Here is a 72089-nt window from a genome sequence, read left to right as displayed (position 1 = left end):
GCAGACTATGAATATAATAGGAAAGAGATGATTTCTCTATGGGCTGATATGGCATAATTTATCATGAGGTAAATCACCCTAGATGGTAGATATGCTAGTATTTTTTCTCATCATTTTACTATGTTAAACCATTTTAGGCATGGTAGATTGATTTTCATTCCCTTTTATCTGGTTTCATCCTTGGAGAATAGTTTAGTTAAACACTCTGAAAACTAGGATAACCTTGTGATTCATGGAGGGCTTTTCTTGTTGATTATGGAATACACCCAGGCTCATGAAGTGAAACCCTCCCCCAAGGATACAATGCACATTTCCTCTTCTAACCCTGATGTGCAGTTGGTTTCTGATACAAAAATGGATGAGGATGATAGTGGTATGGCCATGTATTGGCGGGATATCAAGGACATGGAGGACCCTGAGTATAAACCAAAAATTGAAGGGGATTTTATTGTGACCTCGAGAACTAACAGTGGCAGGAAAACCAATCCCCCAAGGTGGGCAGCTAGTAAGTTCAAATCTAGCAGTAGGAAAATGCAAGACCTAGAGCCACCCACCAAAAATAAATTGAAACTTACCAAATCTAGTGGGTCCAAAGTCTTGGACCATGAGATTAAGTTAGACATCCCTATCAAGGTGGATGATGAGAAATAGGGGAGTGTGATTAAGGAAAATAAAGGCAAGATAAAGGAGGAGAGGGTGATGGGAAATTTGCTATTGGAGGCTACCATAAGTCAGGAGAACTATTGGAAGTGGGTAGAGAAGGAAATTGGATCCCTAAAAGATGGGATTAAAGAAATTGTTGACACCTTCACAAAATCCCCTAGGCCCAATAAATCTAAGATGATCATGAGTATGATCCAGAAAATTTCGCAGGATGTGGAAACCATGAAGGTTAACCAAGAGCGCAGAATTGAGAAGTTGGAAGAGGATGTGAGTGAGATCAAGGAAAAACTGAACAATCTAGCGGAAATCAGTAGGCAGGCGATGGACAATAGCGTTGATGGCTTGGAAAAGATTAATTCATTGATGATTGTTTATAGAATCAAGACCATCGCTAGTGACCTGCCCATGGGAGAAAAGCAGAAAAAGATTGCTTCGGAGGGTGGTCAAAGTGTTGTTGCTGGGAAGATTAGTCTGGGTCTATGTACTTGAACCAAGAGCCAGAGCCAGGACCAGGGAACCTCTAGATTCATCATGGAGGATGTGGAGAAGATTAATAGAAGTATTATTTAGAAAAATATTGAATTGATGTACTCTCTTAGTTGAGTGCATGGTCCTATTTTTTAGTTCAATTTTTTGTTTTTTGTTGTCAGTCTTTGTGGGGCTTGTCCCCTGTTCTGCTTATTTTTTTGGTCTGGTTGGCTACTAGCCTTGGTCTGTAATACTTTGGGTTTCAGGTCCCTATAAAACCTGTTTATCTTTTTTCAAAAATAAGGTTTTCATTTTTTAAGGTCCTTAGACCCTTTTCTCCAATGTGTCCAAGTCTCTAGTGCCATAACATAGTCTTATATGTAGGTAACTTTGATTAAGAAGAAGAAGCACCTTTAGGTACCCAATATCCATGACCATCTATAGAAGGTAAAACCTTCATCTCTTCCAATGAATTATTCATAGATTTACTTTTTATAGAAGTACATTTACACTCAATGATATATGCATCCAACTCATATAGTGTTCCAAATATGACACCTCTAGTAGTCACCATGGCACCTTTGACCATTTTTCATCCTGCATCAGGAAAGACTACATGGACACTTGGATCTATTTTTTTGTTCACAAATAATAGATTTCAAGCTATTCCAGGGATATGCTTGACACACCACTAATCCTTTTAATTCTACCATTAAGAAACGTGATTCTAACTTAACCATGATTGACAATATCTAAATGGGAATCATCACCCAAGTACACCTTACCTCCATTAAATTCTTCATATTTAGAAAATCAATCTCTATTAGAAGTCATAATAAAAGATGAACCTGAGCCAATTAGCCATGCATCATTACTTGCATGAGTGGATAAAGTTACAATGAATGCATCACCATCTTCCTTCTCAGACTCAAAATCATAATCAAATTTCTTCTTTTCTTCTTTGTAATCCTTACAGAAGTGTCCAAATTCACCACAATTCAAGCAAACAACTTTGGACTTTGTAGGAGATTTAGATCTCCCCTTGGACTTGGATTTATCATTTGTCTCGTTCTTATTTCCTTTTTCCGTAGGTCTTCCCTAAATAGTTAGTGCTTCCTTTGAACTAATGGATACCTTCCTCCACATCTCTTCTCCAAGAAAGGCACCCACCATGTCTTTATAATTCAAAGCAACATAGTTACTAGTAATAGTCATAGCAATATAATACCATGAATTAGGAAACAAACAAAGCAAGATCTGACATTTCTCCTCCCCATCCATCTTGACACCAATAGATTTCGATTGAGCCACAACATATTGAATACTTTGAGGTGATCTAGAATTCATCCACCCTCTTCCATTTTCAAGGAATACATTTTTTTCCTCAAAAAAGTCTAATTCTATAAAGATTTGGCTTGATATATCTCACCAAGTTTATTCCATATATTCTTTGTATAGATCTCTTCATGGACATTGACCATAACATAATCCGCCAAGTACAAATTGATTAGACCCTTGGCTTTATGGTCCATAACATCATATTGAGAAATTACAGTAAGATCTATACATTTTGAGAAATTCATATCAATAGCATCTCATAGATCTTGATCTAGTAGTAGATCCTCCATCTTCAGCTTCCACATCTCAATATTAGTTCAATAATATTTCTCAACTTCTATTCTCTTTGATGAAATTTGTCATTTGAAAATTCTTGCAACAAGATTAAAAAGTGTTGTCTACAGAAGCTCCCACTCAAATATGGATTTTGTTTAAAAATCCCAACAACCCACAACTAGAACTGTGATAGTGCTTTGACACCACTTGTTAAGAAGTTAAGGTTGCAGAACAACTTCCTACACTAATCTTGAGAGGAGGGTAATGCAAAAAAAATTAAAATCTTTACGCAAATTAAATAGGAATTAAACATAAATAACACAATACGATTCATACCATAACACATTTATTTACATGGGAAAATCCATTTCGAGAGAAAAGACCCCACACTTCAAAAGTTGTCCAACACATTATTCAAAAATCAATAATAGATTACAATATACTTGCAGAGCAAGCTTCTCATAGGAATGTCACCAACTAGTTATCTAAAGGTAACTCAATAGCTAAAAGACATATATGGAATGGAAGGAGAAGTATGGATACCACACATATATGCATTTCTACCAATCATCAAATTTTAGAGATAAAATATAATTCAACAAATGACAATATTTCGACACTGTTGGAGTAGCACAACATTCATGGCTCATCCAAGCAATCAATTCATTAAGAGTGAATATTTTCATTGGAAAACATGTGATCCATAATATATTTTTAATGGAAAAACAAATATTGTAAATGGGCAAAAATTCCCAAAACTATTTTGTAACAGAAACATCAAAATATTGTAAAAAGTTGCTATTAGGTCCAAGGCTGACTTGTTTTGCCTCCTATAAAATAGAACTTGTAATATTGTAATACACATCAATTCTTAGTTCATAGATCAAATCTAGTTGATTTTTTTGTGAATTTTGGAGATATTTAATAAAGAGAAGTATTGTTCAATGTTGCAGAACAAAATTTGCATGTAAGTGAAACACTTTGTATGACAATTTTTATATTTAGATTACAATATATGAAAAATTATGTATGAATTCATAATTTTCTCTTTTAAGGAAATTAAGGGTTTCTAAAATTATTGATATACAATTATTAAATGGTGTATCTTGTGTATTGCTTTTATTCAATTAATTCATTAAATATGCTTTAAATAAGATATGGAAAAATATGTGGTGCATTGAGGAATCATCAAGTAGATTTATAGATTATATCATTTCTTAGACATCATTGTAAGGTACTGACTCTAAAGTCCTCTAATTTTGAATTTTGTTGTTAGAAGAGGGAAATTGCATGTGACAGTTTGAATTTGTAGCCCTAGATAGGCACATATTTAAGAATATCTATCCAAAACCTAGATTCCCAAAACCTTAAATTTAATTTCTTTTACCATGTTCAAATTGTTCCATGTTCTCAAGGTGTTGACGTGAATAAGTTATTAATGATCTAACTAATCTAATATAAAATGGTTTAGACCTTAATAAAGCTATGGGAACATATCTTCTTTCATTAATATCTTGTTATAAAAGGGCTAATAGTTTAAATATTATAATAAGGCTACCCTCTTGTTCTAGCATGGCCTAAAGTGTAAATGAGAGCAATTTATTGTCACCTATTTGTTGACTAATAATTTGAGTATCAAGTACTAAAGGTGGCTACTTAATAGAGATAATTAGGCAATCAATTGTAAACACCAATAGAGCCAACAATTAAATACAATTAAAGTATAGGTATAAACATGAGACTTGATGAAATTTTTTGAAAAACTAAATGGAGATTCAAACACAAGCCATCATGGTTCAAGTCAAAAAAAGGAAGCACAAATAAAAATTAAAATGAATAAAAGGGTTAATCATGATATTTGGAGACAAGTAAAGAGACATGGCCATACTACAAGACAAAGAAATGACCTCTCATATATATATTGCTAGGCATACAAAAACCTTAGTTTTAGATTTCTAAGGTTGATTATTTCTGAAGGGCTATGTATTACTAAAAATTATTGTTAAATAATCTTCCATCTCTCCTATCATATTTGATGATAAAGAAAAAATTATTGAGTAGAAGAAAACATTGTTGAAATTATTGTCACCTTTCTTTCATAATCTTATAATATTTTTATTGAAAATAAGAGGTTAAACACTAATATGTATTGTAAAAAATGTGATTATTAAATAATCTAGAATATTTCTTAAATTTTAAGTGTAAAGATTGTATGTTCTTTTGTTACATTTAAAGTAGAGGGAAATCAGTCAAAAAATGTGTTAGTGATTGATTGATTGAAATGTTTCCATAGAGAAACGTGTAGAGATTGTATGTTGTCTTATTCTAAACATTTTAGGTAGAGGGAAATTAGTCAGAAAAATGTGACAAGAAATGAGTGAAATGTTGATTGAAATATTTGCAATAGGGAAGATAGTCTAGTGGACCACCGCCCAACACCAACTTTAGATATCATTATATTTTAAAAAAAATCATTATCAGTATTCATAAAGATACCTCTTGACAACTATGAATAATTCTAATCTCAAAGTTGATGCCCACAAAGACTTATTGAAATGATTCTAATTGTACAACTAAAAACTCTTCAATTATTAATCATATCTGATTTTTGAAAGAATTTGAAATTCACATATGCAAGCCTTACCTACACCAGACAATGAATTGACTTTCCCAAATCTTATTGCTTTAAATGGGAACCTTTCATTTACTATTTATAGAGAATCAAAATTGACTTACTTTCAAACAGTTTTTATGGAATTAGTAGCATTTAAAGCGAACAGAATAAGGAGCATGGAAAAGAGGAAATAATAATAAGAAATATATATATATATACCCACTTTCCAGCAGGAAATGAATTCCAAATTCATTAAAAAATGATACATGACAGACAAGTATTTGAGAGGCACTGCAACCTTAAACACTCACTCACTCAACTTACACAGCAGTTTATACCAGACGCAATTTCTTTTTCATGTGGATCCACAATAGAATTAAGTATGAGTAATACGGTTATAATGCGTTATTATTATTCTGAATGTTGGAGATCCGCGCATGAACATTTGGCTGGCGCAAAAATTCTTTCACTAAAAAGCACAACAATATAATCTGCGTCGTTTAAATATAAAAACCCTAATCTTGTAATGGACCACCACGGTTCAAATCCCAGGACCACCATCTACCACAGAGGAGGACCACAAACCCTAGAGGACCACAGACAATTTTTCCATTTACAGGGAAGTTTAGATTCTCGAAATTTCCTGCAACACGGGGAAAGAGTCTGTTTCTTCTCTTTAAGAATTACACGACAGAAATCTTGCAGATATTTAATGGAAATGGAAACGGAATCGCTGTTACGTGTCGAGCATTTCGCCTGAAAGAAGTTGAATCCTAGTTTACGTGCCATGGCCAGCAACAAGCATCATTCTGAAAATATTGTAAAATAGGCCTATAATTTGCACACTTTTCAGAAAAGAAAGCGGCGGATTCGATGCGTTTTCTGATTCAGCAGAGACGCAGGTGAAGCGTGCCAGAAGAAACGGGAAATATGATAGTTGCAGAGGAATCGATTCACAGTTTCCTATTTTAGAAATTTTCTTCCTTTTGCACGCCTGCATTTATTACCTATTTTTCGATATTGACGAAGACATTGAAGAACGGAATTTTTCAGTTTGGCCCCTGGTCTGATGCAACGTACGGGACGGTGCAGATCGATTCCAAATTCCTTGGGAATCAGTTTTCGCCGTTTGTTTTCCTGTGATCTGAGCCAGGGTATTTTAGGAAAGGATCTGATTCTGATTCTCACCACCTAGAGGACGAATAGTGAGCTGCCAATGGCAAGGCCAATGATAATACAAAGACATTGAAGAACGGAATTTTTCACAGTTTGGCCCCTGGTCTGATGCAGCGTACGGGACGGTGCAGATCGATTCCAAATTCCTTGGGAATCAGTTTTCGCCGTTTGTTTTCCTGTGATCTGAGCCAGGGTATTTTAGGAAAGGATCTGATTCTGATTCTCACCACCTAGAGGACGAATAGTGAGCTGCCAATGGCAAGGCCAATGATAATACAGTTAAGAAGATTTCCGTTATTTATTGCCGTCTGCTGACAGTTCCGTGACGAAATCGCATTCCCGAGGTTCGAACCTCCAACGACCGTTCCCCGTCGAACGCGTGGCGACAAATCAGATTCTATTAAGGGCGGTCAACTGTCTCCTTGTCTTTTTGTGTGTTTTTATTTTTGAGGGAATAAAGTATCATTGGCTAGGCATTGAGCGACAATTGGTCCCCTCAATAATGGACGACGGGAGCAGGTAGCAAATTATGTCCTCTTGTGCTAGAAATGTATAGTTTAATGTCCTCACAAGTGTGTTGGAAATTGAATGCCTAAAAAGTATTCTCTCAATGCACCATGTTTATCTTCTCATTGTAGGGGAGGGGTAAAAGTGGGAGGGCCATTTCCTAGGGTTAGATGATTTTTGGAGGTGGGTCAAAAGGTTCATTTTTGAGTGATTTTGATGGATTGGTTCTTTTATTTCGTAGTAATAGTAGTTTAAGTAAAGGAGGTTGTGATTTGTTGTAATGTAGAGATGCTTGTTGATATTTTAATGTTAATTCAGTTGTGTTCAGAGATGCTTCTTGGTATTTTAATGTTAATTTAGTTGTGTTCAGCAAAAGAATAAAGATAAAGTGTTGAGGATTTACTCAATAAGTTATAATTTGTTGCAGTGTAGAGATGATGATGTTGATGATATTTAAATGTGGTCCAGTTGTATTCAACAAAAGAATAATTTAGTTAATGTGTTATAATTTGTTGTAATGCAGAGATGCTGATGATATCTAAATGTGATCCACTGTGTTCCTCAAAAGAATAAAAATAAAGTGCCTAGACACTGCTTGATATGTTAGAATTTGTTGTAATGCAGAGATGCTGTTGATATTGAAATGTGGTCCAGTTGTATTCATCAAAACAATAAAGATGATGTGCAGAAGGTTTACTTAATATATTATAATTTGGTTTGTTGTACAAATGATACTAATATTTAAATGTGATACAATTGTATTCATCAAAAGAATAAAGATCAAGTGTAGATAGTTTACTTAATATGTTAAAATTTGTGTTAATGCAAAGATGATGATGACGTTATCCAGTTGTGTTCGTCGAAAGAATAACGATAAATATGATGATGGTGATATTTAAATGTGATCTGCTATATTCATCAAAAGTACAAAATAAAGTGCTTAGACACTACTTGATATATTAGAATTTGTTGTAATGTGTAGATTCAGTCGATGTTTATATGTGGTCCAGTTGTATTCAACAAAAGAATAAAGATAATGTGTAGAAGGTTTACTTACGCTCAAATGATGCTAATATTTAAATGTGATACAACTGTACACATCAAAACAATAAAGATCAATTTCAGAGAGTTTACTTAATAAGTTATAAATTTTTGTCATAATGTAGAGATGATGATGATATTTAAATGTAATATAGTTGTGTTCATGAAAAGAATAAAAACATAGATGACAATGATATTTAAATGTGATCCATTGTATTCATCAAAAGATTACAAATAAAGTTCTTAGACACTACTTAATATGCTATATTTTTTTGTAATGCAAAAAAATGATGTTGATGTTTAAATGAGGTCCAGTTGTATTCATCAAAAGAATAAAGATAAAGATAAAGTGTAGAGTGTTTACTTAATATGTTATAATAATTTCTTGTAATGTAGGGATGGCATTGATATTTAAATGCAATCCAATTGCATTCATCAAAAGAATAAAGATAATGTTGAGAGTTTACCTAATATATTATAATTTTTTGTAATGCAGAGATGATGATGACATTTAAATGTGTTCCAATTGTGTTCATCAAAAGAATAAGACAAATTTCTTTGGCATTATTTGTTATAATTTGTTGCAATGTAGAAATGATGTTGATATTTACATGCAATCTAGTTGTATTCATTAAAAGAACAAAAACAAAGTGCCTAGAATACTTCACCTTATATTCCAATTGTTTTATATTCATTTTAACCTTGTCTTTACCTATTTTATTTTGGTTATGTTCAATTCAACATACTTTTTCTTAGAAATTGTTATCAACATATAAGGTTCTTATATTTTAGTTTTATGGGTAACAAGCATATTACTAAGGTTGCGTTCAATTCAACATATGTTTTATTAGAAATTGATAAAAATTAACAAATTGGAGATTTTAATCTTATTGGTTTGGACTTAACCAATTTATTATAATTTTTTATCATCATAAATTGAAATATAGATCTAGATCTATTGTGTTCCTTGACCTAATAGAAATACACTTGTGATCACGTATCATTTATCCAAATTGATATTTTACACATGTCAAAATAAATCCTCCCAAAAATTGAAATGCTACATATCAACAAACATACTAAACATCTTAATTTAATATCTAAGATACAATATCGGAAGAGAAGTCTTGGAAACACTAAAACATCATGTCATATAACATCTTGGAATATAGATCATCTTCTTGAAAGTATATTGGAGTCGAGCAATCAACATTGCATCAACAAATAGTAAACTTAGACCATCTTGTATTCACACGTCTTATATATTATTCACTCTGTATAAATGATAAAAAAAGATTCGATCAAGACTTTAAAACTCCTACGTTTCAAAATCAACACAACAATCAAACATGTTTATTAACATTAAATTAATCTAAAATCAAATATAAACATGTGAACATAAGATTTATATTTTAAAATTCCACTCTAAGACAAACATAATTATATCAAAATATAACAAAACTGTACATAATCAAACAATATTTCAATCTATCATAAGAATAAATAAATAAAATTATATTATAATATTTAAACTGAAACATCAATTTTAAAAACTTCCACACAAAGAAACCTTAAAGGTCATAGTCTAGGTGAAATGGTAATAATAGCAAGAGACGGGAGCATTTAAACAAGATCCACTCCTATATTTACAATTGTTGAGATAAGTCCACACATTTATTTATGATAATGTAACCTTATAGCTACAAGCTACGCATAACGACAACATAACGCAAAATCAGTGATCTTCCGTACTTTAAAAAAAGTCAAAAAGCATGACGCCTGTCAAAGTTGAATCCCGTGAGAATGTCTTGTCTATTATGAATGTTGCCATATAAAGGCCTTAAAACATTACGTTCATTGAACAACGTTAACGTTGGGTTGAACGTTGAAAGAGGGAGGGCCTCATCATTAGTAAAAGTTGGTTTGTTTTTTATATTATTATTATTATTATAATAATAATGATGATATTAATGTCCAACTAATGATAATGTGCGTTGAAGAAGTAAAAGTAACATATACTTTTCGAAACAGTTAATTAATCTAATTTAATTAAGTTATATATGCCTTAATGATTAGGTATGGAACATATCCATAAAGATTGAAATGAATTGTGTATCTTGATGTTAGAGAAGAGACAACTGATTTGACCATGATTTGACCATGATTTGAAGATTTTTTTATGAGATGTAAATTTGAAATTAGAATTGGCATATTCATAAATTGAGATGAATATACTTTATGAAATTTAAAATCATGTGTGAATTTATATCAATCTTACAACCATGGTACCAATTTTTACATCGACAATTATGACAAAATATGTTATAGTAGGTTCCGTGGTACCCATAATATAGTCTTGTCTATACTTGCACATACAAAGAGAAGTTTTTGTGTTAAAGAATATCATTGAAGCTTGTTGAGTTATAATGTGTAATTGTATTGACTTCTGACATGCACCTTGGTCAAAATACTAATATCAATTTAATGATTTGATTAATGTTGAAAGACAAAAGAAGTTACAAATCTAAATTGATTTACCATAATGAAGACTCAAGAGATGGACATAGAGTAATGGATGAATGAAGTTCGAGTTGGTGCAAGAACTAGGTCATTTGGTGTTTATTTATGCAAGCGTTGATGTTATCAAAATGGTTGATGTAAAATTGGGCTATGACAACTTAATGCGAGTGACCCAAAGTATGATAAAAGGATCGTGGTGAATAATGATCATAATGATCTAGGTGCATGATATTGAAATTTTTGCACTAAAGTTGACAAATAAGGAATGGCTAGAATTAAATTAGTCTAGTGCAATAAGGATTTTTGAAATCTAAAAAAAGGGTCAAGGTTTCACATATAATGGCTAATGTTGAGTTGGGTCAAGAAGGAACCAATTTCTTAAAACTGGTAGAGGAAATGCAATTTTAAAATCGGAGAATTTTATGAGTATGGATAAGATGTTTTTGAAAGCAAATATGAGTTTGTGGACAATTGGAGTGTCAAATCAATAAAAAATCATGTCATATACTTAGGACACCCACACAAATCATTATAAAAGAGGAGGAAATTATAGTTTGGAGGTATTTTTCATTACTATATTTTGCCCCACTTTGGTGTGCATTTAAGCCTACCATAAAAACAATTGATTCTAAAAATGATAATCAATTAATGAAATTCTCGATAAAATAAATTTAATCTAAAAAATGAATATAAATTTATGATATTAATAATATAATAGGAAAAAATCTATTCATACGTAAGATACACACCATTGTGATAATTTCTTGAATGTAGATGAATGATAAAATATGCCCTCACTTTTTGTTCATCATTAGGAACTGTTATGAATGTATATAACTAAAATAAAAAATTAAAAAATTCCTTCTTATTGATAAGATCAATGAAAAATGAGATATGAACATAAAATAATATTTTAAGTAACAAACAACAAGAAGCTAATGTTAATGAGAACCATCAAATGTTTGCATCTAATAAGATCCTCCTTTTATATCATGCTACACAAATGAACTTGTATCATCCACAAATATTTTTATATAAACAAAGGTGTCATATAGATGAAACTTGTAATGTAGTCTTTAGAGAGAAGTAATCTTTTGTTTGCACACATGATATATCCTTGAATGCTTCTTTTGTAATATTTGTATCAATTTAATTCTTATGATTTGTAAGCATACCACCATATATCCATCCTTTGGTGTCCTTGTATGGATATAATGTTTCAATTTTCACTATGGATTCCATATGGTGTTCTAAATGTAGATGACATATTTTACACATAACCTTTCGATTTTTTTTCTACCAACCTTAGAATAATCTTCCCTATCTCACACACACATAATGAATATCCTTGAACTTCTCAATAAGATCTTGAATGTTATTCATAAATAAAATTTACATATATCCATAGTATGCCCATGTTTGTTACAATAATTAGAAAAGCAATGAGTGTTAGGGTTCTTTGGCACATATCCATCTAGATGTATATCAACAAATTTGACAGGAAGAAGCATGATAATTTGTTCCTATAAAAGTGGTTTTAATATCGCATGTGTATGCTCTTGGAATTTAGTGAACTTATTTTGATTCATTTCTTGTTTTTTAATGATTTTCTTAGGATAAATAATTTTAATAAGATATGTACCCTTATTCTATTTTATTTCTCATATTGGATGACATGATAAGTATATAGAACTACATAATAGCCACTTATGATAAAAATTAGTATTGTATACACCTAAAAATGGTCTGAAGATAATTAATTAAATACGAGTTATTTAATTAATCCCCCTTCCCAATTAATCGAATTCACAAGCAAATTTGATTAATTCCCTTATTCATCTACTAGTAAATAAATCTACATGATTTATTTATATAGTTCATTTCATATCCCTTTTGATTAATTAATCTAAATTAATTAATCCTCCCCCCCCCATCTAAATCAATTCTTCTTATCCCTAATTAAAATTAACAAAATCAAGTTGAGATTAATTACCATTTTCTAATTATTTGAATTCTATATTCAAATGAGCACATGGCTCCTAACTTTTAACCACCTAGCCTAACCACACTCTAACCTAACCCATTCCACCTAACCCTGAGTTTAACTAACCCTATCTTATCTTGCACATCCTAACCTCCTTACCTTAACCTCCTATGGTGTGGATATCCTCCCCTTGAGACACATGGCATTTTTGCCACATGTCTTCTCCCTTGGACACTTGCCCTCTCATGAGCTAGGCTCCTTGACACTTGTCACCACAGAGATGACAAGTGTCTCTTCCTCCAACCTCTTCTCCAACTTCCTCAATCTTGGCCCTTGATATCTTTAGATCAGATCTAGACCGTCGATTCCTGCCACCTCAACTTTGGCCTTGGAATTCCTATAAATATCCCCCATTTTGGAGCAACAAGAATCCCTTGCATTCATAGTTTTAGGATCATTACTATAGGCATTTTCATTTCAATCATCTAGTAATTAGCATTTTGGATTAATCATAGCATGTTAATCTAGTTTCTTAGATCATGCATTTCATATCATTTGCATAATCAATCATGATCAAGTAGCTACTCAACTCTTGATTTGCTACTTTGGAGGTCATTGCTCTGCTGAGAGCAATCATCCAACACCCTAAGGGTCCTCAAGAATAGAGGAAAATGGGACATTCTAAGGAAGGCTTATGGTTTGCATCTTTAATTTAGTTTTCAATTAAGCTTTCCATTATGTTTTATTGTCTCACTATATGTGTATGCTTGCTCCTATTTACCACATTTTTAGCATCACAAGTATCACCTTGTAAAAATTAATTAGAGATAAAAGTAAAATGTTTCATGAAAAAAATACACAATATTTATGAATAAAGTGTAAAAGTCGTGATGCAAACCAAGTCATAATAGTATTTCATCATTTAAAATTTGTATAAATATCAAGTGCATTCCACAATTTTATTATCATCTATATGTACATTACATGTGGTGCCAAAAATTAACATGTATATATGTACTTATATTCTAGAAATTTATATTACCATTAAATGCATTAATCAAGGTATATTAAATGCACTATAATGTACAGGATCTAAAACATCATGAGATATAAAAAATTATTTTCAACATGTTTATCATTAAATTTTATTGGTTGAGAAAGATGATCATCATATGGAACATCATGTGATAAATACACTAAAGAATACTCATCAAGCAATCAACATCGTGAAGGAGTTCATTATATAAGTCATCAAGAGAGAAGGAGGTGATAGTTCTGATACTTAATATAAGTACAGATCCAATAGCCAACAAGATGAGAGGGAGGGGTGAATCATACAAACTTAATCATCCATAAAAACATCAGATTCAACCTCGGTAACATATATATCAGCAATATAACTAAAACTGTTAAACATGCAAACTCAAAAGCATATGAACAATATAAACCTCATAACACCAGATTTAACATGGAAACCCAAATAGGGAAAAACCACTACGGGATTTCAGACCCACTAAGAAATATACTCTTCTAGAGTATGCTCGGTTAAAAGAAAATCCTGTTAAAGATTACAAACACATTGCTAGATGTGACCCGGTTAAGGGATTTCCCTCAGATCTGTTAAGATCTTCACTTTGTTAGAAGTGACCTTGTTAAAGGATTTCAAACACTCAATCAGAATGTCACCTTGCTAGAGGGTTTACATATAAGACTATTAAGTCCACTCGGTTAAGAGATTTTCTGTAACTTTCACAAAATAACAGTAATAAAATCTATCTGCAACTTCACATCTAAAATGCTAAAGCAGATTCTTATTTGTTCAATACAATGTAGACATAGAACTAATCTTGTCTATCTGTTGGGCTTATATACTCTATTATTCTAACAGGTCTTCAAGCTTCTGTGCTCGGTAATCACTATGTAGCATCCCTGTGCATACACTTGCCTGCATACATTGTTTATCAATATTTTAGTATTTATAAACAATTAGGTAACCGCTTAATCTCCTTGATCACATTTCCCATGATCAATCATAGCCATCAGATCTTCAATCTTGTCTAGGGTGAATGCATCTTTTGATTTGAAAATATTTTACCTCGCCTTGGAACTTGCATACTAGTCTTGGAACTTGTGCCAGGGTATTGCGGTTCAATCTGAGCTGTAGATCTTCATGCCGACTTTTCATTGCCTTAGATTCGTTAACAAACTTCTTCCATGGCTTACCAATCATTTAATCCGCTCCAGCTCATCAGCTTCCTTCATTAAATATCGCATGTAAACATTTAATGCATTCTGTTATAGCTCTGTTATAACTCGGTAACAACTCGGTGAATACTAAACTTCACTCGGTGGACATTCCGCCTTCATTAATCGATAGCGATAACCTTAGGGTTTACCGACTAGGTTTCTTAGGGTTTACCGACTAGGTTTCTTAGGGTTTACCGACTAGGTTCTTTGGTTGATAATATAGTATAGTATTAACCTTTACAATTTACAACATATGTATGATGTTAAAACAATCTAAAACATCATGATCTCATCATTGTCTAACTCGGTAGTAGTTGCCCATTGAATACCTTATTCATCCCCTTATTCATCATATTCTTTCCTATGTCTTTTACCGACATCTTTATAATATTCATATCATACTTCTCAAGATATGGCAACATCATACTGAATTAGAAAATCAATTTCTTGACATCAATGACAAAATAATAATATCAAGACAATAAAACATCTTTAATCAGTTATATCCATAATCATCAACAACCTTCTCAATATCCTTATGAAATACCAACAATCTTTCATTGTCTGTTATAATGAAATATTGCCAACAATCTCCCCCTTTGGCATTGATGGAAAAACCAATTGATTTGACCTTAATAGATTCGGATTGTTGTGATTCTGAAATGCTGAAATGCTCTCCCCCATACATTAGACTTCTCCTGTTTTCTTTAGTCTTCTTTCCAATCTGTAGTTTGCTTAGTTTGCACATAGTCTTCTCCCCTGATAGGTCTTCTCTCAGTTGTCTCTTCTTTATAGTAATCTTCTCCCCCTTTGTACGTCTTCTCCCCCTTTGACAACAATGCCAAAAAGTAAAGAACTAAAAGATAATTTCTTTCTGTAAGTAGTTATTTCCTGTTGTTGTGTATCAACTAAGTCTCGATCAAAGCATTTGTCTTCAATTCCTATTCCCTGTAATATTTCCTGTATTAATTCCTATACACCTTTAGAAAACATCCTAAAGTGTATAACTCAGCATCAACTCCCAAAAGATATTCATTAGTCATCGGATTGATGCTTTCACCGAACTCGGTCAGTGAGTAAAAGATAGGGGTAGGACCCCTAACTTACTTTTGAGATATTCAAAAGTGTCCTTTGGTAGTGGCTTGGTGAAGATATCTGCTATTTTCTCCTGTGTTAACATATTCCAACACCACTTTCTTCTCTTGAGCTTCTTCTCTAAGATAATGATACTTGATAGATATGTGCTTTGTCTTAGAGTGCATAATAGGATTTTTTGAAATATTAATGGCACTAGTATTGTCACAGAATATAGTTACTGGCTTGGTAACTTTCTCATTTATACCTTCCAATAGTTGTTTGATCCATGCAATGTTGGTACAATTCAATGTTGCAGCAATGTATTCAGCTTCTGTTGTTGACTATGAAACACATCCTTGTTTCTTGCTAAGCCAACTCACTAGTCTTTCTCCTAAAAAGAAAGCTCCCCCACTTGTACTTTTTCTGTCATCAATGTTGCCTGCCCAATCAGCATCAGTATAAACTTTTAAATCAAAACCATTTCCTTTCTGATATACTAAGCCATAATCCTCTGTGCCTTTCAAGTATCTAAAAACTCTTTTGATTGCTGTCATGTGTGTTTCCTTAGGATCTGCAGAGAATCTTGCAACTATAGCTACTGCATGTGCTATGTTTGGTTTGCTGTGAACAACATAATGTAGTTTTCCAATCATGGATCGGTAAAGTGTCTCATCAACATATGCAGATTCATCATTCTTAGATAATTTACAGTTGGCAGTCATAGGAGTACTTACTGGTTTTGAATCATCCATTCCAAATTTCTTCAAGATTTCCTTTATGTACTTGGATTGAGTAATGAAAATCTCATTTTTCATTTGCATTATCTATAAACCTATAAAATACTTTATCTCACCGATTAATGACATCTCAAATTCTTTGCTCATTTCATTTCCAAAGTTCTTGCATAAAGAGTCATTTCCATAAAATATAATATCATCAACAAATATGGTTGAGATCAGTATTCCATTTTCATCATTCTTCATGTACATGTTGTTGTTCTCACTTGTCCTTATAAAACCAATCTTAATCAAATAAGAGTGCAATCTTTCATACCATGTGCTTGGTGCTTGTTTCAAACCATATAAAGCTTTGTTCAATTTACATACCTAATCTTTATTATTGTCTTCAACAAATCCTTTAGGTTGTTCAATGAAAACTTCTTCTTCTAATATTCCATTCAAAAATGCAGATTTGACATCCATTTGATATACCTTGAAATTATTGAAAGTAGCATAGGCCAACAATGTTCTAACTCCTTCAAGTCTAGCAACAGGTGCAAAAGTTTCACCTTAAGCAATTCCTTCTTCTTGAGCATAACCTTTGCAAACTAGTCTTGCTTTGTTTCGAATGACTTCACCTTTTTCATTTAGCTTGTTTCTGAAAATCCACTTTGTACTGATTACATTTTTGTCCTTCGGTCTTGGGATTAGTGTCCATGTGTCATTCTTCTTGATTTGATCAATCTCTTCTATCATAGCATTTACCCAATCTTCACTATTAAATGCCTCTTTCACTATTCTCGGTTCAAATTCAGATATCAAGCATGTGTTATGTCTTAGTTTGTTCCTTGTCATCACTGGATCATCCTTATCTCCTATAATCTGACTTGGTGCATGATGTCTTTTGACATACTTGGCTAATACAGGCTCGATAGGCTCTGTATGATCTTCTTCATCACTCAATAACTGGATATTCTCTTCATTTTCTTCAACCGTCTTCTTGGTAGGACTTCTCGGTTGAACATAGACAAATTCATCATAGTCTTCTGGTTCCTTGGAATTTCCTTCATCATTTCTTTCTGCAAATTCATCAATTTTCACATTTGTACTTTCTACTATTTTGTTAGATGATTTGATCAGACATTTAAATGCTTTGCTTTTAGAAGAGTAGCCTAGAAACATTCCTTCTTCACTTTTCTGATCAAATTTGCCATTTCTATCATCTTTATGAACATAGCATCTACTTCCAAAGATTTTAAAATAACTAACATTTGGTTTCTTATCATACCAGATTTCATATGGTGTCTTCAAAGTACCTTTCTTCAATTGAACTCGGTTCAAGGTGTAAACAGTTGTGCTTAATGCTTCTCTCCAAAATGTTTGTGGCACCTTCTTTTCAATCATCAGTGTTCTAGCACAATCCACAATAGATCTGTTTCTTCTTTCAACTATTCCATTTTGCTATGGAGTTCTCGGTGCAGAGACTGGTCTTTTAATACCATGATCATTGCAAAATAAGTTGAATTCATAAGATGTGAACTCTCCTCCTCTATCTAATCTAAGACATTTCAGTTGTCTTCCTGTTTCATTTTCAACTCTTGCCTTGTATGATTTAAACATTTGAAAAGCTTCTGATTTTTTTTTTTAAAACATTACTGACATCATCCTTGAATAGTCATCCACAAATAATATGAAATAATTATCACCATAATAACTTTGAACTTTCATAGGACCACAAAGATCAGTGTGCACTAGATCTAAAATTCCCTTAGAAGTGTAAGACTTACTTGTAAAGCTTGATCTTGTCATCTTACCCATTTGGCATCCTCGACACATAGCATTCTTAGGTTTTTCAAGACTCGGTAGACCTCTTACTCTGTGCTTCTTACTTATTTTGATCAGATTATCAAAATTGACATGACAAAACCTTTTATGCCATAACCAGGTATCATCAATCTTTGCATGCAAACACTTATTCCGAGTTGAGTCAAGGTGAAATGTATTACCTTTTGTTTGTGTCCTGGTAGCAGCTAACTTTCCATTTTTGTCATGAACTTTGACAATTCCCTTCTGAAATTCTATTCGATAACCTGTGTTCTTTAGTTGTGCTACACTCAACAAATTGTATTTCAAGCCTTCAACCCAATAAACATCATTGCATCTTGCTTTATCAAGAAGTGTTACAGATCCTTTACCTCTTACCGGACATGGTGCATCATTACCAAATCTAACATAGCCTCCATCATAATCTTCTAATATAACAAGCTTGTGTTTATCTCCTGTCATATGATGTGAACATCCACTATCTATGATCCAAGAATTATTAGTGTTTATGTGAGATATTAGGGCTTTTTCTTCACACCTTTCTTCATCTGAGCCATCCTTGATAGCCACATAAACTACTTCCTCTGTATTAGTCTCATCTGACTTATCATCATTGGATTCCTCATCAGCTATTAAGCATGTCTTTCCATCTCTTCTTCTGAAGTCTCGGTGTCCTCTGTAATGATTATCTTTCTGTCTGTTATCTCGGTAATCTCTTCTTTCAGTAAAATATTTGTCAGGACAGTTAGAAGCCATATGTCCTATTTTATCACAATTGAAACATTTCAAAGGTAGTTTTCCTTTATACTTACCTTTGCCTCTCAGTAACCTTTTGGCTAATAGTGCTTCAAACTCTTCTTGCTTTCTGATTTCTTCATAGAATTTGTGTACTTCTTCCATGTTCTTCCAAAATCTCTCACTTGCTCCACTGTGATCTCCTTTAGAGTACTTATACTTTCTTTCATTGTAATCATTAGATTCATCAAGATGAAAAGAACTAAATGCAGATTCAACTTTATTTACCGAAGATCCACTGTTATCAAAATTACTTAACTCAAATGCATGTAGCTTACCAATAGTAGCATCTAAAGAAACTGGCATATTAGGTACAAACATTAATTCATTGATTGCAGAGACTCAGATTGCATAAGCTGGTAGAAGGGTTCTCAACAACTTGTTATATCTTTTTCTTCAATAGTTCCACCTGCTTCTTTGATTTGATTGACAATCTCCTTTAGTCTTGTACTGTACTAAGTTATGTTCTCACCTTCATTCATCCTCATAGATTTAAGTTTTCCTCTCAAACTATCTACTTTTGCTCTTTGAACATGTTCATCTCCTCCATATACCAATATGAGCTTATCCCACATTGCCTTTTCATCATTGTAGCCTTCTAGATCATTAAACTCTGAATCGGTCAATGCAGATGTTATTTCAATCATTGCTTGAATATGTTCTTGCTTTGCCCTTATCTCTTCCATAGTCAATGGATAGGTGCTCGGTGCAACAAAATCATTCTCTAGATAGTATACAACATATTCTCCAACTCCTGATAGATGTAGCTTCATCCTTTTTTGCCATGTACAGAAACTTGACTTGTTCAGCTTTGGTGCATCCCTCCTATACATCTTTGGATCTTTAACTCAAGTGTCTTTAAACTTTCCTTCCGGAGTCCAATGCTCTGATACCAATTGATAGTTCTAATACTTAATATAAGTACAGATCTAATAGCCAACAAGATGAGAGGGGGGGGGTGAATCATACAAACTTAATCATCCATAAAAACATTAGATTCAACCTCGGTAACATATATATCAGCAATATAACCAAAACTGTTAAACATGCAATATAAGCATATGAACAATATAAACCTCATAACACCAGATTTAATGCGGAAACCCAAATAGGGAAAAACCACTATGGGATTTCAGACCCACTAAGAAATATACTCTTCTAGAGTATGCTCAGTTAAAAGCAAATCCTGTTAAAGATTACAAACACATTGCTAGATGTGACCCGATTAAGGGATTTCCCTCAGATCTGTTAGGATCTTCACTTTGTTAGAAGTGACCTTGTTAAAGGATTTCAAACACTCAATTAGAATGTCACCTTGCTAGAGGGTTTACATATAAGAATGTTAAGTCCACTCGGTTAAGAGATTTTCTGTCACTTTCACAAAATAACAATAATAAAATCTATCTGCAACTTCACATCTAAAATGCTAAAGCAAATTCTTATTTATTCAATACAATCTAGACATAGAACTAATCTTGTCTATCTATTGGGCTTCTATACTCTGTTATTCTAACAGGTCTTCAAGCTTCTGTGCTCGGTAATCACTATGTAGCATCCCTGTGCATACACTTGCCCGCATACATTGTTTATCAACAGTTTCCTATTTATAAACAATTAGGTAACCGCTTAATCTCCTTGATCACATTTCCCATGATCAATCATAGCCATCAGATCTTCAATCTTGTCTAGGTTCAATGCATCTTTCGATCTGAAAACTTGCATACTAGTCTTGGAACTTGTGCCAAGGTATTGCGGTTCAATTTGAGCTGTAGATCTTCATGCCGACTTTTCATTGCCTTGGATTCGTTAACAAACTTCTTCCACGGCTTACCAATCATTTAATCCGCTCCAGCTCATCAACTTCCTTCATTAAATACTGCATGTAAACATTTAATGCATTTTGTTATAGCTCGGTTACAACTCGGTGAATACTAAACTTCACTCGGTAGACATTCTGCCTTCATTAACCGATAGTGATAACCTTAGGGTTTACCGACTAGGTTCCTTAGGGTTTACTGACTAGGTTCTTTGGTTGATAACATAGTATAGTATTAACCTTTATAATTTACAACATATGTATGATGTTAAAACAATCTAAAACATCATGATCTCATCATTGTCTGACTCAGTAGTAGTTGCCCATTGAATACCTTATTCATCCCCTTATTCATCATATTCTTTCCTATGTCTTTTACCGACATCTTTATAATCTTCATATCATACTTCTCAAGCTATGACAACATCATACTGAATTAGAAAATCAATTTCTTGACATCAATGACAAAATAATAATATCAAGACACTAAAACATCTTTAATCAGTTATATCCATAATCATCAACAACCTTCTCAATATCCTTATGAAATGCCAACAATCTTTCATTGTCTGTTATAATGCAATATTGCCAACAGGAGGATACTCCATCATATGAATCATTAACCCTAGATGTGTGTATACATGGTTTCAAAAATGCTATGCATGGTAGAAACACATAATACATTATCATGATATAATAAATCATCATTGACATGAATAGATTCATTGTGGAGCTAACAACACAATAGTTTGTTCCACTTTCTTTTTGTATTTTTGGACCAATAATTTTTTTTTTTAGGATTTATCACATTATATATATTATAATGAACAAACTATAAAGAATTTAACAATTATATGAACTATTAACTTTTTCCTCCATCACATAATATTTTTACTATTTCTCATTGAGTAACACAACTTGAATTACAAATAAAATATTTTTCATGATTTCTTGGACATAGTTCATTGATTCTATTGTCTAGTATATTTATCACATTATGTATTTGATGTAGGAGGATTTATGGGCATAGAGCAATCTTGCATCACCCAAAAAAAATTAATTGTATTTTTCGCTTTCTAAGATCTAGGTGGTTATGTTTAGATAAATAAATTTATACTAAGGGCTTAAATATTTATTAAATATTTGAACGTTATTTAGTTAGAGTGGAGCACATGTCAAAAGTTGTAATGAGACATAATGGAAGGAATCTCCACTTTGTGTGTGAGATTTAGGAGTTACTAAACTTGTCTTGCATGCCAAAGCATATTGATGCATACCACTTGCATGAATAACTAAATTGGGATGTCCAAGCTTGCATGCCTCTAGCATGACCTTGCATGCACTATTTTTTGGTCTCGGAGGAGTTACAAACCATCTTTATGAAAACCACTAAATTGGTCAAGAAAGTGGGGATCGTGTGGAAATCATGTGAGATAATTTTCTATATTTAGAAGATTCCAACACAAGAATGGCATGGGTTTTTAAAGATGGGTTAGTTGGTTGTTTTGGAATTACTAAGTTCTATTCCACCTCTCAAACATCTCTTTAAAAAGGGGTTTTGTACTGGAAGTTTTGGATCTTTCAATTTGTTGGAAGATCAGAGCTAGAGGAACAAACAAGGCTCAAGAGATGAAGGATTGTTTTTAGATTTGAAGTTTAACGATTGGATATTTCTTTGTAGTTCTCCCTTACAAGTGTTGCTATTTTTATGTCATATTTGCTAATTTTTTCATGAATTTCATGAAGCTAAATCTTATTTATATTCCATAACAGCTTTGTAATTTTATTTCAAGATAATCAATAGAAGGCAAGAATATAGTCTTACATGTTCTCCTATTTGAATTCTTTGTAATTTTATTTCAAGATAATCAATAGAAGGCAAGAATATAGTCTTACATGTTCTCCTATTTGAATTATTTGTTGTTTTTTAGTTGATTTGTGATAGAAGAGTACCCCACATCATATTTATGTCAAACCATTTGATTTGCATGTGTGGTTTGTGAGGGAGAGTCCCCCACCATCAATTTCATAATTTTTCATTAATGATTTTATTACTATTTTTTTATAATTAGTAATATCTAAAATTAGACTTATGTTTTCTCATAATATGTTTATTTTTGTGCATATATGTCCAAATTGATCATTATTTTTCTATTGAAGCAAGGAAACCAATATGAAGTATAGAACAAAATTTTAAAGATATTCTATAAAAAAAATTTTAAAAATATAAAGTTAGGCCTATTTTGATTATTAAATTTTAAAAATCTAATATTTAAATAAAACATAATTTAAAATATTTATTGAAAATAAAGAAGCGAGCACTACTTATAAAACTTCATTTGTGTATAAAATCTATTCAATATATAGAACTATGACACAACGTGGTGAGTTTCAACAAAAAAAAAAGATTAGTGTATCTTCGAGGAAAAAGACTACCAAATAAATTTTTTAATGGACATACATTTCAAGAATGTCATTTACATTGAAATTGGTCTATTTCTCCTTGTTTCAAAAAATTGGGGCACACTATTTTACATAAGTTAAAAAATTGACATCTGACACACAAGTGGGAAAAACTAATATGCTAAAGCCTCATGAAGCAAATTAGTATCATGAGATGGAGAAACCAAGCAATGTACAATGCAAAGGTAGTTATAACTGGGTGGTTCGTTTCAAACCTTTTGGTTTTTGTCACATACTACTAGTACTCTTAATCAAATTACTTTTAACTATTGCTAAGACTCTTAATCTATTTTGTTTTGATATTGATATGTTGCTAGTGTGTTGTTAAGGTTTGATTGATGCTTATTAAAGCTACCTTCAACCTGTTAGTGTAAAGGGCTAGCACCCTAGTTTTGTTGCTTTTAATATTAAAAACAAGTATCATCATCATGAAATGAAGAAAAAATATCAAAGATAAACCATCATTAACAACATAAAGTCATCATCATTAGTCATAAGAGAAGAAAAATCAAGATGAAACTCATAATTAAGTAAACTCGATTGCATCAGAGAGGGAAGTGAAACAATAGGAAACTCTACATGAATAGTGAAAAATCATATATAATATAATAATGACCTTCATAGAAATTACTTCATGAATTGTGTTGTAGAACAAGAAGACATTGAGGATCTAAGGATCAAATGCAACCAAAGAAAGAATATATTGGCATATGTGGGACATGTATAAAAATAATAGAGATAATAATATCTAGGAATCCTTGATGAATGATATAACAATGAAGAACAAGCTAAGAAAGAGTCAAAGATGAGAATCCAAGGGGTTATAGTTAATGAAGGAATAAACCCTATATTCCATTATTTAATGAAAGTATAAAATTATTTTAAATCTAAAATAAGAGATGAAAGTGATAAAAAGTAACATTTAAAATAATAAAATAAAAATATGAGCCTTAAGGTTGAAGTTTTTTTTTTAAATGGCTTAATGTAATCAAATCCAATCAAATCATTTAGAAATTTTAATAGCTTTTAAACATGTGCCTAATTGGATTTGAAATATAAATCAAATAATTTAATCTAATTTAAGTGTAGCTTGATGTCGTAGAAGTTGAGGCTAGTTTGATTGTGCTAGAGGACTATTATTTAGAATCAAAAATGAATTTTGACATGAATAGATTGAGATGATTGTATTATATGCAATCTAAAATAATAAGTGTACATAGATAAGTCTTGTATCTATGACACTACCTCAATTTGTGATTTTGGTTCAAATGGTATGGATTTGAACTTCCTATGTAACTATGAACCTTTGGTCTTTGAAACTTTGCTACTTGTAGTTTTTTTCTATAATCACACATGCAAATATAAGATTTGTTAGTGTTGGAGAATGCGATAAGTTAGGTTCTGGAAGTTTACTAACTTCTCTCATTTGTCATGCTCAACTATTATGATTGATCTTATGATTTTCATGAAATTTGGAATGTGCAACCAACATATGTAATGTATACCTAAATATTTGCCAATGATACATTTAGAATAATGAAAGATTAAGATTTGAACATAGTATAATGGATGAAAAAGCGGTCAAATGCAAAAACTAGGGTTTTGGCGATTGTTGATGCAGGATATGATGTAATTGGAATGGTAGATGCAATCCATGGCTATGAAAGAGACATGATTGATTTTGTGTATGATGAAAAGGTAGTGGTGAATAACGTTCGATAATGACAGATGGTCCAAACTATCTAAAGATGACATGTTTTTATATATGTCCTAGAAATATAATTTTAAACTTCTTAATATAAGAATGGGCTTGACATCATAATTAATTTTGAAATTTGAAAAAGTAGATTAAGACTACACTTATAGCCTCCCAACTTAATAGAATAAATAATATTATAGAATATAAAAAAATATTCTAAACATAAATTTAATATTGTTAAAAAATTAAATAAAAGCAATAAACAAATCAAAGTCATATGATAAAGCGTAGGTGTCTAGAAGAAGGATCTTGATTGTGCTTTTCGATAAAAGCAGAAATGTCTCATGCTTCTTTCAGATTTCATTTTTTATTAATGTTTGCGTTCCACTACTTACTTTTGAATATGCCAAACTTTATCACAATTTAAAATCGTTTTGTTAACGAATAATTCAACTCCGAATATGCTGTATTTAGCTTTGATTATTTATTATTTATTATTTATTAATATGTATTTGATGCAAAGCATGCATGCACTTTAAAAAATTCTCTTCCATGATAAATAAATGTATTTGGTATATAAATCGTGTCACCTAAAGTTTAATAACGACAACTCAACATTATATATAATATAATAGAAGCTCTCCCTTCTTACACGTAGCATGTGGCTGACCTAGAAGTTGGTGGTTACACATAATACTCATGAATAGAATGCAAGATAATATATGATAAAGGAATAAATTTGTGTCTCAAAAGGAATAAATTTGGATAACACATATATTTTCTAGTGTAAAAAATTATAATTGATTGGAGAATAAAAAATAAAGAGAGAGAATTAAATAGGATAAAATATAGTACTTAGTTTTAAATTTGATGAAGATAATATTATTTAAGTTATTAGGTATTAATTCTTTGATTTATTCATGTTTATGTCATGTGAAATGAGTATTTTTTAATATATAATTATTTTGCATGTTATTTTAGTTTGTTTTTCTGTAGAATTGACTTTTGTGAATGTGAATGTGTTCATAGATGAACATTTGTGTGTGCAAAACTAAACTAAATTAATTTGGTTATTAATTTTTTATTCATTTTATTGTCTTCGATCTACTTTTAAAAGGAATTGAGTCTAAGAGCATCAATAAAGAGCTTGTTAGGTAGAGGAATTCTCACTTGATTCAACCCATAGTATTGAGTCAAGTGTACATACTAAATATGGAAGATATCATACAAACATGTAATGACGCCTAAATGTTGACATCAATAGATGGGGCAATGCTAATCCTCTAATTATGTGTCTTGAATAATAGGATTTTGATCCATGGATGGAAGTTTAGATATGTAATAACAAATCAATGTTTATCTTTTAATACAATGCCCTAGCACACAAGTTTATAATTTTCCTACTTTAGCCAACTCATAATGACTAATTAGAGGGAGTCATCATCAACAACCATTTTCATTTGATTTTTTTTCTTTCTTTTTTAATTTGGAAGTCATTTTTACACCAAATAATTGAATAGGTTGAGTTCGTGACAATGAATCTAACTTAGTGGTGCAGGAGCTTCTAAAGCATAATAAAGTTCGTGAAGCACAATAAGGCCTATGAGAGGCTCAAGTTTATATGTATTAAAAACATTTATCGTGATTATTTGTAATAAGGTCTAACTAGACCAAATTAGGTGATTATAAGTCCTAAAGATTCATTTGATAGGACAATGCTTTTGTATTTGGAAATATTGGCGAAAACAAAATGTGATATATTTTGCCAAAAAAATTGTGACAAGTCATTAGGAAAGCCAAGAGTCATCTTCTTGGCCAGTGATAAGTTATGGGAAGGATCCTTAGTCTTTAAAAGAATGTTTTGTACCTAATTGAGGGGTTGGAGGTTAAGGAAAAGAAGTGAATCAATAAAATTTTCATTGTTCCCTGCATTTCCTTTGTGATTTTTGCTCTTATTGCTGATCTTGTACGACATGTACAGTTTGATCATGTTGGTGCATTAATAGTAGATGAAAATAGTGTGAATCTCCATTTAAATAAGCTTGATAGCATTTAGTTTCATTATTGTTTGGGTGTGGTTTAGTTATTTTCTCAAGAGAAGCTCAAAACCCTTATCTAGGGTAAATCATGAGCTTCCGTAATGTAAATAAGGATCATTCCATGGGTGGAAGCCATGATACCTAGTGGAAAGGCTCAATTTTGGATGTATTTTTATTTATTTTTCTTGCAGGGCATGAGTCTCTTTGTTGTAGGTGTGAAAAATCCATGATTTGTCCAATATCTTTATGTCTTAGATTGTGGAATTCATGATGACAACATAATAAGGAGATTGTGGTGGGTTGGTGGATGGTGAGTGTGAGTTTGGTTGAGATGTCAAGCAGTGACATCAATGGATAATGAATTTTAGCATCCTCCCAAGTTGTGGAGCCCAAGGGAAATATAGTCCAAATATATTAGGACTTAACTGTCCTAAACACAATGAGCAAACTCCCAAGACTGTCATGTCTTGTATGACATAGAAAAGACAAGAATCTATACATTGGGCATATGATCTAGTATTAGGAATGAAACATTTCAATCAGAGGATGAAGCTTGAGAATTTTGAAGACAAAATGATGGAGTCTTGAGAAGGTGATTAGAAACAAAGAACATAAAAGGATTGTCTCAGTCCTAAATCCACAAACTGAGATCTTTTGTTATCAAGGGTGTTTGGAGTGTAGCACAGTAGAAAGGGGATCCAAACATAAGGTGGGATGCCCAAGGAATTGTAGAAACTAATACCAAAGGTTGGAGCCCTTAAACCCAATGCATGCAAAAGATAATTAATGACAATCCCATAGGACCCGTGAGTTGCAACATTCTTGAGTTTTGTGTAAAAACTTTTACCTACTCTCTTCTCACTTTGTATCTTTGTTGGAAGGAGTTCATAGGCCATATAAAATTAAGTGGAGGTTTCTTTGAAGGGGGAATGAGATAATAAAACCCCTAGCAAACATGAACTAATAAGATTGTCCTAATCGTATCAGTTTAGTTACTCAAACTAGGGATGTTCGTACAAGTGGGTCATATGAAGGATTATGTCTTGAAACCTTAAATGAGTTTATATTTGTTGATTATTAGCCTAAGAAATTCTATTTGGGGTCTTGAGTTGGTTCCTTGAGGTATGTATACTTTGTTTGGTGAGTGGGGTATCCTAGAAGCCTAATTAGGCCTATTAGCCCTTTAGGACAGTCATAGAAGTGACATATAACAACTAGAGCTCCATTTGAAATATGTTTTATAACATCCTAATGGGTATCCAAAAATTATTAAATTTTGTGGTATTCATGTCCCTATCAAACATTAAAGGTCAATCACTCCTTCAAGAGGGCTACTAGCTTAGCCTGTCTTAGGAGTGTGGTTTTGAGATTTTGAGTTCTTAGAACCTACTGAGTACCTCACACCTTGAGGATTTATTATTCTATCCCTACCTCTGCATCAGGTTTGGTATTAGAGAAACAAAGATCTTGAAAGGGAATAAGAGAGAGTTATTGTAATTCAACCGCCATGCCTCCAAAAGAAAAAACAGTCGCAAGGAAAGTAAGTGAGTTAGAAGAGAAACAAGCTCGAGAGATAAAAGAAATAAATAATTGATGGAAAGACTTCAATAAATATTGGCTACAACTGAGATAGGCCAAAAGAGAGGAGTGGTCATAGGAGATGTGAGTGACCAGGAGGAAGAAGAAAAAGAGGAAGTAAAAGGGGAAGAAGATGGAGGAACCCTAGTTCAAGTAGATCCTAAAGAAGAGAGAATGGTTAGAGTGTTGAAGGCTATCAAGGGAGATGGTTTGAAAATGAAGTTAGATTAACCCATGTATGGAGGTAATTTGAATCATGAAGAGATCCTAGACTGGATAGTGTTGACAGGTGTTTTGACACACTCACCAATAGTCGGGTAGAATATGTAATGTAAACCACCTCTCCTGAAGAGAAATCAGTCTTGAAAGACTAATTACTCCAAGGTCTCTATAGTCAGGTCACGACGGTGTTGGGTCACTCAGTGGTTGATGAGATTGTACCTGTCAAGGGGCCTACTGGTTGAAACAAAACAAACAAAATCCTTTTGTTTTTTTTTTGTTTTTTTTCTGATTTTTCACTTGATAAAGAAACTTCAAAAGACCACTTAGGGTAACAAGAGATAATAACTAAACCAATATTGAACAACTTAGTGTACTACAAAGTCAATGGATCACAACAAGGTATCATCAATAACATATAATCAACATTCAAAAGGGACGTTCCAACAAATATGTGAAGTCATACAACCCACACATGAACGGAAATGGAAATCACAAGATCAGATAATCACTCTACTATTTTATCCCCATACACCATTAACATGCACAATATGATTCATAAAATAATAAATCTTGGAATAAAAAGTTGTTGATTCAAATGAAAGAAGATACCAGACTACAAAGAAGAAAAACCCATAGAACACGTATTGTGGATTAGGAAATCTACAAGCTGCTTTTGTGTTAATCCTTATAAAATGAATAATAGTACTTCAAAAAAATTTATTAGAAATAAATTGCATAAACTAAATTATTTAGCTAAATGGCCTTGAATCATCAATTCACGGACCCTCAAAATGGCCCAAATTTTACAATTTATAGAGTCTTGCCCTACATCATAGGAAAGAATCATGCCTACATACTAGGGTTACAAAAAGGAAGGAGTTGTAGTCAACATGCAAGTCATTTCTTGAAAACTCCGGTTAAGTGTTACTAAATCGGCACTACATGTCTACTTCTAAAACAATGCTCCAATAGCAAGTATTTCAAAGCATGCAGAAATAATGTCTCAAAAAGAAATTCCAAGGTACAACTCCAGTTGACAACTAAGTTGAGATGGCAGTGACGGTGATCCAACATGCATTCATCCTCTGAAACTACCCATTCATCCTTCACTTCTTCTTGTAGTTTTGGTAGTTGTTAATAAAGCATTCCAAAGAAGCAGTTGGTGGATCAACAATATGACTTATCCAAAACTTAGATACTTTGAGTATCTCTTTTACACTTTCTACTTGACCAACCATCACATCCATCAAAGTCTCAACTTCCTGACATTGAAATATTACATACATATATTTATTCATCATATCTGCAGTGAACTCAACAGTCTTTGAAAAATGATTCGCAACATACAAATCCCACTAACTGAGTACACTATTCCAGTGTAATACTTTTTCTTTCTTAAGACTATGACCACGATGTCCCAACAAATTAGTCAAAATCCGTTCATATTTATCAAGTGCGTATGAGAGTAAAGGATGTTGCTTGATGACCTTGATATGACCTTCCTCCATTACCTCCATTTTCAAATCCAAAATATCAATGAATAATTACAAATTGGTGACTATGTCACCCCCTAATAGGCCTTCTCTAGTAATCACATCCTCCTCCAACTCCCTAATCTTCTTCAAAATCTTACACTTCTTAGAAAGATGATGTAGCTTCTTCTCCCATTGTGTAGCAAAATATATAAAAGCATTTTCATTAGAATAAGATTCTTCTAGTATCTCCATTGTGTTTTGCAAAAAATATTTTACTTTACCCAACTAGTCCTCTATCCAGCCTTTGACTTATGTAGCTACCTTTTTCATTTCATATATAGCCTTAATGTCACCGAGAGGGAGTGATGAAGTGGATGGCAAAGTATCATCTGTTCAGGAATCAAGAGGCTTGGTGATCTCCATAATCAACTGCTTGTATTGCCTCAATTGTGCCTTAATCTCTGATTTAGTCTTATGTTCCTTTTCCATCCTTGATTGGATAGTAGATGTTGCAGCAACCAAGGTATCCATCTCTCCCCACTTCATCTATTTACCCAGGTTCACCATAGATACTTGATATCAGGGAGTCACTTGAGAAGATCCTTTGACACCTTATACTGGTGAATCAATATCTGTGATCACTTCCCCAGAGTCTGTTCTTGAAAAATGATGAGTAGTTTTGTCTTTTTTCATTCTCATTTAAGACTCTATAATCGCATCTTGTAATGTCAAGGTAGGGAGGACGACCTTCTCTTTCTTCTTGAAAGTAAAACTTAACCATTGTGGGATAGTGTCGCCATGTTTCTCTCCCTATACTACTACTTTTGTAGTGACCTTATGAGCCTCTAAATTATGTTCCCCCTCTTCTTGTTGTTGGGCTTCATCTTGTTGCTTGTCTTGCTAATGTTCTTGCTGATCCCGTTGATCTAGAGGAGTTGGTGGTTTCTAATGAAACTTAGCAACCTTTTGGGTGAGACTACTTTGAAGGGATTGGTCAAGTTGATTATGTATTCCTTCTAACCTTTTAGAGACCTCTTCTTCAAATTGCCTTTGTGCTTCCTCCTCATTTCCTTGATCATCTCCCCCCACCTGTTGCAACAAAATATCCCAATCTCTAGGAGTGAGAGCCATCCTTTTATCTTGTTATCTCCTTTATCATCAAGTTCCTCTTCTCCTTTAATCTTCACATGAATCTCCATGAGTTGCACTTGTACTATTAGTTCTTCAACAGTTCTAGTGGGTTCCCCCTGGAGCTCCTTTCGTACTCTCTCCAATTTCCTTTTTTTTGCTACAATCGCGATAGGCTCATCATCTAAATCTGAATCTATTTTAATATTGTGAATGATTATTGTTTATTGTTTTGGTACAGGAGTGGGTGTAGCTTGTTGGGTAGAGGGAATAGGAAGAGGTTGCATGTTGTCTCCCCTCGTCTGATTGGTAGGAGGTGGAAATGATTGAGTTTTCTTTGCTTGAGAAGTACCTTCGCTTGGAGATAAATAAATTGTAGGAAGAATGGGAGTCATAGAAGCCTATGGGAAATCCTGCAAACCTGTAGTAATCCCATGCTCTGTAGCAATTTTCAAAAATTGGGACTCTTTCATCTTAGCATCCAACTATCTTTTGAGTTCCTGGGTGTCAATTGGTGTTGTTGCTTCTTTGGGATCTGTAGAGGTATTTTTCCTTGAATTCGACCTCGTTATCCTTACATACTCTTTATGTACCTTGTCCTTGGGGTTATTGATTTCTTTCCCTTACTTCCCTTTGCAACACTAGGACAGATCCTTAAACTTAACCATTGCCTTGTTCTTTCCAAAAATTTTGTAGTAACAATTTCAATATCCAATTCTTCCTAGTTAGACCATCTGACTAGAGTAAGTGTTTTTTAATCAATTCCCTTTTCTTTGAATTCAGGGTAAAGTAATTCACCGTCATCTCTTATCTCCTTCGGGATATTCGTTTCAATCTCAAAATTTCTGATCTGAGGCACTAGCAACCTATAATACCCCTTTTCTTTGACTTCAAAACTATCTTGGAAGTTGGTCCAAAAATCCTCCAGTGCGGGCTTGTGTCCTAGTTCTTCCCCCAACTTTCCTTGAGTCCTAAGCCCTAGAAATTTACTGGCTCGAGTGACCACCCATATCACATAAGAAGTCATGAAGAACTTATTTGTTTGTTGGAATGCAATCATTTGATTGTGAATATTGTCATAAATGATCTGAGGCCAGTCAAAATAGTCCTTTCCGATCAAAATTATGTTCATATACTGAAACATCCATTTGTGGAAGTGTTTACAATCTGGTTTCCCAAAGGCTCTACTTAGCATGATAATCAGGTCTCTTTGGGGCTCTTGAAAATCTGCCCTCAGAATATTTGTCTCCTTGAGGCCTATTTTCCTTGGCTCTAAGAGCCACGCCTCATTAATATGCCTCTTATAGTTAAAAGTATTCTTTACAAACAAAGAGACAGTTTGTTCTTCTATAGTCATCAAAATGTTTTTAGGCACCGGTATCCCAGAGGTCATCACTATCATATCCGGGGATAGATATACATTCACATTGCCATCTGCATCTATAAATTGTCTTGTCTCTAGCTAATAGTATTTTGCAATGGTTAAAACAAGTTTAGGTGATTGTATTTCCTAAAGAAAAATGGTCGCTTCCACCAAGCCTGATCTTTTAATTCTTCTATATGGTGCCCCAAATGTTTCGTCTTGCAGCTGGGTTTCAATGTCTTCTAACTCTATGTGGCCAATCTCTATGTCCATGACCCACTGCACTTCATCTTCTAATTTGGATACTAGAGTCTATCCTTGTTATTGATATTTCATTGTTACAGGTTTCTTATCCAATTTCACCTCTTCTTTGGTCTTCTTCTTGCTCAAGGAAGTGTCCATAAATCTCTATTATCCTGCAAGAAGAAATCCACAATTAGTCATTATACAATCTTATAAAATCAGCATATACGCTGGAACTCTGAGGTTCTGAGACATATATAACCTTAAAACAACTAATTTTGGGACTCCGAGGTTCCGAGTTTAGAAAAGACAAAAGAACAACTAACTTCAAAACTATGACGTTCTGGGGTTCTAAGTTTGGCAATAGAGCTGACTAAGCTGATTTTAAAACTTTGAGGTTCTAGAGTTCCGAGATGGGTAAAACATTTCTAAGGATCAACTTCAAAACTATGGGGTTACGGGCATCTACGATAGGTACAACTACCAAAAACACTAACTCTAGGATTCTGGGGTTCCAGAATCTCAAAACAAGGTAAACTTCTTCAAAACATATTTTTGAAACTCTGGAGTTTTGGGGTTCTGAGGTGGGTAAGACCAAAATTTCTCAAATTGAGAATGAGTGTTCGAGATTCTGAGGTTCCAAAATCCTGAAGTGGGTAAAAATTTTCTATTCAATTACTTCGGAACTCTGAGGTTCCAATGTTATGAGGTGCTGAAGTTAGGGCTCTGCAAAATCAAAATTCCAAAAATTATTAAAAACACATAGATCTAACCTAACCATAGCTAGAGAACATGAAAAACAAGAAGGTAAACAAATGAAAACACGAGAAAACCAACCTAGAAGGTTGGCATGATGGAAGACACAAACAAGTGAGGAGGTAGAAGCACATGAGAGAGAGCTCAGATGTCAGGAAAGCAATTTGTGCAAATGATTGAAAATATGATGGTATGATGAAAGAATAAGAATCCGGTCAACTACTAAGAGGGGGGGTGAATTAGTAGATAGAAAAACTGATACAAACTTCACCAAACACAAAATCAATCTCTCAAAGTAAACTTAGAACTATCAATGCAATATCACTGTCAAGATAAAAACCCTCAAGATAAACCGGTTGACTATTACAACAAATTAACAGTAAACAACTTCAGACTTATAAACATACAAATACTCTTACTCACATCATTAAAACTTCATTTCACATTGCTTCCGGTTATCATGACTTATCAAAATAGATTAAGTAGTTAAGAAAATCAACCATAAGATCATAACCACAAAAACATTCACCAGTTGACACAAATATTTTTGACGTGGAAACCCAAATAGGTAAAAACCATGATGAGATGAGACTCACAAGATATCTATTTGAACTCTTCTAAAGTTCACCCTATTAGGAGTCAATCCTGTTAAAGATTTTACAAAAGTCTTGTTAAGAACTGATCATGTTAGGAATCACCCGGTTAAGGGATTGACTACAAATGCCTTGTTAGAAGCAATACCCGGTTAAGAGTAACCTTGGTGGAGGAGTTGAAATCCAAGCTAATGGATCACCTAGTTAGAGGATTTGAAAAGCACCAAAGTTGTTAGAGCTTACCTGGTTAGGGGATTTCAATCTGCTGTAATTGTTAGAAAACAACATGAGTTTGTTGATCTGCTTGAAAAGCACTACACTTGCTAGTTTAGTTCCTTTTCATGCTCCTATCTACCTTTACTCAACCTGTAGATACATAATCCAGTTCGGCAACCACACACTCAAGTCAAACTTTGCCAACTTTGAAACTAAACAACTCATTGACCTTATAAACAAATCAATTAGGTCGGTAACACAACAAAAACCCAATTCTCTCATAGAGATTACAAACAAATCGGTTCAAGTATGACCGTTGGATTACATAGCAATCTCTGTACATAAATCTAGAAAGCCTCAACCACTCCTTGATCACCGCATCATCGAACTTAGTAACTCATCATGCGCTTTGCATTAGATGTAATACATTTTCTCATTCCCTAGACAAAAATCGTTTCAATCAATGCACCAAAATCACTTGGAAACTCTCTTCATACAATGATCATACATGGCATTATCATTACCGCTCATCATTAGATCATAAACCAATATAACCAATTTGCCAAACTTAATCGGTTAGGGTTTAACAAACAACGAGTAGGGTTTACCAGTTCAACTCTCCAATATATAACAATATCGGTTCACTCCACAAACTCTTCCTACCGTTTACCGATTCCTTCACTAGCTCTTCCTACCAGTTACAAAACATAATTACAATAATTTCAATAATATCATTATTACTGGTTAATTGACATCAATGACAATACAATATATCATGAATGCAATCTTCATGCAAATGCCAACAAAATCAATCATTCTAGCATATTTATACTCCCCCTTTCGTGACCGTACAACTTCACAAAGCACACCTCGGGACTCCAGGGTTCTAGAGTTTTGAGACAAAACACAAAGAAGCTCGGGACTCTAGAGTTCTAGAGTTCCAAAGCTCTGAAAAAAACACAAAAACACACCTCCGTACTCCGAGGTTCTGAATTTTTGAGGTGGAACACAAACACACATTGGGACTCCGAGAATCTGAAGTTCCAAGGTGGAACATAAAACAAGCTCGGGATTTGAAGAATACAAAATTTTGAAACTGACCACAATAAAACATGAAGAAATTGGGGTTTCACGGTTCCAAAATCCCGAGGCTTCAACAAGATGGAGCCTCAATGCTTCATAACTCCAGGGTTTTGAGGTCCTGAAGAGAACATGTAAAAAACAAGGACCTCAATACTTCGGGGTTCTGAAGTTCTGAGGTCCTGAACAAAACACAAAACAAAACAAGGAAACGAAGATAGAACTTCGGGGTTTCGGTGTTGGTACAAAACAAGAGGAAGATTACCTCGGGACTCTAGGGTTATGGGGTCCCGAAGTGATCAAAAGAAAAAACAAAACAAAAGAAGAAAGAAACAACAATAAACAACAAGGGAGACCAACATTTTGAAATTCAAGAAAATGATGGGGTGGGTATGCAAGGCATAACAGATAGGAGAAATGGATAATTATTTTGATTATGAGGAGGTACCTGATGATCAAAAGGTGAAATTAGCAAAGACCAAGCAGAAGGGTCATACTTCATTATGGTGGGATTATACAAAATCTGAAAGAAGAAAGAATGGGAAGTCTATAATCTCTTCATGGAATAGGATGGTGGCCAAACTTAAGGGCAAATTCCTCCCTGGTGACTATACAATTCAGTTGTACAAGAAACTCCAAAATTTAAGACAGAAGGACACGGATGTGAAGGCCTATACAGAAGAATTTTACAAGTTAAGTATTAGAACAATCCATGAGGAGGATGAGGAAGAAAAGGTGGCAAGATACATAAATGGGTTAAGATATAACATCCAAGATGAGATGAGCCTCACCACACCCAAGATAGTGGAAGAGTGATATAAATTGGCACTAAAGGTGGAAGATAAATTGAAAAGAATACAAGAGAGTCAAGGTAGAGGTAGGGGCAGGTCATATTTCAAAGGTAGAGGATCATTTGCAACAAGAGGTCAGTCCCAAAGATCTCATGGAGTGTCAAGTGAAGCACAAGAACACCTAAAATCAGATGCAAGGGGTGGATTTATAGGAAGAAGATCGGGTAATAGGGGCAGATTTGGAGGTAAAAGAGGTGGACCAAATTGATTCAGACAAAAATGTTACAAGTGTAACAAGTTTGCAGGCCATCAAGCATGGCAATGTCTAGAGAATAAGCCTAACACTTCATCAAGAGGTGAGAGAAGAAATCAATTTTCAAAGAAGGAAGATAGTGAGAATGTAAACACATCTACACAAGATGCAACACCGAAGGTTGGAAAGTCTCTCATGGTGAGAAAAACATTGATCAAGGTGCCAGTAGAGAAAGAACCTCAAAGAAAATCCTTTCTCATGACTACATGTAAATCTGAAGGCAAGTGCTGAAAGGTAGTGATTGATTTAGGAAGCACAAATAACTTGGTTTTAGTGGAGATGGTGGAGAAGTTACAACTGAAGAGGACTCCTCATACAACACCCTACAAGGTGTCATGGCTCAACAAAGGGCAACAAGTAATAGTCAATGAGCAGTGTTGGGTCGAATTCCATATTGGAGGATACAAAGACAAGGTTTTGTGTGACATCATCCCTATGGATGTTTGTCATCTACTACTAGGCATACCATGACAATATGATAGGAATGCAAAACTTGATGGTAGAAAGAACAAATATGTCATAGAAAAGGATAGCATCACCTTCACATTACATCCTCTCAAAGATGAAGACAATGCTCAACAAGGAGAGTCCAAAGTGGTGATAGTTGGTGAGAAGGAGTTCTTGAAGACTATGCAAGAGGAGAAAGATTGGGTATGCTATCTTAATTAGACCAAAGAAGGTTGCAGCAGCTGATAAGCTCCAAGAAGTACAAAAAGAGGTCCAAGGTTTGTTGGACAAGTACAAAGACATTGTGGTAGATGAGCTTCCAAACTCTTTGCCACCTATGAGAGACATTAGTAATTTTATTGACTTCATTCCAGAAGCCACTTTACCCAATAAGGCAACCTACAAGATGACACCACATCAAAATGAAGAAATCAAAAGGCAAGTGAAGGAGTTTCTTGATAAGGGCCTAATCATAGAAAGCTTAATTCATTGTGTTGTACCTACTATCCTAGCACCCAAGAAGAATGGAGAGTGGAGGATGTGCATAGATTCACATACCATAAAAAAGATCACAATAAGATACGACTTCCCTATGCCAAAAATTGAAGATCTCATGGATTGTTTGTGTGGGGTGGCTTATTTCTCAAAGATAAGACTTGAAAAGTGTTTACCATCAAATTCGGATGAGACCTGGAGATGAATGAAAATTAGCATTCAAAATAAATGAGGAACTTTATGAGTGGATGGTAATGCCATTTGGTCTTTCTAATGCTCCTAGTACATTTATGAGACTCATGAATGAGGTGTTGAAGCCTTTCATTGGTAAGTTTGTGGTAGTATATCTTGATGAAATTTTAATTTTAAGTTCTACTAAAGAGGAGCATCTACATCATTTGAACTTGGTTTTGAAAAGGTTATATAAGGAGAAGCTAATGATAAATTTGTAAATGTGTGAGTTCTTGAAAACAAAGTTTGTGTATCTTGGTTTTGTGGTTACCAAAGCAACACTCAAGATGGATCCTAACAAGGTAGAAGAAATATTGAATTGGCCTACTCCAAAATCAGTCTTTGAGGTGAGAAGTTTTCATGGGTTGGAAATTTTGTGTGAACCTATTTTGGACACCATTAAAGGGGATAAAAGAAAGAAGTTTATGTGGACTAATGAAGGTGATGAGAATTTTCAGATTTTGAAGAAGAAGGTTGTAGACCAACCTATACTTTCTTTACCAGATTTCAGTAAGGTGTTCACCATAGAATGTAATGCAAGTGGTCATGCTATAGGGGCTGTCCTAAGTCAAGAAAACAGACCGGTTGCCCTCTTTAGTGAGAAACTCAATGATGCAAAGAATTACTCATCATATTACTTGGAGATGTATGCCATGGTCCAAGATTTGAAGAAGTGGAGACATTATCTCCTTCCTAATGAGTATATTGTGTATACTGACAATCATTCTCTTCAATTTTTGAATAGTCAAGACAAACTCAGTCACAGACACATTAAGTGGGTGGAGTACCTACAAAGTTTCACTTTCACAATCAAGCACAAGAAGGGGAATTCAAACAAGGTGGTTGATGCATTAAGAAGAAGGGTATTATTGGTCCAAAAAATACAACTCCAAAGTGTATGGATTGAAGCCCTCAAAGTTATGTATGTAGAGGTTGAAGATTTCAAGGATATTTATGCTACTTGTTCTCATTTCCATGGAGTTTTTCATGATGATAATTGTGATTTTCTCATTCAAGAGGACCTTCTATTCAAAGGGAATCAATTATGTGTTTGTAAGTGTTCAATGAGAGAGAATTTAATAAAGGAAAAGTATAGTGGAAACCTTGCAGGTCATTTTGGTCTTGATAAGACCTTAGAGCAGCTCAAGAGGCACTATTTTTGGCCTAGGATGCAAAGGGATGTTAGAAGCTTTGTGAAGAAGTGTGTTATATGTCAAAGGTCAAAGGGAAAAAGAACCAATGTAGGACTATATCAACCTCTTCCCATTCCCAATAGGCCTTGGAAATCTATTAGTATGGATTTTATTTTAGGATTGCCAAAGACACAAAGAGGTTTTGATTTAGTATTTTTTATGGTAGACAGGTTCTCTAAGATGGCTCACTTCATCCAATGCAAGAGTACTAAGATTCTTCATACATATTTGAATTGTTATTCAAAGAGGTGGTAAGAATCCATGGTTTACCTTTGAATATAGTTTTAGATAGAGATAGCAAATTTGATGGACATTTTTGGAGGACTTTGTGGAAGAAATTGGGTACTATCCTGAGTTTTAGCTTTGCCTATCACCCACAAATTGATGGGAAAATAGAGTTAGTTAATAGGAGTCTTGGTAACCTCATAAGGTACCTCACAAAACAACATTTAGCACAGTGGGATCAGATCTTACCCCACGATGAGTTTTCCTACAATGATTTAGTCAATAAAAGCATTGGTAAGAGTCTATTTAAAGTTGTTTATGGGTTACAACCAAGAGGCATATTTGAGATGAGAGACATCACTAGTATGGAAAGAAAGAGTGCTGAAGGAGAACAATTTTCCATCTCAACGCAATAAATCCATCATCAATTCAAAGAAAATTTGCAAAAGAGTGTAGAGAACTACAAGAAGCAAGTTGATTTGAACAGAAGAGTTGATTTGACTTCATTTTGGCTCGCTTGAGGAAGGAAATATTTCCTCAGGGGTAATATTCTAAACTCCAAAGAAAGAAGATAGGACCTTGCAAGAGTCTTCACAGGTTTGGTGACAATGCTTATGAGATTGAGTTACCTCCTAACATTGGCATTTCTCCTATCTTTAATATTTTTGATCTATATCCTTTCAAAGGAGATATTGTTGTAGGAAATGATGAAGTCTTATCAGATATTTCAGATCAAGAATGGGTCAAGGATCTCCGACCTATAAAACCTACGGAGTTGGAATACATTCTAGATAAGAAAGTGGTCAAGAAGTCAAGGGGGAAGAGTTATTATCACTACTTGGTCAACTGGAAAGGGTTACCATATCAAGATGCAACATGGATGATTGACAATGGTATAATCAAGAATGGATACAAAATTGCAGGTCTTAACTCAAATACAGTTTGAGTTTTTCTCCCCTTGGTAGTATGGTGTAAGAGCTCTTGAAGCATAATAAAGCTCTTGAAGCACAATAAGGCCTATAAGAGGCTCAAGTTTATATGTATTCAAAAAATTTAGTGTGATTATTTGTAATAAGGTCTAACAAGACCAAATTAGGTGATTATAAGTCCTAGAGAGTCATTTGATAATACAATGCTTTTGTATTTGAAAATATTGGCAAAAAAAAAGTGATATATTTTGCCAGAAAAATTATGAAAAGTCATTAGGAAATCCAAGAGTCATCTTCTTGGCTGGTGATCAGTTATGGGAAGGATGCTTAGTCTTTAAAAGAATGTTTTGTACATCATTTGATGGGTTGGAGTCTAAGGAAAAGAAGTTAATCAATAAAGTTTTCATTGTTCCCTGCATTTCCTTGTGATTTTTGCTCTTATTGCTGATCTTGTACAACTTGTACAGTCTGATCATGCTAGTGAATTAATGGTAAATGAAAATAGTGTGAATTTGCATTTAGATAAGCTTGATATCATTTTATTTCATTAATGTTTGGGTGTGCTTTAGTTATTTTCTCAAGAGAAGCTCAAAACCCTTATCTAGGGTAAATTATGAGCTTCCATAATGTAAATAAGGAGCATTCCACTAGTGGAAGCCATGATACCTTGTGGAAAGGCTCAATTTTGGACGTATTTTTTTTTCTTGCAGGACATTAGTCTCTTTGTTGCAAGTGTGAAGACTCCATGATTTGTCCAATATCTATATGTATTGGACTGTGGAATTCATGAGGACAACATAAAGAGGAGATTGTTGTGGGTTGGTGGATGGTGAATGTGAGTTTGGTTGAGATTTCAAGTAGTGACATCAATGGAGAATAGGTTTTAGCATCTTCCCAAGCTGTGGAGCCCAAGGGAAATATAGTCCAAACATATTAGGACTTAACTGTCCTAAAAACAATGAGCAAACTCCCAAGACTATCATGTCTTGTATGACATAGAAAACACAAGAATATATACATTGAGTATATAATCTAGTGTTAGGAATGGAAAATTTCAATCAGAGGATGAAGCTTTAGACTTTGTAAGACAAAATGATGGAGTCTTGAGAAGTTGATTGGAAACAAATAATATAAGAGGATTGTCTCAGTCCTAAATCTATAGGTTGGGATCTTTTGTTATCAAGGGTATTTGGAGTGTAGCATAGTAGAAAGAGGATCCAAACATAAGGTGGGATGCCCAAGGAATTGTAGAAACTAATCCAAAAGTTTGGAGCCCTTAAACCCAATGCATGCAAAAGCTAATTAATGGCAGTCCGATAGGGCCCATGAGTTGCAGCGTTCTTGATTTTTGTGTAAAAACTTTTACCTACTCTCTTCCCACTTTGTATCTTCGTTGGAAGGAGTTCATAGGCCATAGAAAAGTAAGTGGAGGTTTCTTTGAAGGGAGAATGAGATCATAAAACCCCTAGCAAACATGAACTAATAAGACTATCCTAACTGTATCAGTTTAGTTACTAAAATCGGGGTTGTTCCTACAAGTGGGTCATATGAAGGATTATGTCTTGAAACCTTAAATGAGTTTAGATTTGTTTATTCTTATCATAAGAAAGTCTATTTTGGGTCTAATGTTGGTTGCTTGAGGTATGTATACTTTGTTTGGTGAGTGGGGTATCCTAAATGCCTAATTAGGCCTATTATCCCTTTAGGACAGTCATAGAAGTGACATATAACAAACAAAGCTCCATTTGAAGTATATTTTATAACAGCCTAATGGGTATCCAAAAAGTATTAAATTTTGTGGAATTCAAGTCCCTGTCAAACATTAAAGGTCAATTACTCCTTCAGGAGGGCTACTAGCTTAACCTACCTTAGGAGTGTGGTTTTGAGATTTTGAGTTCTTAGAACCTACTGAGTACCTCAAACCTTGAGGATTTATTATTCTAGCCCCACCTCTGCATCACTGAGATAATATAATATAGAAGTGTTCATTTAAACAAGTATTGTTGTCATAGTAAAACAATATTATTTTTTTGTACAATTATTGGGGTAGAAATGCATATGCATTAGATTATTTTATATTAATAGTTTGCACTATCATAAATATAAAAGGCGAGTTCAATAAATAACTCATATTTCCCCATGAAATGTAATGTATTTTTAGAAAGTTTAGTGTTCAACTATTGGTTCGTTTATGTTTAATATAAGTTGTATTTCAAATTAATAATTTGTGTTACTTTGGTAATAACAAATACTTTTTTTGTTCAACTATTGGTCCATTTTTGTTTGATATAAAGGTTAGAGGTAACAATATGGATGATTACAAAAAGGTATTTTGATCATTTAGGTCTCATACATGTTATATTTTAAATAAGAGTATTGTATTATGCTAAAAATAAACAATTTCTTTTTGGTCCAAAGACTAGAGGTGCCATGATTAAGTTTTGGTTGAATATTTTAAAAGTCAAATTTAGGACACTTCTCACTAGATGTGTTGATGTAGAAATTTGTGTAATGTTGCACACATCCAAACCTTACATATAGATAGATAATATAACAATTAACATTTTCAATGAAATGAAGGTCATATAATTCCATGTAGCTATTAAATGCTTGCAAAGTTAGCCCATACAATTACTAGCCCCTCTCCCCTAGATATATTCCTTAGATCCTTAATAGATTTATCTAATACTTGGACCTCTTCTAGATTTAAGGGATTCCATTTATTCAAGTCAAATACATTTTCCTATGATCTACATGACTTTAAATAATTAATTAGTGGATGTCATGATGTCTTGGGAAAAATTTGCATATTGGCATTATTTGTATCTTATTGTTTCTTAATTTTAGCTTAGTATTTCTCAAATCTAGGTATTTTTCAACATTAATTTTTGTAATGTCATTAATTGCACCTCATGCAATCTCATGATACATAAGCACCTTCACTTTATGCTATTTGAAGAACTCCTTTACCTTTTAAATTCTTTTGTTTTCTTGGCTTTCTCCATCACCCTTTATTTTGTCCTTTTATTGACCTTGTTGATTGTATGGCTCACAGATGCTTGCACACTATGGAGATGTCTACGTATTGCTCTAGCATCTCGTTAATTTTCAGTTTGTAAGTGGCCATTTTAGTATTATGAGTGGTTTTGTAATGTCTCTTCTTGTAGCCACCAATGTTGATTTTGTTCTTGGGCCTCATATCTTGCTATTTGTTGCCTCATTTGTTAGTCTCCAACACTCTTTGGTGTTCTACACATTCTCTGGCATTTTCACACAATCTATAGCTTCTTGATCACTTGTTTTTAATTCCACCATTGTTACACCTTGTTCATCTTGTCACCATCATCACAACTTTTATTTGAGGATTCTTGGTGCTCACCTTCACTCCAACAAGCTTCCTCTTATTTGGTGTTGAAGAGGAGTTTCTTTCTCTTTATTTTCAATTTGGTGTTGCATCTTACATAGCATACTTATTATCTTATTTATCTCATACTATCTTTTCTCATTTTATTTATCCATTCTTATCATGTTGGCTTTCCATGGAGGTAGAAACACCAAAGTGGGGGTCTAACTATGGCAAGCCTCTAAACACAACCCCAACATTTCCTCTGTATTTGTTTTGTGTGCAGGTTATCGAAGGAGGTTTGTTTGTTATAGAAACTTAATTCCTGGACCTTTTGTTGGCTCTCTCTTTGTCTTTCTTTCCATCTTTCTAGTGTGTTTTCCATTCTATTGTTGTCATTTTATATCTTTCATAACATCAAAAAGGTAAAACCTAGGTGCTGGTCATTTTGTTATATATTCTGGCATAACCTCTATAGTTTGTCCCTACAAGATGCCAACGCACCATTCTATCATCCACAACCTGCATGTGCATTTGGGGCAAAGAGAAATCAAAGGTCATCAGAGTTCATAGGTTTGGATAGTTAGTTGCTTGTATCTTCCTAAATCACTAGAGTTCTAGTTAAGTGAGGTAGCAAAGAAAGGTTTGTTCCTAGGGGTTTCATGTCCTCAAGTGTAGAAAATCCCCTCTACATTTTGGTGAATTTGATGTGAAACTGGTCTTGTGTAATTAACTTTGAAATATTTTATCTTTTCCTTTAACTATTATTTAAGTACTTGTGTCAAGTTCTTCCCTTACATCCTTTTTTCCAAAGTTAACGAATTTTTGTAAGGCTTATCTACGAGCTTTAAACCTAGACTACCTCTAGGGTTATTATGAGAAGAACTACTAGACCAAGTATCCCTCTGAATCATTACTCAGTTGGGCACAATGTTCATAGGTATGGTGGATGTAATATCCCTCTAACCCTCACATGATAAGGGAGGTATTATGATACTGAACTTAAACTTAATGTAGATTAAGCAAGTAATGATATGACAATCAATGTAGATAAAGATATCTATTAGATGTAGTGGTCATCATGATAATAATGTAAATCCACTAATATAGTTAACTCATGGTAGTAGCATGCTTATGTTTTATGGATTATGGATGGAAAGGGATGATATCACATCATCTGAATGATGAGAATAAATGTGATGTTATAATTCCCTTCCAATGAATTTAATATTTGGTTGTTTATATGTATTTGAGGGTGCTTAGGTATAATGTGTAAATATCTTGATTGTGCTTATTGGGAGATGGTCATTTAATGATACTGTGATAATGTTATAATGTGTAAGCTGACTAACCATGTTTGTTATGTGTTCTATTTTGGGAAATGAGCTATGATCTATGGTAACACCCTCGATGTCCATTTCTTGAATATCTTATGGATTTAGGTTGGTTTTAGAGGCATCTTATTTGTAGATATAGATATATGATTAGTTGATTTAATGGGTTGCTTATGTATAATGGATCTATGTTTTAGGACATGACTATGTAGTGATGATTTATATTTTCAAGGACCTATTGGTAAGTGTTAGATTTTATGATTACATATATGATGTCCTAGTGGTGTTGATATGTTGAGGGTATAACAATGAAATTTTAGGGTTTTATGTTGATTGTTACTTGATGATTAGATGTGAGATAAAGTGTTATGATTATGATGTTTTATGCTCATGAGGACTTGTGATGATGTTAGGGTTTTATGTTATACTTTCTTTATGGCTATATGTTAGATGACGCATTGTGTTTATGATGTACTAAAATATGTTCAAATGATTGCATATATGAGGAATGCTTATGATTACTAATGTTATTTGTCAAATGTGTATATATGGATGTGTATGTTTTTGGTGTTTTGCCTTGATATAGGTACTAGGTATTGATTCCACCTATCTTCATAGGTCTGAGCATGCCTAACAATCTTCGATGGTGGTAATGGAGATAGCATAAATGCTCAAGTTTACTTAGCCCTAACAATTATCCCATATTAGGACAACCATATTTGGTTTTGATTTTACATGTTTGAATTTCCATAAAGGCAATATTTATATCCCTAATTCTATTGTCTTGGTTATGTGGTGAATGTTGTTTCTATCTCTGCTATGTCATGAGTGTTCAAGTGTAGTATGTTTAATAATATTTATGGGTTGATTATATCATTCTTGGCATGAGTATTTATAATTATTATTGTTGTATTATTATAATTATAATTATAATTATAATTATTAATGTTATCAATATTATATTGTTATATGATATAAATTTAGTTATGTTAATATTATAATATTTGTTCTTAGTTTGTAATTTATGAGCCTGCTAACGTGTGAGTACAATGCGGTTGTGGCATAATAAATAATGTAAGGCTTTAATTGAGTAAATATGTTTTGAGTGGGATGATTTTATACATTGGTTTCGATAATTATATGTTATTTTCATTGGTGGTAGTTGGTTATTCATTTGCAAGTTAACCTTTGATTTATGAGTTATTTTGTAAAGTTTATTTGGTGGGTTGGTTGAGGATTCCCATACAAGTTTAGGAATGAATTTATTATTTTAATTTTGGAGGAGCTTTGGTTGTAGTTTTTGGGGATAGAAATGTTTTGGAGAATTTAGAGAGATTTGTGAGGTTTTCGAGAAAGGATTTTCATTCCTCCTTGAACAATTTTGAGAGGGATTTCTTGGAGAGTGATTGCTTTGTTGTTTAGAGGATTGGCTAGAATTTTGTTTGCTATTATTAGATTGTTGTAGGTTGGAGTCTCGTGAGTGCTCATGGATTTATTGTCTTCGCATGACCCGAGGTAGGGTTTGGAATCCATCTTTGAATGTTGAATGATTTTCCTTGTTTTGATATGGAAAAGTGATGTATTAGTACTTTTTATTTTTATTTGAAAGAGATTTAAATTATGGTTGTGTATGTTTATGCATTGGCACAAGATACACCCTCTTTCTTTATGTTTTCAATTGCATTGATCTTAGGGTTTTCAATTATCTTGTGAATTAATTTTATTTTTAAGACTTTTTATAAGAGAAAATGATGTATTCGATGTCTTCCATTAATATCTGAAAGTGATTCTTACTTTTGGTTATGTGTTTGATGTTTCAACTAGGTAAGCCTTCTCCATATGGAGTTTTTATGTGGATTTTTTAAGAGTTTTGTGTCCTGCAATTTATTTCTTATTCTTGGCATCAAGAGGAAGGGTTTTTGAAAGGGAAGCATGCCCCACTCAAATGGGTATTTGCCTAATTTCACTTCCAAGGTCTGATTGATTCCCAATTAAAGCCCCCAAGTAGCCCTTTCCTTTTGTAGAGGTTATATTTCATATGTGTAGTAATAGTGAAAAGATGAGCAACAAGAAGTGTCAAAATGTGCATGTTTTGGGTTTAGCCCTTGTTTGGCCTAATTTTTGGTCTGTAGGTTCCTCGATGGGTTTTAGAGGTTTGGGTTAAGGTTGTGCACTATTGTTTTTGTGTTTGGGGGTCTATATGGTCTGATTTGAGTTGATTAATGTTTTCATATGTTTTTCCATGCTTGATTGTGAAGAGGCTAAGTTACTATTGCATTGTAAGTGCATTAATTGATGTACCTTATTGGATAAAGTTAAGAAGGCTTTGTGTAAGAATTTGATTCAGTTTTTAGACCATGATTAATGTATGATTCATTAGTGAGATCTATGTTATTGATGGCCTATGCTTCCTTGGAATGAAACCCTAGGTTAGAGGTCTCTAGGTGCAAGTTGGGGGGAGTGGCTTTCAATGGGGGTTGGGGTCCTAAAGTGGCTAGCTAGGATAACTCATTGAGAGTTTCCTAATAAGTGATCACTAAATAAATGAACTAGTAGGAAAATACACATTAATAAAATAATTGTGATAACTCATCCATGGCCTTGAGTGATTGTATAGACCACACATGGAAGTGGAAAAGCCTAGTCATCCTATGGACAATGATCTAGCAGAGTCAAACTTCCTTATCTTCAGGAAAGGATTGTTCAATTTCACATGAGATATGAAATGGGGTTTGTAGCTTAGAGAGGCTAGCTAAAATAACCCATGTTGGGGTATCTAATGCCACTCTTACCTAGTGTACCCTAGAGCCATATCCTATGTGGTGGAATCAAAAGCCTCTAGTGAAACCTTGTGGTATGTCCTATTTGTCCATGTGTATCTTTTATGTTTCCCTTAGATGTTTGTGATGCCGATATTATTTTCTTGTTTGTGTTAGTCCTTGTGTTCATCTCCAAAGAACGATGGGGTGGACCTAAGGATTCCACATGGCCAAGTGGTTATTGCCAACCTTCATTGGGGAGTGGTAGTCTAGTTCATGTGCATCGAATGGACCTTGTATATTATATCAAATATCTCTTTGTTCATGATGCAGATTATTTAGTTATTTTTAAGAAGATGATATATAGCATTAGATATCATTGTAATTGTATTGTTATTATTTTATTTTTGACACTCCTTAGGGAGATTGATGTAATGTTATATAATGTAATTGAAAAGCAATGTAATCCAAGAGTAGTGTTTAAGTGGTTCGGTGTTGGTACTAGCTACTCTTATATGGATGGATGTTTAATCATTTCTTATGCAAAAATATTATCATAGGAACACTACATTGGGTGTTTAAAATAAACCTAGTGACATTGTTAGGTGTTAGATTATGTTATGCAATGATATTGTTAGTTTTTTATGATTTAATATTATTAGATATTGTTTAGAGTGTTGCATAGGTAGTGACATTAGGGATCTGATAAGAGGACTTAGTTTATGCAAACATTTATCTTCCACTTGTGTATTTGTTATAGTTAGTTACTTAATGATCTTGTAATTTTATTGCACTTTACTTTTTTTCAAATCATTGCTATATTTGATTAGTTAGTTAGTTTTTGTTGTCTGGGGTTCCTTAACAGGGTGTGGCAACTGGTATTAGAGCCCATGTTTTAAACACTAGGATCTTTGTTTAATGTTTTTTCCCTTAGTCTTGTATGGTGTGTTGTTGTGGCAAGTTAGTTACAATGCTTATCATTTATGTGTTTTCTCTCCTGGATGCATGCTTGGGAAAAGGGTAATGAAAACCCTAGAGTTTTCTTGATTGTGTCTATTAGTGTTGTCTTCTTGGATTATAGGTTTTTATTGAGATTATATGTATCTATCTCTTATGTATTCTCTTAATGTAAGTAATTGTTTATTCGATTCTATGTAGCCTTGCATCACCCTCTGATTTCTAGTATTTTCTTGGAGGAAAAGGGTAGTATTAGACATATGCATGATCATGTTTATAGATTTGGATTGAATTTTATGTACCACTCCTTAATTGATGAGTCTATATGTAAAAGATGATACGTTGTGATATGATCATGTAATGGTGAAAAATCAGGGTTTCCACAATTAGATATACGAAAACCACCAATTTTTACTTAGGGGCCATCATATTAAAAGAGGGGTAAACCCAATAGATCTAGCCATAAATAAGGAAGGATAGGACTGAGAATCCTTAGTAGTTTTACTAGATTTTAATTGATTTCTCTCTTTTAAGTTTTACTATAAAATGCTTAAATTAGGGTAAATGTGTCGAAATTAAAGTAACAATGTGTGAATAGTGAGCTACATTCACTAGATAAAGCCACAAACCTAGATCTAAGCAATGTAGGAATATTCATATCTATTCCCAAAAGGAGCTCCTAAAATGTCAGGATTGACATGCTTGTTGCACCAGTCCTCCACACATTTTGCCATCCAAAGGGGAATATGTTTGTCACTATAAATAAAGTCAATTTTGAAAATCGTAGCTCCATACCTACTTCCTACAAACACAAAGAAGGGAAATAAGTTGGTAATGGGGGTTTGCCTAATTCAAACCCTAGTTTAGGAATTAACCTTGAATAAAATATTACAAATACTAAAATAACCAATGGAAAGATATACCTTAGATCTGCAATGATTGATAGTGATGCTTTGCTTCTTAAATGTAATCACATATGTTTTATGAAATGGTATGAACAGGACGAAACCCTAATCACACACACATGCTTGCATATGAATGATGTAATTGCAAAGTGGAAAATTAAAACATAGTGACTCCCCACCTAGGAGAGAGAAAGGAAGTCACTAAGATGATTTTCTCTTGGGAGAAATTTACATTCAAAAGAGGGGCTTGAATCCACTAGATCCAAATCCAAGGGAGGCAAGGATGTAAATTCCAAGTGGATTGCAAGGGTTGAAGTGTGTTTTGCCCTCTTTTGTAAATAGGAAAGTTGACTTGTTGACTATGTGGAACAAAGAGAGAAATTGAGTGAAATGATGAGCTATCGATTCAAGAATGCGTTGTCACTATTGATCTGAGCTAATTAGAATGATATAGATCTGCCCTACAAATTTGGAGAAAAGACGTCGGGATCGTGCCGACAGTGTGCATGGTCCTCCACAAAATCCGCAAAACAAAAAGGGTTCTTTTATCTCTGCAAATGAAGCCCAAACCTACAATTACAACTACACACTTGCAACCTACACATAGAAAGAAGGGGAGAAAGGTTGTGGATAAGGGTTTGCCTTAGTCAAACCTCAATTGAGGAATCAACCTTGAAAGAAAGTAATTACAAATGCTTGAATGTAAACAATATAAATGTATACCTTGTAGATCTGCAATTTGTTGATGATGATTGCTTTGCTTCTTGAATGTAATCACAAGTGTTGCATGAAATGGAATGTAACATGACAAAACCCTAACACACACACATGCTTGCAAATGAATGTTGTAATATTGCTCCAATGGATGAATGAAGAATACTTGAATGATTGAATGCTTGATAATGAAGACCCTTTGCTTGAATTTTTCTTATTATCCTTATCTTGCTCATGTATCCTTTTATCTTTCTTATATGCAAATGAGAGGACCAAATCCATTTTTATACATGCCTTAAAAGATTAATTCATCTCACCAAAGGCCGACATTGAGGAGATTGGGGATCTCGAAGTGTAGATAGGGCCGGGTGGACCTATCTTGGGGCCACCCTAAGAGGGTGGGATAGGGGTGCCATGCCCCTGTCTAAGGGGGACAGGAGTGCCATGCCCCTATCCTACCCTATTTTGGGGCCCAGATAGGGTCCTGTGGCTATCTTGGGGCTCAAACAAGAAGGGGTTAAGGGATGAAAATGCAGAAAGGGGTCTCGGATAGGAAGGAGGATGTTGTCACCAAGGCGAGGACTTCAAATGTGGTTAAAATTGTAGGAGGCACAATTTTATGACACTATATTTATCCCCCACTTTAGCGGGAGTATGGCTTACGCCATTACTACTGATAAAGTAGGAGAGAGAGAGAGAGAGAGAGAGAGAGAGAGAGAGAGAGAGAGAGAGAGAGAGAGAGAGAGAGAGAGAGAGAGAGAGATGAGATATACAAAGCAATACCACAAAGAGTATAAAATGCCATTAATCTCTAGGAACCAAGCCCCCAATCTTAAGATATTAACTCACTCAAACATATGCAAGAGCACACAAAAAAGGAAAAAGATGCATAAAACAAAAACAAAGCACAAAAGACACACAACAAAACACAAGACATAGACGACAAAACCAACTAGTCGAAGATACCTTGATACTTAGATGTCTCAACAACTAATCAGGACACAAAGACCAATGCCACTATATAAACACAAGTGATCACATAAAAGAGAAAAGTTGACATCATCCATGAACCATCAATAGAAAAACTATGGGTTCATGAGATGAAAGAGAGAGAGGATATGAATACATACTTTGGTGATCCATGAGATGAGAGGAAAACAAGAGAGAAACCATGGACATCTCTCCCCTAAAACTAGGTGATCCATGGAGAGAGGGACATGGAAATCTAGCCCCCAGAGTTTATCTGGGTGATCTATGTAAAGGAGAAAAATGAGAACTCTGTTAATTCCACCCAGCCACAAGTGCGTGTGTGCAAGTGAGGTTCGAAGCACCTCATAGGAGTCTATTCCCAAGTACGCTACAACCTATATAGAATTTATAGTACAGATGTCAAGAAAGGCGTGACATCTCATTCTAAGAGTCTGTGCTCTGGTTCATAGAATAATCACCCTGCATAAGAGAAAAGTGGCATCATCTCGCTTTAAGAGTCTGTCCTCTAGTTCTGAGAATGACCCACTATACAAAAGAAGAAGTGAAGACATCTCACTCTAAGAGTCTATTCTCTATTTTTGAGAATGACCCATTGTACTAGGAAAAAGAAGTGTCATCCTGCTCTAAGAGTCTGTGCTTTGGTTTCAAGAATGACCTACTGTACAAGAGAAAAGTGACGACATCTTTCTCTAAGAGGCTTCCCTTTGGTTCCAAGAATGTTCCACTTGACAAGAAAAGTGATGAAACCTTTCTCTAAGAGGTCGCCCTCTGGTTCCAAGAATGTCCCACTGTATAATGCATGAGAGAAGTATGGTAATAAGGAGCAGTGTGGGTGCCCCTCTCCCTTAAGATGTCAACATAGGTTAATGTTGATATCTTAAGGAAAGTAGAACAAGGATACCTACCTTCATCAAAAAGAAGATACCCATTATGCAACAATGTCATAAATCCAAGCAAAAGAGGGAATACTTCTTCAAGCCGGGATAAGATAATTGAAAAGAGATATCTTGTTGTAAGTGTAAAGGTGATCCTTGGAGGAGAAGAGATATTTGTTCAAAAGACATCTACCCCCAAGAATAGTTGTCTTAGACAAATATAACTGTTGGCATTTTGGTGATGTTTGTACTTAGTTGTGATTGTCATTGATGGACACACACTTATTTGTTATATGAGTTATTCTCAACTAGTAGTATGTGATGTATTGTTCAAACCGGTATTATATGCCAATGTATGCATAGTATTTATTTGTAGAAGACTATCGGTGTTTGTAGAAGGAGCTTATCGGTCAAAGCATGATCAAGGACCTCAAGTGATATGAGGAGCCCAAGTGACAGTTAATCTTTTTTAAGATTGGAACACTATGTTCCAGTTTATTAGTCTTTGTTTGTAAATCAGTAATTGATATACTTTGTTTTGTTAACTGGGAAACTTGTAAAGTGTTATGAGTTATCATCCACTGACACCGATGCAGTAATTTTGTGTCATGTTACAAATTGTGTCTAGATGCATTGTACCTAGGAAATTGTAATCTATTCTCATTGGACCGACATGAAATCAGATTCCTATATGAGGACATCATGTCTAGGGTTTTGAGAGAGTTGTGTAGGAATATTAGGTCTTTGCAATTAGTATCTTGCAACAGAGATTGAACGTGTGAAGGATAGAAGACTGAAGTGATGTTGCAATGCATTAACAGAGAGAAATCAAGGATCTAACTAAGCATTTTGTGCTACTTTATAGATCACTTACTTGTTGATTAATAATCTCTTCAACAAGTCAGAAACCCTTAACCGGGTAGGCTCAGTTAAGCCTGTTCTAAATCCTCTAACAAGGTGGTTCACAGTTGTGGATGTGAAATCCTTTAATAGGGTAGTCTTTAACAAGACTTATCTCCTAACAAAGATCAAGATTCCTAACAGGATCTATTCTGGTGAAGAACATTGTAAGGCCTTAACTGGTCTGACCTTAACTAGTCTGGTTTCTATTTTGCAGATAGTAAACTTGTGAGTTTTACTCACTGTGGTTTTTCCCATTTGGGTTTCCACATCAAAATATATTATGTAATGGTGATTGTGTTCTTGAGGGTGAATGCTTTATTTTCTATTTGACTTGTTTTCATATTAATCGGTTTGTTGATTAAAGGGCTATATAGATCTGTAGTAAAATTACTCAAGTGTTTGGTAAGGGTTTTGGGAATACTAATTCACCCCCCTCATAGTATTCATCAATTGGTATCAGAGCCAACCTTTTTTTAAGTCTAACTGCTTGAAAGGAGATATGGGGGAATACATTATGAGCAAACTCACTCACCATCTGGCTAAATCTGAGAGAGTCTATGATGAACTTAAGGTCAAGTATAAAGCCTCTTTAGCCGAAAGAAGCAAACTTGCTGAGCAAATGTTGGAAATTACTGAAAACAACTCTTCTGATGAAGGAGACATGGATGCCCTAGTTGAAAAAGTGGAAAACCTGAATGAGTCCAAAACTAACCTGAGGAGGGAGCTAGAAGGTCTGACCATTAGGATGAGTCAGGAACTGGAAAACCGAAGAAAAGATGAGGATATAGTGAAGGACAAGGAGCACGAGATCCTTAAGTTGAATCAAGAAATTGGTACCATTACCGCTTATCTGCAAGAGGGTAAGGAAGAGAAAGAAGAAATGCAAGCAAAACTCAAATCAACCATCTCTCTGAATGAAACCCTAATGAAGACTGATGAAGCTCTCTTCAAAGAACTTGCTGAGATGAAGGAGATACTTGCAAAGTTCAACCTGAGCTCTAGAAAAATGGACCAACAACTAAAATCAATGAAGCCATCAAGGGATACCACTGGTCTTGGTTTCTCTGCACATGAGGAAGGTGAATCCTCTAGAACCAAGATTGATGCACCAAAAGAGCAACTGGTACCTGAGAACAGTAGCAAAAGCAAAGGTATCTCAAAGTTCAAACCTGTATGCTTTAACTGTCATAAGGAAGGACATACTACCAATGTATGTAGGAGCAAGACTTATAATAATTTCCCTTACATGCAAAACAATGTGTATGACCACAAAGCTAGAACTGGTAGATTTAATGGTCATTGTTATGCATGCAACAAGTTTGGGCATAGATATTTTGAGTGCAGATTGGTTATGAAGAACCTTGGAGGTTATGCACCAAGATCAAAAGGAGTTGTCCAAGAACCTCTTATGAACCGGAACCCAAACCGGTATAGAACCTATGACCAATGATCAAATGGTTATGGAGCGACAAATGGTTGGCATGCAACCTATGCGATCTATCATGGTAGTAATCACACTACTGCAACATGTAGGAGAAAGAATGGAAATGTAAACATCGGACCATGGAGAGAATCTAGTATGGTATGCTATCATTGTCACAAACTAGGACATCCTGCTAGGTCATGCAGACTAAGACTGAACCCATCAGAAGATAGATCGATCAACCCAAAAGGTAAAGGAAAGGTAGATGTTGAAAGCGTTTAGGCAAATATGAATAAAACTTGAAAAAAGAAATCTGAAGAGAAGCCACAAGATGTACCAGTTTTTGCACCCAGTGTGGAGACCCCTGAATCGGCAAATTGAGCTTCAGAAAGCTTAAGGGGGAACATATCAGTAATAATTTTTTTGACCCCCAGAGTATATCGGTAAAGTTCTTTTATTGGTATTGGTTACTTGTCGACTGAAAAAAGAAATGAAGTGGTAAAAGGTAAAATTAGGGTTTGTACCCTAATGGTGATGCATTTATTATGGTAGGTAGGAGAATGTATAAAGGTGACTCTTGTACTCATTTTTACTTACCTATTTTCAAAGAATCATTTTTCTAACTTGAGCTGCGCAACAAAAGCGATCAATCTTGCATTCGAAGAAATCCAAAAAGAAATCTTGTGCAAGACCCAACAGACATTTCAAGCTATCCAGAGTGGAGGTCAGAGTGGTAAAGAAAGATTTTGGAGAAGTGTGTTGTGCTCGACATCGGCGAACCCTAGTTTAGAGTGAAAATGTATTTTTTGTCGAATCACTCTTATCATTCGAAATTATTTAGACATGGCTTCTCCATCCAAAGTCGCTTGTAGTTATTTTGCACCTGAGGAGTCATCCAAATCTCTTAGGAAGAAGTTGAGTTACAGTGCCCTATCTCAAATTCTCACTAGAGTCATTATCGAAGGGGATGTTTCGGGTTACATTTATTGTAGCCTGGAAGACCTAGGGTCTCTAGTGATTCACTCGCAGTTGAGTTTGTTCTATGGAAAAGATAAGAAGATTAAACCAGAGTACAACGTGATCGAGAAGAAGAATTTCCACAATGCAACATATTTTCTCAAGGAATTCACAAAAGATCATATAAGAATTATTCTTAGTAGGGTTCATGGTGACAAGATGTATCTGGAGAGAACCCATGATATCACAGTAGAGGCGATCCATGTCGTGACCGGTTTCTGCAATATTGGAGAAGTCCCTGTTCTCTGTAAGATCACAAAATCCAAAGTGGAAGAGCTCACAGGTTTTGTGAGCGACAAGTGAGCAATGAATGTCAACACCATTAGAGATGACTTGGTGAAGTATGCGTGCATGGTGATTGGGTGTAGAGTATTCAATGCCAGCAGGATAAATTTTGTTCCTACAGCTGCAATGCATGCCGCTTATTGAATGATCAAGGAAGATGTAGAATATGACTTGTGTACCTGCATGCAAAACCAACTCATGGAGAATTTGAAATCCATCAAAGAGGACAAGGCACTAAGGTTCAAGTTTGGTCAACTCCTTGTTGGATTGTTTTTTCTACTTTCAAGGGTATTTTCCAGGAGTTGGTGGTGTTCAAGGGTCAAGTGACCTACCAGTTACAAGACAAATCAAGGATAGTCTGCAAGCAATAGGATCTACTTATTTGGAGACTCTGAATAGGTATTTTGATGAGTTCAGATTAAAGATGAACCGGAGAAAAAGGCTATTTGGTGACTTGGTTAAGAAGTATGAAGATGATATTTGTTTCACGATCAAAGTGGATCATTACATAATGAAGTCGTTGAGCCAAGAAAAGATGAAGTTGAGTCTATGGGCTATGAAGTGGTGAATGATATACTCACTGGGTATTCCTCTACCCTACTTGCTTCACTACTTGATCCAAAGAAGAAGAGGACTGGTACCTACTCTGAGAGGGTTAATCCTACTGAAGTACCAAAGTAGAAGAAGAAGAAAGTTGTGCCATCGACATCAGCACCGGTTACATCTGCTGTCAATCCAAAAGTGACCAAGAGGTCACCAGCCAAGAGAAACTAGAGGCTATTTCACCAAAGGTATTTGAGAGGAAGAGGGAAACCAAGAATGAAGCACAGGATTCAGAAGACACTGAACGGGAAGCTAAAATGAAGAAGATGAGGTAATCGGGTAAGAAGACCAAGCTAACTGGTAAAGTACCTGCAACCTCTACACCGGTAAATATACACGTTGCTTCTTACAAGCCTATGACACATTATCAAAGGATTAGAAATAATATTAGAAGGAAAATTCTTGATGATCTAAAAGATTATTTTGATGATCTTAATGATACTGAAAAGTAGGAGGTAGAGAAAGAACTCATTAAGTATTTTTGTGATAATGATCAATCTTCAATTGACATTAAACATATAGTTTCTAATTCTTTGTATGATTCTTTGGACAATAAATGATGCATTGTCATTGAAAAGGAGCAAACAATTAGGGAGAAAATTTTTGCTCAATATTTCCCAGATGCTTCCAATTCTGAATTATTTGAGATTTTTGATTGGTACAAAGGCATATTTTTTATGAGAAAGAGAAGAATTCAACTACTTGAAGGGAAAATCTCTAAAGTGGAAAAGGACACGCATCTGCAGGCTCAAAAAGTTGTCAAGATGCAAAAGGTATCTAAAGAAAAACTACAGGTTGAGCAAGTGTCTGACCTATCAAAATGAAAACCGGATGAAGTCTTCAATGATCAAGGAGAAAGATTAGCTAAGAAAAATGATCCTATCGATGTGGATTCATTAGATGCCGAAGGTACTAAATCAGAGGAAGCTGAGAAAGAGAAAGAGAAGGAAAAAGTAGAGAAAGAGAAAGTGGAGAAAGAGAAAGTAGAGAAAGAGAAAGTGGAGAAAGAAAAAGTGGAGGATGAGAAAGAAGAGAAGGAGAAAGCGGAGAAGGAGAAAGAAGAGAAGGAGAAAGAAGAGAAGGAGAAAGTTGAGAAGGAGAAAGAAGAGAAGGGGAAAGATGAGAAATAAAAATTAGAAAAAGAGAAAGTGGAAAAGGAGAAAGAAGAGAAGGAGAAAGCGGAGAAGGAAAAAGATGAGAAGGAGAAAGTGGAGAAGAAGAAAGCAGAGAAGGAGAAACTAAAAAAAAAGGAGAAAGAGAAGACCGACAAGGAGGCCAAGGAAAAATGAGAGCAAGAGAAGATGAGACAAGAGGATATTCCCAAGGCAAGCGGAGATCAAGTTCAATCTAAACAGGTTGATCCCACCGATCATAGTGAATTGACTCTTGTCTGTCTTACTAAATCTATAGATGAAAATGAGCTACTTAGAAGTATTCAAGCTGCTCAAGAAAGATTGGAGAAACTAAGACAAAAGAAAGAAAAATATGTTATTCAATTTGCTATTGATACTCTTTCTAACTTAGTCACCGATACTGATCTTTCTGGTACTGATTCCTCACTGGCCCAGTTGAAGCTTCTATACACAATAGTGGGTGATCAAGTGCAATCATTGGAAGATGTTGCCCTGGCTATTGTAGAGAAAAAGAATGAAAATGCATGAAAAAGCACTAAAAGTTGCACTTGTGAAGCAAATTTACAAAGATAGAGCCAAGCTGACCCATTAGAGAGATGATATCAGTCTAGCAATGTTTGAAGGACATAAACTTTTGAGCAAAATCTGCCAGCCCGATCTTTTTTGTGATGATGCTTTGAAGAAGAAAGGTCAACTCCAATTTTAATTAAATTAGTATATGGATACCTTTAGAGTGCCATATGATTCCTTCACAGTGTATGGGCAAACTGTACAGACTCATAGGCAAGAGATTGCCAGGATTGATTCAGAGATCCTCAAGCAAACTCAAGATTTTCATAACCTTCAGTTGCTTTTATTACCTAAGTTGCAGATTCTTTAGAAGTGCTTTCTTAACATGGAAGCCATTATTGTCACTCAGAAAATGAGCACTATGGATGCCATGGAGGAGTTAGCATTCCAGTTGAAGACTTAGAGTGAAATTGCTACCTCACTCCTAAATACTTGGTCTATAGACATGAAGGAATTTCTGAAAAACATTAAATTCATTTTTGAAAAGTTTTACTCATTATTGTCATCAACATATACTATGTTTTCATGTTATGCAATATGATTTTGGTAAATCTCTGCGGCATGTTTGCATTACTTTGTCATTGTTGGCAAAGGGGGAGTGGTATTTGAAAATTTTATGCAAATGGAAGTAGTACATGCTTGTAATTTTGGCAAAGGGAGTAGTGTATATGCTTAGGGGGAGTAATTTTGATGCATCATTTTTGTTTTGTAAGCACTTAGATATAAAATTTTCTTAAGTGTTGCCATCAATGCCAAAGGGGGAGATTGTTGGCATTTTGATGATGTTTGTACCTAGTTGTGATTGTCATTGATGTATACACACTTATTTTTTGTATAGGTTATTCTCAACTGGTAGTATGCGATGTATTGTTCAAACCGGTATTATATGCCAATGTATGCATAGTCTTTGTTTGTAGAAGACGATCGATGTTTGCAGAAGGAGCTTACTGGTCAAAGCATGACCGAGGACCTCAAGTGGTATGAGGGCCTTAAGCGGTACGAGGATCCCAAGTGGCAGTCAATCTTTTTTAAGATCGGAACACTATGTTCCAGCTTACCAGTCTTTGTTTGTAAATTGGTAATTAGTATACTTTGTTTTGTTAACCAGAAAAATTGTAAAGTGTGATGAGTTATCATCCATTGACACTGATGTGGTGATTCTATGTCGTGTTGCAAATTGTATCTAGATGCATTGTACCTAAGAAATTGTAATCTAATCTCATTGGACTGACATGAAATCAAATTCCTAAATGAGGACATCATGTCTAGGGTTTTGAGAGAGTTGTGTAGGAAGATTAGGTCTTTGCAATTAGTATCTTGCGATAAAGATTGAACGTGTGAAGGATAGAAGACTGAAGTTATGCTGCAATGCATTAACAAAGAGCAATCAAGGATCTAACTAAGAATTTTGTGCTACTTTGTAGATCACTTACTTGTTGATTACTAATCTCTTCGACAAGTCAGAAACCGTTAACCTAGTAGGCTCAGTTAAGCCTATTATAAATCCTCTAACAAGGTGGTTCACAGTTGTGGATCTAAAATTTTTTAATAGGGTAGTCTTTAATAAGACTTATCTCCTAACAGAGATCAGGATTCCTAACAAGGTCTATTCTGGTGAAGAACATTGTAAGGCCTTAACTAGTTTGACCTTAACCGACCTGGTTGCTATTCTGTAGTTAGTAGAATTCTAAGTTTTACTCACCGTGGTTTTTCCCATTTTCGTTTCCATGTCAAAATATCTTGTGTTATGGTGATTGTGTTATTGTGGGTGAATTTTTTATTTTCTATTTGGCTTGTTTGCATATTAACCGGATTATTGTTTAAAGGGCTATACTGGTCTACAGTAAAATTACTCAAGTGTTTGGTAAGGTTTTTGGGAATACTAATTCACCCCCCTCTTAGTATTCATCAATAACATCTTCTAGAACAAATAAAATGAGAGAACAAGAATGCAATCCTTCCTCCTATTCCTAGGTGAAAGGGATTCTTAATGAGGGATGACTCACTTTTAGCCCCAATAGGGATAGGTGAATTTATCATAGATGTACATTACCAATTGTGAAAGAGGTTGTAGTCAATGAATTACACCTCCTGTATAAGAGAGAATCCTTGAGCCAACAACCAACAACTATGCAGAAGGAATGACATCAAGTAATATAACTGTAGCTAGGAAATTGGAAATCATCAAAGCATATCAAAATACTAATCTAGCTCAATCACGAAAGCTCATTGCAATGATCAATCCTAACACACTCAATAAAGACATGAAAAGAAAAACATTCAAAACTAAAGACTATGCAAACCAAATGTAGATCTGAATGCTTCCTTCATGCGGCTCCATTGTCCTTCTTTCTTCTCCAAATAGCTTTGTTGTGGATCTCACCTACTAGTGCATGATCATGATATGAAAGCAAGTAGACAAGATGATTGCTCAAGAGTACTCGAAGTGTGATTGATTTGACAAAGTAACTATTCTCATTCTCATTAGTTGGGATTGAAGAAATTCATCCAATTTATAGAGAAATTGGAGAAAAAGATCAAATTAGCATGATTCAATTCAAATAGAAATTGCAAATCAATTATGTTAATTATGACAAATTTATGACAAATTATGCACTTTCTATGCAAAATTTGATTGATTGATAATTCATGACAATTTATGACAAATTTCTATGTCAAGAATTGATTGATTGTCAGTTATGACAAATTATGACAAATTTCTATGTCATTCCCATGAAATTAGGAGAAAAATAGGAGAGAATTGAAATTAGGAATTAGAAAAATAGAAAATTAAAAAATTGATGAAAATTAGGAAATAGGTAAATTAATTAATAATTTGTCATTTATTAATTAATTCACAAAAAGAGGAATAATTAGCCAATTAAATGAACATTTAATTGTGATGAGAAGACTTAGGATAAATAAATAATTTATTAATCCTAGAGAGAGAAATGACAAACAAGGTTAAATGATTAAATCATGAAACCCTAAAAGATGAATTAACAATGCAAGAACGACAATTAGGTCTTGACAAAGGATAATTGATATCGATTCGATTTGATCATGATTCTGACTTGATAAATGATTTGATTGATAAATGCACCAATTGATGAGGAACAATGACTAATTGATCCAAATTGACATAATTGAGACAAACAACAATCGATGACAAATCGATCGCAAAATGACAAGATTGACAAGAGGACAAGAATCGATGACAAAATAGATTGCAAGATGACAAGATTGAAAATGACCACGATCAATGACAAATTGATCGCAAAATGACAAGATCGAACATAACAACGATCGATAACAAATCGATCGCCAGATGATAAGATTGATAAGAGGACAAAACCCTAATTAGGATTGACGATGTCCAAAATGATGACAAATGAGCATGCACATTGATGCGATAGGATAAAATCGATCAAAATCATGACTGGATAGTGCTGTCGACAAGACCAAATTTGAGAGTGAGACAAATGAAGAATGTAGAAGAATTACTAGATGCTCACAAATGATAAAAACCAAGTGCGTGACATAGGAGAAATGTTAATGCGACGCAAAAACCTAAAATGAGGCAATGCGCAAATGTTAAAGTATGACTCCGCAAGCGTTGACCATTTTTAGGTGTCTACATTTTGCCCCTCTTTGAGACAATGCAATTTTAAGCGTTGTTTCAAAGAACAATAATGAAAATGCCCTAGACAACGACAATGACATATGCATGCCCCCTCGAGGAATTGGCCAGAAACATGCAGAAAATAGGCCAATTGATCGATAAAAATGATAGGATCGAACGGACTGACAATCGGATACTGGATGCATGAAGGACAAGCAATTAATGACACAAAAGACCATGACCAACATAAGATGGGGAGGGTGCACGTCCATCTATGCACTGACAAAGATCTATAAATGAGACCAAGAGAGGGAAAATTGCTCATTTGCACTAGCTCAAGAGGAGAATTTGTTGCTCTGAAAAAGGACACTTGCAGAGAGATGGTGAACATTCCAAGGGAAGATCACCTCAAAGAATGTGTACGCACATTTAGATGACTGGACGATGCAAGAGCAGCGATATGTATCTCAAAAACCCATGTTTTCAATTTCATGAATTTTGATCGCTTGCGGGACATTGTGGGGCCCATAGGGAGTGCAGAAACTGACTTCTGCACCTGTGTAGGGCGAATCCTGCACTTGTGTGAGGTCTTCTGTGCTTGTGTAGGGTACACAGGCACAGGTTACATGACACAAGCATAGGTTCCTTGACACAGGCGCAATTGTGCATTGGGAACTCAATTTTGGTCCAAAACGACATGCGAATGATCCGAAAAGGGGGGATAAGGGTAGGATAAGTCAGAATAGATGAAAAACACCCTAATGTGGACATGAAAATGAGGAAACGCAACCCATAGGAGCAAACCCTAAAACTAACAAAATGTGCCCCAATTGTGATACAGAGTTGACAATATCCATTGATCACACGAGAGAACCGACCTGACTGCTTCATGCTACGACATAGACTCAGGAGCACGGACAGAGATACATTAGTAGGACTGGGGATATACTATATCACGTTCATGCCCAAGATTAGGGCAAACATAGGACTGCTTACCGCATTGGCAGAGCGATGGCATTCAGAGACTTCCTCCTTCCATCTGGTGACTGTGACACTGGAGGATGTATGGCGTATCCTCTACATTCCAATTCATGGAGAGATGATAGAGTATGACCCAGTGATAGGGAGAGACATGTTGTGCAGATTATTCAAGTGCGACGCAGAGGATCTAGACATCATAGAGAGGGAGATCGGCTGGGAGACCATGGCATCAGAGTATGATCAATGATATGTGGTGATAGCAGTGGTGATAGCATGTCTACTAGCAGGAGACAGACGAGGACATGGATTCCCTATTGGATGGGGAAGAGTGCTAGAGCAGATGGTGACAGAGGGGACGGTCTACGCATGGGGACCATGTGTACTGGCTATGCTATATTTTTAGTTGCATCAGATAGCATATCAGGGAGTTCAGACTTTGAGCTGTGGAGTCACATTGCTACAAGTATGGGCATTTGAGCACATAGCCATATGTCGACCGATTACAGAGAGACAGGTAGTACCACATCGACCATATGTGTATTGCTATGGTGGAGCATTGAGACAAGGTCATTTTGGATACATATTATATTGGCGACACAAGATAGATAGACTGAGAGAGTTCACATGGAGGCCTTATCGTGATTGCCCTGGAGGGTCAGATGATAGTGATGAGCTACCATATTGTAGACAAGAGAGGTACCTGATTGGATGACCAGTGAATTGCCAGAGAGTGATTGAGTTGTACCTGCTAGAGAGAGTCAGACGACAGTTTGGAGAGAGTCAGGATGTACCTAGGAGGACTGCACACTTTGCCTGATCTCACAGAGAGATGAGTCAGTGGGGGAGTATGATTCAGCCACACATAGCATATACAGACTTCTCACAGCTACAGCAGAGACAGTGGGATTGGAGATCAGATGTGGTTGACACCGAGATGACAGAGGAGTATGAGAGATGGTTTGCACGACTATGGCCAGTGCCATTGACAGATCTGGATATTCCAGTTCCTAGGAGACAGGAGGATTTCCCACTCACAGGAGAGGAGGAGGGAGATGATGAGGACAAGGAAGATGAGGGCGGGGATGAGGATGAAGATGAGGATGGGGATGATGAGGATGGAGATGAGGATGGGGATGATGAGGATGGAGATGAGGGTGGGGATGATGAGGATGGAGATGAGGATGGGGATGATGAGGATGAGCTAGATTCAGGTGAACAGGAGGCATTGCAAGATATACCCATAGAGCCGGAGATAGCTAGGACAAAGGAGATGGAGATGTGCAGGGCTATCATAGCGAGTCAGCAGGATCACATTGCGACATTAGAGAGACATCAAGATCAGTTCAGAGCGGAGATAGCCAGACTCACAGCGGCTCGAGATGCAGCAATTGCTCAGGCACAGTGAGAGGAATAGAGAGTCACTGAGTATATTGGGTTGATTCAGGATGTCAGTGCACGCGAGATGGCATAGATGTTGGTAGAGACCAGAGAGGAGATACTCCATTGGAGGACACTATATGAGAGCACAGTCCCACCAGAGCAGAGAGCAGCATCATATCGGACACGATCGAGGACAAAGAGTAGGGCACACTCCTGGAGGTCATTGAGCAGCATTGGGGTGAGTTGACCTATGAGACCACCACAGCCAAGACCAGGAGGGACATCAGTCGTAAGACATGGCAGGGATGAGGAGGACAGAGGGAGCACCCAGTGACAGAGGCACGTGCTCCTTATGACAGACAGTGGACATTTATGTAGTTTGACATTTTGTAGTCAGCCTGCGGGCCATACTTAGGACAGACAGTCCAATTTTGTACTCCAATATTATTGTGACATATGATATGATATGCATCGATATGATGGGATGCAATGTGTTATGATTGATAGCTATATTTTTCATGTATGGATGACTTATGCACTGTTTATATACCATTGTGGAACATGTATGGATGTATTTTTTTTTTTTGTGTTTTTTGAGGCATTTAGAATATGAAATGGATAAAATGCTTGATATGATGCTTGATGTAATACAAATGTACTAACCAAATGGATGCAAGATGCAGCATATGTGTTTGGGGAAATCAGAGCACTAGACCGAACTGACTATCCGAACTGACGGAAGAAATGTTAGTAAGAAGAAAAATGAGACGGAGGACAGTTAGAGATGAAGAAAAAAACTTGCTTTCAGTAATGCACTTTGTAGGTGAGAACCTTTATTTTAATGTAGAAAAATGGATGCGTAGCATCATGGCATTGAAGGCCAGAGCTGAAATGCAACCCTTTTTGCAAAAGACAGACACAGCACAAACAAACAACAATCACAACAAAAAGAAAAGAGATCATGAACCATCCTGGTCACTCTAAATCACTCAGTGACATCATCGAGCAACATAGGAACATGACCGAAGATAAATCAATAAAAAGATAAGATGCACAAATTCCAACAAATCAAACAAACATCTTGATCTTTATTGTCAAAAGTTGAAAGCGCTGATAGGACGATCATGCTGTCTGGTTTCGACCCCATCTAAGATAGGACACAATCTGGTTTCGAGTATACCACACCCTGTATAAGACTCATGATAGTGTGCCAAGGACAAATAAATTTGCGGTTGATTGACATGACAAGTGCGATCAATTTGAATGTCTCGTTTGAGTGAAAAGTTCATCTGTTTAAGTGTGATTTCATTAAAGCACAGTGTTGGATTGCGTGTCGTTGGATGGATGCTCAGTGATCTGTCTTATGCACAAAAGGGATCATTTATTGCAAAATGCTTGTTTTTGGATTTTAATGTTTTGAAATGTTTTGTTCATTTTTTCAGGACTTTTTATGACTTTTTTTAGGGATTTTCTTAGGACATTTTTTTGATTTTTAGGGATTATTTTAGGACATTTTTTTTATTTTTAGCGATTATTTCAGGACATTTTTCAATTTTTAAGAGATTTTTTCAGGACATTTTAAATGCAAAAGTTCCAATGATTGATCATGACAAGGGGAACACACCCAACACACATCTGAAAGATATACATAGACCGGGACCAAAACATATGTACAAGAAACCGAAGTATGCAAGACAATGATGTTGACCAATAACAGGCCTGGAATAGGACATTGGGTCAAGACGAAGATAGACATGATAAACCGGCCAAGAGAAAGCATAGCTAGAGGTTATGATAGATGATGGAGCAATAATCTTGTTACACATGGCACCTGTTTGCCAGGTTTTCACCAGGGTACTTGCCCAAAGCGCCTGTTTGCCAGGTTTTCACTAGAGGGCGAATCATTTTTCTTTACTCTTTTGCTCTTTTTTCACTTTTTTTGTATTTTCTCTTTTTTTCATTTTTTTGTATTTTTTTTCAGGATCATATTTGAAGAAGCGCTGATAGAAAATTATGCCCAGTACTTGCAAAGATGCATGCTATTGATAGGATCAGACAAAGGTTCACCTTCTGGGGTGGCAAGCTGATATGCCCCCGAGCCATATGTTGCAGTTACTATGAAAGGCCCAACCCAATTAGGTTCAAACTTGCCTTTGATGATGTCAGTAGACTGTGCATTCTTGGGATTTGCCTTTAAAACCAGATCTCCCACTTCGAAGTGTCGCCCTTTGACCTTCTTATTATAAGAGCGATGGAGACGGTTTTGATATGCTTGCAAATGTGTCAGAGCTGTCTAACGTTTCTCATCTAACATCTCAAGCTGGTGCAACCAAGAGACTCTGTGTGTCTCATCATCAATCAGGTGTTGCAAGGAAACACGTAAGGAAGGAATCTCCACTTCCAAAGGTAAAATGGCTTTCGCACCATACACCAAGGAATAAGGTGTTGCGCCAGTAGGTGTGTGGATAGAAGTGCGATAAGCCCATAGTGTTGGATTCAACTGAACATGCCAATCTCGACCAGCGTCATTGACAACCTTTTTCAGGATCTTGATAATGGTTTTATTGGATGCTTCGGCTTGACCATTCCCCTGTGGATAGTATGGACTAGAGAAATGGTGTTGGATATGAAACTTTTCACAAAGTTCCTTGACATCTTTATTCTTGAAGGGGCGACCATTATCAGTGACTATGGAAAGAGGAACCCCATACCGGCATATGATATAATTCAATAGGAATTTTGAAATTTGCACACCAGTGATATAGGTCATGGGGATAGCTTCGATCCATTTTGTAAAATACTCTGTGGCTGTAATGATGAACTTGTGTCCATTTGCAGATGTTGGGTGAATTTTGCCAATAAGATCCAATCCCCATTGAGAAAAGGGCCATGGAGATATGATAGAATGAAGCTCTTGGGCTGGTGCATGAATGTAATTTCCATGGATCTAGCACTTGTAGCACTTCTTAACAAAATCATGAACATCTTTTTCCAGAGTAGGCCAATAATACCCAACATGAATCAACTTTTTGGCTAAGCTCAGACCATTGAAATGGCCCCCGCATATACTGTCGTGAACCTCGTGTAAAGTCATTTGTGCTTCGTCAGAATCCAAACACCTAAGGAGGGTATGGTCAAAGGAACGATGGTAAAGGGTGTTGGCGATGATGACATATTTGGCTGTTTGTCGGATAAAGGCTCGGCATTGGTTAGCGGAAAGATTGGGTGGTAAGGTTTGAGATTTCAAATATTGATATACGTCATTGTACCACAGGGAGTTGGGACCAACAAGAACGCACATCACATCCACTGTCAGAATGTCGAAAGAAGGAACCAGCAATTGTTCGACTAAAAATTCACATTTGTCCATATTGTGGGGCATATTCAACATGGAAGCAATCATAGCCATCGCATCTGCCGACTTGTTTTGCATTCTCAAAACTTGATTGAAATGGATAGCTGTGAATTTGGTCTTGAAGAAATCTACCATATGCTTATAGGGAATAAGCTTTTCATCTTTTGTTTTGTAGTCATCATTCACTTGTCGGATGACTAATTGAGAATCTCCATAGACTTGCAAATGCGTGATGTTCCAATGGACTGCTACTCGGAGTCTTGTAGCCAGTGCTTCATACTCTGCAATGTTATTGGTACAATGAAAAGTTATCCTGTAGGACTTGGGAATAGCATCACCTTGAGGGGTGACAAACAAGATGCCGGCTCTGGACTAGAACTTGGTATGGGATCCATCAAAGTATAACTTCCATTCATTAGAAGATGTAAGAGTAAAGACTGATTCATCTGGAAAATCGGTCAATATGGGATGATCATCAGAAATAGGAGCCTCTGCAAGTTGATCTGCTATGACTTGTCCTTTTATCGCCTTTCGCTCCATATACTTAATGTCAAATTCACTAAGAATCATGACCCACTTTGCTAGGCGACCCGTCAAAGCTACTCAGCTAAGCAAGTATTTTAAGGGATCAATTTTTGCAACCAACAATGTTTGGTGACTTAACATATAATGTTGAAGCTTTTGTGTTGCAAATACCACTGCTAAGCATGCCCTTTCAATAGTTGAATAATTTAGCTCATAACCTACCAGTGTCCGGTTGATATAATAAATAGCTCGCTCTTTGCCCTTCTCGTCTTGTTGGGCCAAGAGGACTTCTAATGCCATTTCAGTTGCAGAAATATACAATAAAAATGGCTTTCCTTCTATAGGAGGCATTAGGATAGGCAGCGACAACAAATATTCTTTGAGAGATTGAAAGGCTGATTGACATTGCTCAGTCCATTTAAAAGCGACACCGTTATGCAGTAGATGCTAGAATGGATGACATTTGTCGGCCAACTGAGCTATGAAGTGGCGGATTGACTGTAGCTTTCCTTGTAGACTTCTTAATTGCCGGAGATTTGAAGGTGGAGGCATATCCATTATTGCTTTAACCTTGGCAGGGTCAACCTCAATGCCTCTGTGAGAAACAATGTACCCTAGTAATTTGCCAACTATGACACCAAAGACACACTTCTTTGGATTGAGTCTGAGCTTGTATGTCTCCATTCGGTGAAAGATTGGACCCAGGATGGCTAGATGACTATCTCTTGTGACAGATTTGCATAACAAGTCATCAACATAGTCCTCCATCAAAGTATGCATGAAATCAAGAAAAATTGTTGTCATTGCTCTTTGATATGTTGCGCCTGCATTTTTAAGACCAAAGGGCATCACATTCCAGCAATAAGTACCCCAAGCACATGTGAATGCAGTCTTATGCTGATCTTCAGGAGCAATGCGAATTTAGTTATAGCCGGAGAAACCATCCATCAATGAGAGCATCTCATATCCAGTAGTCATGTCCACTATGATGTCTATGTTTGGCAGTGGAAAGTCATCTTTAGGGCATGCTTTATTGAGATCCCTAAAATCTATATAGATTCTGATGCCCCCAGTTACTTTGCTAACTGGTACTAAATTTGAAATCCAGTCTGCATAATCAATGGGTCTAATGAAGCCCACATCCAGTAATTTTTTCAGTTCCACCTTGACCAAAAGAGCCACCTGGGGATGCATCTTTCGAAGTTTCTGTTTGACAGGCTTGGCATCGGCTTTCAATGGCAAATGATGAAGGACTAATTCTAGATCGAGGCCAGGCATATCTGCATAGGACCATGCAAAGCTGATCTTCTTCTCAAGAAAGAAATTGACAAAATCTATCTTTTCCTATTTTGATAGAGAAGCAACAAAATGAATGACCTTAGGGTTGTCAGGTGTACCCAAATTAATTTCCTCGGTCATTTCCACCAGCAATGTTGATTTGTCCTGACTGGATAGGGGTATGTCCACTCTTCCACCTTTGGGGGCCTCAGAGAGGTTTTCACCCACAGGTACGTCTTTTGTTTTTACTTTTGTATGATTAGAGAGTGCCGTACAGTTTTCACTCAAAGATCTATTCTTTTGATTTTTTACTCTTTCTTTTCTTTTCTCATTTTGATGACTAGAAGAGGGAGTTGACTCCCCAAAATATGCTATAGAATCCAAATCGATAGCAAATCTTGCCTTATGATCACCTTGTGGCATGCCTTCTCGTAATCCAAGGAATTCTGCAATTGCTTCGTCATTTTGAAAATAGTCCAATGTGAGTGGTTCTTGTTGGTCATGCTGGATAAGCTGGGGATAGATGAGGGGCATGTCATCATCGGTTGTAAGGAGAGAAAGGGCTGATATGGTAAATATGTAAACATCTATGGTGTCACTATCCGAACTGCTTGTATCTGATTTGGAGCTTGGATCCCAGAATGACTCTATCCAAGCATGAGGACATGTTTTACGAAGAGGAGTTATTTCATGTTTGTCTTCCATAGGCAAATTATCAAGGTCAATGAAAATATTATCAAGGGCATAGGAGCTAGAAGAAAAAGAACTCCACTCCCATTCATTGGAATCAGTTTCAGGTCAGGTATCCTCAGGTGTTATTTCATCATCAGAGTCACGCCCTTTTCTACACGTGGGCACTTTGGAAGATGAGGGTCCAATTCACAATGGTACAAAACCTAACCCTAAAGTCGGAGGTCACATCTTGGGTATAACAGGTTCTAGCCTTCCATTATTGTTCAGGCCTAAGCCACTACAGCCATCATATCCTTTCTTTTGCAGCATAGTAAATCCTTTGCCATATTGTTCCACTGGCAATCTGACAGGTGGGGTCTTAGTTGGATCCTCATAAAGCCAATCTATGACATCATCATCTAAAGTTTCTTTGTCAAGTTCACCCCATCTTGTAAATGTAGTGGGAGGCTGATATTGAATAATGACCTTAGGTTCCTTTCGCAATAAATGCGGTTTGCCATATGATTTTGGAGATATTGATAAATTCTCGATGAGGAACATTTGATCCATTGAATATTCTCCGCATCCTTGATCCTGTATTTTCAATTTTCCTTTGACAGCATCTAACAATTCATTAGGATCCACATAGCTATGTGGTTTGGCCTCTCTATTGACTGGGACTTGCTGCTGAGGGGTATCCTTTAGAGTAGCACAAAATTGAAATGGATTAGGATCTCCTAGAATTGTTATTTCAGTTCCATTGCAAGGATATTTTAAACATTGATGATAGGTGGATGGAACTGCTTTCATTGCATGGATCCATGGACGGCCAAGAATCATATTGTAAGGGAGATCAAGGTCCAATACTTGCAAGAAAGTGTTTTCTGTCATGGGACCGACTCTGATAGGAAATGTAATTATCCCTTTGGATGGGCGCTCAGCATCATCATATGCTTTTATTGTTATTCTTCTGGAAGCATCAATATCATTTTCTATATATCCAAGGCCAATGACCACTCTCAAGGTACAAATATTAAGACCCGCTCTGCCATCTATCAAGACTCGTTAGATTTTGCAATTATGGACAAAGACTTCAAGGTGTAAAGGATCATTATGAGGGAGCTTATCAGGTGAGATATCATTATCAGAAAATGCAACATTTTGGGAAACAACTAGATGTCCAATCCGGGCTTGAAACTAGTCAACATCAATATCTGTCGGGACAGTGGACTCAATTAAAGCTTTATCCAGGACTGCACAATGCATGGGAGACATTTTCAACAACTCAAGGATTGATATTTGTGCAGGTGTCTTTCCTAGATGATCCAAGAGATTATACTGGCTTGCAGGAGTTGGTTTGGAAGGAGTTGCAGGGGCTCCTTTCAGGACTATTTTAGATTGACGAGTGGTGACCACGCAAGAGGGATCTTGTCCCTTTATTATTAGGGTGGAAACATACTCATTTGATGCTCTGAAACAATTGATGACATTGTTATAACCAGTATTCGCATAATTTGTTGTTTGGGCAGAGTTGGAAGAGGACGCTTTACCCTTGTCATGATCAAGCAAAGGAGTTTTGAAAATAGTATGATAAGTGTTAGAGGTTGCATGGGGTGGATCTACCTCAATTACTCTTTTCTCTAATAAATCTTGAATTATATGTTTCAATTGAAAACATGATGCCGTTTTATGTCCTTTGGACCGATGATACTCACAGTATGCATTATCATTCCACCAATGCGGTTTTACCACTGGTTCTGCCTTGATATCTAGTAGCTTAATAAATTTTGCTTGTATTAATTGCTTCATTACTGATTCAATAGGATCTCCCAATGGGGTAAATTGTCGAGGAGGCCCATCCCTCGATCGGAAAGGTTTGCGTTGCTGGTTTTGTTGTTGGCCTTGTTGTTGATTATACTGT

The sequence above is a fragment of the Cryptomeria japonica genome, chromosome 10 (assembly GCF_030272615.1).
Source record: "Cryptomeria japonica chromosome 10, Sugi_1.0, whole genome shotgun sequence".
Taxonomy (NCBI): Eukaryota; Viridiplantae; Streptophyta; class Pinopsida; order Cupressales; family Cupressaceae; genus Cryptomeria; species Cryptomeria japonica.
Note: the sequence above shows the minus strand (reverse complement) of the source record.